Below are 72,089 nucleotides of genomic sequence, written 5' to 3' on the forward strand. Positions count from 1 at the left end.
ACAAGTGAAGCAGGATTGAGTGTGTGAGTGAGTCCCAAAATATCGCTTTGAGATATGAAAGCACTCAGAATTTAAAAGAAAAAAAAAAGTACTTCATGAATTACCTGCAGTGGACTAAGACAACATCAGACATTTTTGTGTGTCTGTGAAAATCACAGGAAATTGCCGAACACGGTGCACATGGGATTTAGTTCCTCACACATAAAGTAATTTTAAAACCTCTGATTACTCAAGAATGTTTTTTTCCCCATCATATTCAAAGCAATGCTCAACATTTCAGTGATAAGAAATCTTGCCTGAGCATCTTTTGCTGGTGCCAAAAGTCCACACCATCCTGTTTATTCATGAAATGTTTTCCACATGAGCCCCTTGGGCTATTTACGCATGTAAGTGATAAAGTCATAAAGGCATAACGTTTTTAGATGGATCTTGACCAAAACAGGGTCATATGAAGGACTACTATAAATGTATTTACCACAGTATTATATATTACACACCAACACTAGACATATAAAATATATATAAATATGTATAGTATCTACTCACGGCTAGATATTTAGTATTCGACTTCACTACAAAATATGATATATTTTTCAGACAAAATATTGTCCAGATTTGGGAATATGTGACATAAGTGGCTTGAGAAATGTGTGTTGTAAATATTGTGGTAGTCTAATCAAGAAGCTACAAATTAGTCCTCTCTAACAAACAGCAAATTTATGGGACAGAATTTGCAGTGGGACTGATTTTGTTGTCTTTTGACAATAAACAAGAAAAAAAAAGAATCCAAATTCTCATTGATTGCTTTTCTTGGGTAAATAAAAACGTCTACTAGTCCTATGATTCATATAGTGGTCAGCTGTCCACATTTCCGCTGAAGCCTCATTCGACTCCCACTTTGTGGCCAAGTAAAGACTTGGTTCACATCCTGTGGTCTGCTTGCGTGATTGAAAGCTAGTAACTCCCAGTGTGGATTACTGTGTGGCTTAGCTTTAAACAATAAAGTGAAAAAAATATATATCAACACCATTACTGCTTCCTAGTTTGGATTGAACTGGTCTTGCCTAATTGTGGCACTTCTGGAGCTGAAGAGGAAACTCAAGCCAACCTGTGGCCTTGAAAAAAGACACACTGGGTTTTTCTGTTCATCGATCTGCCCCCCTATCCTGTCCTTCCTGCAAATGAAGGCGTGATGTAGAGTGTGAGCCCACACTAACCCATATATAAACACCCGAGGAGACAGACAGGAAGCAGCCCACGGTGGGACCAAGCAAGGCACTTTTCTTTAACAGTAAGCAACTGTTATGTGCTTGACAACAGCATAGGCCAGTGGTTATGACACCAACCAATGCTAGTTCTGCTGAATGACATCAAATTCAATCTACTTTACCTCAGCTTTTTCCATCACTCCTTCTCCTCCATTAAATGGCTTTACTTTTAAGAGGAAAAACATTGCTAGGTCTTTTAGAAAGACTTATTCATCCATCATTATTAGTAATGAGGATGGAATACAAAATGGACATGCAACATTCTAGCTTATTTACCAGCTTGTGAACCAGTTCTAAAATATTACCTAGCGTTGAAAATAAAGCTAATGTAGTGGCTATAAAAAGATGGAAAAACTAGCAAAAAAAAAAGGTGCAGAAGTAGCTTAGCTGCAAATTACAGAGCAACTGATGACTGTAGAGGTATCTAAGAGGCATCCAAGTGGGTGGCCTATCCAGCTAAGCTTAATGTATGGCCAGCATTATACACTATATATAACGTTAAAACTGTCAAGGGGTAGATATATTTGGCAGCAATCAAACAGTCAGTTCTCAAAGTTGATGTGTTGAAAGCAGGAAAAAACAGGATGCACTACAATAAGAAGGCAAGTCAGCAGAGGCAGTGTGATGCTCTGGGCAATGTTCTGCCTGGAAACCTTGGGTCTTGGCATTCATGTGGATTTTGACACATACTGTACCACCTACCTAAACATCGTTGCATACCAAGTACATCCCTTCATGGCAACAGTATTCCCTAATGGCAGCATAATGCACTCTGTTAGACTACAAAAATTGTTCAGGACTGGTTTGAGATGCATGACAAAGAGTTCAAGGTGTTGACTTGGCCTTCAGATTTCAGTCTGATCGAGCGTCTGTGGGATGTGCTGGACAAACAAACCTGATCCATGCAAACTTATACGACTTATAGAATCTGCTGGTAATGTCTTGGTGGCAGATACCAGAGAATGCCTTCAGAGGTTTTTTGGAGTCTATACCTCAAAGAATCTGAGCTGTTTTGGTGTGATAAGGAGGAGCTACACAATATCAGAGAGGTGGTATTAATGTTATGGCTGATGTTATGGCTTGCATGTTATGGAAACACTATACAAAATAAATTATTATGCTGCCGTGGCAAATGAATTAATAAGACAGTTAACACTGTGTCATTTAAAGTAAAGGCTAGATAACATGCATTTTATTCGCTTATATCCTTAAATATGTTCTTCATACTGAATGAATTTGTAATGAGGGAAATAAGACCGTAAGAGCATTAATTATCGGATCAGCTGCAAACCTTTTCCCCTTCCAGTGGCTTTTGTCTTTACTTTCTGTGCTTTCCAGTAATTCACAAACAGCGTTAAGGTCAAAGTTAAAGTGCTTTTGGTTACTTTGGCCTAAAATCAAAAGTGTCACAGCCCAAATCCTCCCATCCATGACCACGGAATGTGACAGTGAAAGCGAGCAGGCAGGGGATTACAGCCTGCAATGTTCTGTTGGCAGTTAAGAAGGGGGAATCAGAAAATCTGTGTTCATCCCCAATGGTGTGGAGACTAGAAACAGTAATCACAGGGGTTGTATTTTTAAACTTCCTGTGTATCTCATTTTATTACTATTAGTTTTTCTTTTATTAGTTTTTCCCATGTGTGTCTTGTTTTATTATTATTGTCCTCTTCTGTGACCTAATTCTGTTTCACTAAGCTAATAAACTGAAATCTCTACATTTTGAAAGCATCAAATTTAACTGTTGAGGGTTCAGTACTGTCAGTTGTGCTACATAAACCTTAGTAAACATTTAAGGATTATGCAAGTATTTAAGGATTAGTGTCTTTTTATGGGGGTAATCTGCAGTCTCTTCACTCTTTAGGAAATGTTATGAGAATCCAAACTTCATTGTAAACTATGACTAGCGGAATTACTCAGTACTAGGTAAAAGATTTGGCTTCTAGAGCACACAAAGGTGAAGAGTGACAGAGGTCTTACTTTGCAATTTTTGAAGGTTTAAAGGTATTCAATGCATTTCTTGACAAACAAAAACAATATTTCAGTTTGTCCTTAATTAACTGTGAGAGTAGGAAGTTAACCTGATATATAAAGCTATTTATCAGAGGAGTAAGACAAGAGAAAGTGATTATCTATAATATTAAAAAGAATGAGGATGTAGGCAACAATGAAAAAGTGCCAGAGAAGAGCACTGAGCTAGCATCTTCATAAAACAACTTCATAACCTCATAACCGTTCCCTCTGGTTTGCTTATTAGGGATTGATATAAATTAAAATTTTAAACTTCATCATTTTTATTTAGAATTTTTAGATCCCTGTTAAGCTGCATTGTGACAATGTCAGTTGTTAATAGTATATATATACAAATAAAATTTAGTTACATTAAATTGAGTAACTGAGTAGCTTTAGTAACAAAATCCACCAAAAGAGCTAATTTGGCTGTCCAAATAATTAAACTCAGACCTCCTCTTGTCTTTGTCCATCTTTCCTTTTTCACTTATTGGATCGCTAGGCTTTTAGTTTAGTTAGTTGAAACACCATACACAGGTTTGTCTCTGGTGAAACAGGATAATATGATTGATATTTGAGGGAGGCATCTATGCTCTTACTATGTCACTTGCTCATACACAATTAATGATTAAATACACGTTGTGTTTGTATTTTAAGCCATGCCGACCTTCCTGCAGTAATATAGGCAATAGCTCTAGAATGTTCGCAAATCATCCATATACCTGTATCACACTTGTCCTTCAGCTGCCATCTCAAGCTTATGTCATCCACTGACATATAAGTCAAGGAGACCGATATCATCTGCCCTGACTCCCCCTCTTCTAATTCTCCTTACATCCACCTCATATCTGTAGCCTCTGATCTTTACACACTTATCTCATGCATTGCTATCACCTTATATTGGAAAAGAACAAATCGTCCTCTATCAGAAGGTGTCCGTTTAACATCTTGACAAGATCTACTCAATGTGTCTGGATTTTGGTCTGATGTTGGAACAACCATAACACTGGATCTCGGGGTAATACAAAAAGGAAATCTCACAGGACAGATGTGTTTTCTTTGTAATCACACAGGATGCCAACATGTCAAGAAAGTGGCAGATAGGGCAAGGTGCCTTTGATTACTTTCACTGTTTTTAGTTTGTCGTTCAAAAGACTTCTTTTGTTCAGGGAAGTAACACGGTGCCAATGGCATTATCTGAATTTGGATTTATGTGTGGATAAATGTGTGGGTGTGGCCTGTTTTATATATAAATGTACCATACCACCATGAGCCCCACCAAGAGAAAATGGGAAGTATTAATTATTATGTGTTTCTAGCATTACATATGGCAGCACTGTCAGCATGGTCTGTAAATTCTGGCTCTGTCAATTCCTCAACCTCAGCTACCTCATTTGAATCTCCCAAAATACAAATAAAATAGTAGCCTAAATTAAACCCCCACAACCCTAACCAGACCAAATTCAGGAACAATGTAAATGCTTTGTGAAGCACCAGACATTCTTGACCTTTGTTTGTCCTGTGAGGTTCACATCTGACTGCTCACACTCTCATTTCTAGATGCTATGTGAACCTTTCTGAGAAAATATGAGCTAGATGACGGGAACACAGAGACTGGTGGTTACTTGCCATGTTGATGGTGTTTCACTACATCTAGACCCTATTATTAAGTGAGTGAGGAAAAGATGAATTGCACATTAGCACATCTAATGTGATGGATGAGCAAGCCTTAATTCATACTTACTCTATATGCAGGAACCTAAACCTTTTGGCTGGCACCTGGGGGGAGGGCATATATATTATGGGTACAAGTTTAAAGTATGTATTTGCACAAGGTCACTGAAGGGCGTTACTCTTACTATTTTGTCATAAGCTGACTTTTGAGGTTTGTTCTTGAACTTTAATGGTTCAGCTGCTGTAATATCTCAACATACATTAGAAAACGTGTCGCTGATACATCCCTGACTGCAAAACTCAAATGGCATTTTGTCTATATGAGAGACATTTTTGCAAGTGTAAACAAAACGAATGCTGGTGCTCTCACAATTCCAGATAGTACAGACTACATTTGGACAGATATTAATAATTAAAGCTCAGTGGATGGTGTCTCTAAGCATGTAAAAGGTCAGACACTGCTCTGGCATCAATAATGAAACAAACTCCTCTGCCTGAGGCAGAAATGTGAGTTCAGTTTGTCGTTTACAGAGAGAAAAATAAATTCCAACTGAAATGGCTTTTTGTTAGTCCAAAATGAAGGAGAGACTTGAAATTATGAGGGGTTTTGTTTCGTGCCAAGCAAATGGAAACATCGTCAAATCTTGACATTCGTCTAAGGGTAACTCAGCTTTGCAGCTTTGTCAGAAGTCAGTTGTTGTTGCAGCATGTCAGAAGTCAGTTGTTTTATTTTTTTTCCCACTTATTTATTTATTATTTCGGCTGAGGCACTAGACACAGATTTGTGTCTTTGTTCTGTCTGCAACTACATTACTCACTGCCATGCCACTGACTCCTCCCTGTCTATTTCTGTCTCACATCAGGTCGAGCGGTCACTGCCTCAGACCTGCAGCCCACTGAGCGGCCAAGAGAGCCAATTTTAATGTCTGTTTTTTCTTCCGCAGCTGCCTCCCCACATCAAGCTCTCATTAATTGTCGGCAATAAATGTAACAACGACAGCTCTTTCTTAGTGTCCAAAAATTAGCCACAATTTGTACCACTGACTCATTCAAGTTGTCAAGCTCCTTACGTAAACGCCTTGAAATATCTCTGGTTTGGCCATGTGCCACAAACCTCTTAGAGGGTAGAAACTACTGCTTTGGGTGTCAGAAAGCATATGCAGCAAAACAAGAGCAAATTCAATTACGATTGCACGAGCAGACGTTGTTTTTTAGAATTGCACAATATGGACATATATTCTGCTTGTTCTGCTGTATATTGGAATTGTATTGCTTTGCAAATTGCAAGCTGACAACATGCATCAGCGAACACTTGGTGTGACACAGCTACATGATTTTGACAAAGTTTGCCCATTTTTCAAGCAGCATGAATGCCTGTGATTCATCAGCACACAAACAGATCTCTCGCCAGGAACATCAGGGGTTGGTCAGTATGCTCATCCTATACATGATCTTCTATATGATTTGTTAGAGCTATTATTTATTTATTTATTAAAGCATTTATTTCTTGAGTAAAGCTGGTTTAAAGGAGAATACTTGATACCTGTTTGCTAAATAAATTAAAATTCTATAGGAATGAAAATAAATGTGGATCCATGTTTATTTATCATGGGATTTCTTGGATTCAAACATTGATAGCACTGCAAAATTGTTAATTTATGTGAAGGGTCAGAAGCTGGTTATTTATTTCCTATAGTCATTGTGCTGCCACACAGAATCTACAGTCCAGTAGTCTTTTTCTGGAATATGCATTGATTTTTCTGACAAAGCTCAAGTCTCCTTAGAGTTATATTTCATTGAACGAAACATTTCACGAAATACCTCCCTGCTTTTGGTGTGGTCTGTGGGTCCAGCTGTGTGGATCAATGCCAGAAATAATGCAACTCACTTCTGGGCTTTGCTCAAAGGCCAAAGGTCATAAACTATCAACGATAGCCAATAAGTATGATCCAGATATATTAACCAAAGAGAAACACAAAAACATAATAATTTCACTAGAATAGCGTTTACTAAACACGGTATAACAAGAGTCCTGATTCATGAAGCTCGTACCGACATGAAGACATAATAACACTTTGCATGCACCAGTTCATAACAACACATGGCCAGTTTTAGTTTAGGTGAAATACCACATAATGTCATCTTCTTCAGCATCTTCAGCTCTCTACTTGCTGGTAGTGATGAGTCATACCAGAGCTGGGATGAGTACAAATACACCACTGCCTAAAATATGAAAGAGGTTGTGTGTAAAACTCACCATGGTGGCTATATTACTTAACCTCTATCCTTTAGTTCAATAAGAGTCATTAAGACACATTATTAGAAAACACTTTGCCTATCAGACTTTAAAACCTGTCATGCAGATATAGGTCACTTTGAAAGAATGTAGATAAGCAGGGATCATATCCGAGAGCCTTGATTTTAACTTTAACTTTAACTTGTGTCTATGCCGGCGAAGTTACCATAACTGGTTTTGAAAGTCAGTATCTACTATAAAGACAAAGACACGGGGTTTTGTAGAGTATAGTCAGGGGGTTCTCTATTTTGTTGTAATGCTGGAAATCGAAACCAACTATTATTAGTTCTTGGCACTTGAATTGAATGAGTTTAATCCAAATCTCAGTGACTCAAATACGCAAAGTCGGTCGATAAATAATGTCAGATTGGACTTAATGTGTTCCGTCTGTGGAAATAGAAATAGAAATATTCAAAAATAATATGCTCTATGGCTTCAAGCAACAGACAAAATATTATTGTTCAAGTAAATAATAATTGTAATATTTGAATTCTTGACTTGTGGATTGTTTTCATTTAAAAATTAAATGACTTTAATAGATAATTATTGAATTAATGAATGCACTGGCTCCATATCCAGCCCCATAATTTAACAAGTTTCTCGTCAAGCAAACATGCTGCATCTGCGGCTTTGTTTTTCACTGGTAGGAGCGTTGTTTCAAATATTGTGTGTAAACATACACTCAGTTTGATAAAAACCCACATTCTGTGTTGAAATGTGTGTACACACATTATGTACAGCTTAATGCAAATGCATGATAAATGAGGCACCTTGTTCATATATGTTACACACACACACACACACATTCTGTGCTTTAAATAGAAGAAAACAGTAGAAACAGAAACAATTCTGGATAAATTGAACACTTCCGGCTAACATGAACGTCCACATGATACATGGAGCCCGAAGTATGACAGAAGATTTCAGACTATATCTAGTTTAACCCTCAGTTTATTATAAATCCATTCATCTTAAGGCGTATTATTCAGGAACTAGTATGAATTTTTTAGTGAAACTTAAAAGAGATGTAGTTAGAATAATGAGGAAAGTCTGCACCCATTAATAGATCCTGGGAGTTTTAAAGGCTAAATAATATCTTGTCAGTATCTAATACTCAAATGAAAAATTAATATGGTATAAATGTTCATATCTATTCTCAAATTAGACTGGGTTTTTCCATTCAATTTTCTTCACCATTAATATGTATGCCAAGAATTTAAAATGCCCAGAGGAATATTTACATTTTAGTGTATAGTAAATACCAGAAATACTTGATTCCCTCGAGAGCATAAACAGATCATTATCAATTAGTATATTTTCCCAATGTGGTAGACTTATTCACACCATACTGCACACACATTGGTATTAAAATATTTTTACTGCAACAGAAAAGAGACTGATGTCTATTGATCAGGTCTGGCTGAAGTCAGGTACTAGATATAGAAAATTGAAATGCAGTTTTTAAAAGAAGACTCCAGAAGCCTTTTTTTCTTGTCATGCTGTCATGTTCTAAGACCATCCGTGTCACCAGCCCTTAGCTGGCCTGATGTAATCGCTGGTGAGGGCGCTCATCCAAAGAAAGATGCTCTATACTAATTATTTGATGGAAGAATAGATATAACTACTGTATAAAGAACTGTGCATTTTAATCACCACATCTTATACTTGACATGCAAAATGGGTTAATCCATTAGTTCTTGAGACCTGATTGCGACATTAAATGGTCCCTGAAGGATTTTTCTGATTTTGTGATTGCAGAAATGATCAAACAAATGATATTCAGAGGCGCTTGCAATTTTTTTTTTTTCAAAATTACCACAGATTTTCTACAGATTTGAGTCAATGTCATTACAATTATGCAAAAGCTCTTATCGATTCACATGCATCGATCAGTGAGTACAGCTATTATAGAAAGTGATTACATTCACTATATTGGCAAATGTTTTGGAACACCCCTCCAAATCATTGAATTCAGGTGTTGTGTTTCAGGGGTTGGGCTTGTCCCCTTAGTTCCAGTGAAAGGAACTCTTAATGCTTCAGCTTCGTACCAAGACATTTTGGACAATTTCATGCTCCCAATTTTGTGGGAACAGTTTGGGGATGACCCCTTCCTGTTCCAACATGACTGCACACAAAGCAAGGTCAAGGATGAGCGAGTTTGGTGTGTTGGTATGTCTTGGTATGCTGAAGCATTACGAGTTCATTTCACTGGAACTAAGAGGCCAAGCCCAACCCCTGAAAAACAACACCTGAATTCAATGATTTGGAGGGGTGTCCCAATACTTTTGGCAATATAGTGTATGTCTTGACTGGTAGTAGTTTTAAAAAAAAAAAAGAATCCTGTGCTTGTGCTTGAGTTACTGTGCATGTTCTTTTGGGTTTCCTCTGGGTTCTCTGGTTTCTTTGCAAATACCAGAAACATGCCAGTATATTTGGATGATGCTAAGTTGCCCCCAGCTGAGAATGAGCTGGTGAACATGTGGGTGTGGGTGTATTACAGGAAAAAGCATTTACTTAAAGTGACTGACTGACTGAAATGAATGAATGAATGAATGAATGAATGATTGAATGAATGAATGAATGAATGAATGAATGAATGAATTCAAAGGCATCTATATTTCTGAACCCAATATGCTGATATACAGTACAGTACTGTGCAAGTCTTAGCACCCTATTTTTGTACAAATCTCACAAAATAAATGAAAAACAAAAATTTTTTATTACCACTTCTGAATTAGTAAGATTTTGTATTTGTATGTTAGTTAGTTAAAGAAAGCAACCTATTACGTAACAGACTTATAAGGAGGGGGAAAAAACATAATGATGGCTACATGCACAAAGTCAGATCTGCAGAATAACTGTTGCGGATTCAGAGTAAGATGCTCAGTAAAACTTACCAGCTAATTTCCCTGTGTCCAGAGACTACTATTTTGTTTAAGCAAAGGGTTGTCTCATCAGTAATGACTTGTAATGTCTAGTTTACTATGGTTTACTGCTCTTTTGGGTGTTTTAGAGTGGCTTATTTTTTGGTATCTTTCCTTTACAGCATATCTTTGCACACCCTTAAGACGTTTTCACAGTAGCTCAGGTGTGAGGTGCATGGAAACTACAGTTTATTCCTCTGGCCCAATTAAGATTATTTACACTTTGCTTACTGTGCTGACATAAGACACGACACAAAGAAGCCAATTATTCCTGGAATAATGCGAAGTGGATGTGTGTGCACAGGGGTGCGCATAGGGGCCGTCCTCTCTGTGCACTAGCGCCCTCTTGTCGCTCGCATGTGAAGTGGCCGTGGATATTGCAAAATGGCATTTAAAGGTTTTCTTCGAGGATACGGCGGCAGCTCGCGCGTAGTCTTGGCAGCCAATCTGGGCCCTATGACGCGCGCGCGAGGCAGCACGGCTCCGTGCTCATATTTAACACAGTAGTCCGAGAGAATAAGCGACAGCACCCGGGACACGAGCGCGCGGACACACCGGACACCTGCCACAGCAGAGCGGAAACACGGCCGACATTTCATTCATATTCTTCTCCGAACTGTTTCGTTTCCTTGTTTTGTGCTTTTTTTTGCATATGCATTTGCACGGACTTGATTCAATACATTACATCTACTGCATATAAAAAAGGATGCTTTAACGTTTACTGAGGAAACGGGCTGCACTGATACGATTTCTTATTGCGCTTTGCTGTTTTTCTTCTTCTTCTTCTTCTTCTTCTTCTTCTTCAGTGGGATGGAGAGCAGCTCCGGATTTATAGCTCTCCACCTTTAAAAAACATTTTGACTGTAGGTGTACAGGAAGATGCGCGCTGCATAACGCTGATTGATAGAAAATCATGTTTACGCATAATAACATGAGCTGGACGCAAAAGAAGAATCACGGCTAAAATTCCAACAGCGCGGATTTTACACTTTAAAATGAAAGCAGATGCATCTCTAAGAAGCACCGTGTGTGTTTTCGTTTCAGCATCCTTAAAACACCGGTAATGTGGCACTTGGATTGATCGGACTAGCCGCTGTTTGTAACGATCAAAATGATCCTTTTCCGCAAATTCCGCGTGTTGCTTCTCATGGTCTTTCTCGTAGCGTGCACCATGCACATCATGATAGACTTACTGCCCAAACTGGAGAAAAGAGCAGCGGGAGCGGACTCTGCAAACTCGGGCTGTTCTTGCGCGCACGAGCCAAGCGAGGCGCCTCGCGGCCGGGGAAAGCAGCAGCAGCAGCCGCAGCAGCCGCAACAGCAGCGCGCGAGATCTGGAGCACCGGCGGAGGCGAGCTGGCCCAACAAGCACACGCTGAGAATTCTACAAGATTTCAGTCAAGAGCCCAACTCGAACCTCAGCTCACAGTCTCTGGAGAAGGCGGCGGCCACCGGTGACAAGACGGATCCGATCCGAGGAGGGAAGCAACGTGCGGCGGACTCTGAGAGCCAGAGGAGTCTGATGAAGGAGACGGCGAGTGGAAGCAAGCAGGCTAACAGAGGCGCCTCCAGACTCGCAGCTCTCTACCAACACCCGCTGTATAAAAGCGAGCTGCCGCCGCTCACCGACGACGACACGCTGTTCAACGTCAATACGGACATGCGATTTTATTCCAAAGCCACAGGAAACCAAGAATGGTAAAGTAATCAGTCTCGCGCCTTGTTATATTCCCAAGTAACGTTGCTCCCGAGCGGTAATGTTAAGTTTTGAAGGTCGTTAACGACACCTGAGAAAACTGGCAGTGCAGAGGTGACAGCTGTGGAGGGAAAACATCTGAATTCCTGGCTTTCTCATCTGATACACTTCGACTTTCTACTTACTTTAAGTTTATTATAACAGTATAGTCTACATACTCTCAGGAAAGAAAGGTACTAATCCGTTTCTCTAACCTCAAGCATACACCTTTTCTACCTTTACTATGTATCTTTTAACTAAAATGGTGTATATAGTGTAAAACTTTAAACCTTAAACCTCCAATTCTGTGCTTGCAATCATTTTAAAGGTACATTATAAACACATTTTTTAGCTGAAAGACACACTTGTTTTGTTTTTACCTTATTATATTTTATTGAGACTGTAAATGTGCTTACACTTTCTGATGATATATGCAAGGTTACTCTTCTGTACTTTTACATTACAGTAGATCATTATAGATTAACATTATTACAGCTACATTAAACTATATATAGGTCCAGACATTAAGGGCTACTCTTGTATGATATAGGATGATGCTACATTAACACTGTACCATGTACTCTTAGGGGGGGAAAAAGGCACTAAACTCTACCTGTGTTTATCGCTGGGATGATTTCTTTTCAAGGGTATTTCTTTTAGAGCTTTAAAATGTACCTTGTACCTGGAAATGTGAATATAATGTACCTTAAACAATGACATAAGTTACATGAATGCTTATTAGTTTAGAGTAAAGCTTTAAAAAACACAGATGCAGATTTCTTAGTAAAAAGATACAGATCATCTTCCTAAGAATGTGGATGGAAATATATTTCTACAGTATCGCGTTTTCCTGTTTTCCACGTATGTTAGGATGTAATAAAAATGTCAGGAAACATAGTAGTGAGTGGAAATCATAGGAGATTTAAAGCAAAACTTGATCATGAGAGATGATTCATTGCTCCCCTTGATTTTTTCCCCCTCATTTCAGCCTGCGAGCTGTTGGTGTTATTTTTGTTCTGTGTTTGTGTTTATTTTGTCCATCCATTCTTCTCTACATCACCTCCCATGGTGCTCAGATATGGTTGTGCCAGTAATTGAATATAATTATTCAGCACAAATAACTTGGCTGCTATCTATATACTGCATATATGTATTTCTATATCTGTATTTTACCAGAACATTTTCCTCTGACCCCTAACGGCTGTAGCAGACAGTGTCATTGCCTATTATGGGAAGGACAAAATGATGAATGAAGAGTACAGTCACCTGAAGCAATATGATCTACTTAGTCACTGCTTTACTGATCAAATTACCCACTTTTGTTCTGATGGCATAAAGATGAGGCCACAACTGTAAAAACTGTATAATATGCAAAGCAGTTTTAGCATCCAGAACCTCAGGTGCTAAGTATTACACGCATGGATCAGCATTTATTCCAATATTTTCTCTGTCAACAGCTTTGACCTTACACGATTTGCCATCTGAGAAAGCATGTCATCGTGGCCATCAGGACAAAAAATCTGAACTCCTTACATGCAAATGTGATTGTGAAACTCTTAAACGACGTGAATCTCTGTGCTATATCCACTGAACTCTCATATGGGACATAGATTTTTTTCTCCCCACACGGTTATTTACTGAAAAGGGTCTTGCTATAAAAAACAGAATTGAGCTGAACAGCATGATCAGATATGAAGCTGAGTGAGAAATGACTGCCTGCTCTCTAGACTAACTATAGCAGAACAAAGTTCCTATCTGAAATTCCAAATTTGTGTGCTATTAACTTCTCACTTGTAATGTCCTCATTAATCTACAGAGGGAGGAAACCGCAGTCAGAGATCATTGTGATGATGCATTGCAGTAGGAGGCTGAAATATAGAAATTGAAGCTAATTATTACAAGGTGGTGACACAACAGATGGACCAGCTAATTGCTAAAAAAAAACTGAATTTGGCATTAGAGTATCATATTTCGCACCACAATAAAAAAAAAAGTTTTTAAGAGTTGAACGTAGATGCAGATTTTGAAGTGATGTAGTGCTTTAGTCTGATTTAAGACTTGAGCTTAAAAGATTTGGTCTTGGATTTAGACTTAATGAACTTATTTATTTACTCATGCTCTGACTTATATAAATAATCAGTACCAAGTTTGTACAAAGAAGTGTTTAAGAGTAATACCTTAGCTTTTTGGCTTTATTTCTTTTTATTTGCTTTTACGCTTTATTTTATAGTACTTAAAAGTAGAGACTTCATTTTGTACATTTTTCACATACTGGCTATGAGCAACATTTTTTTAAATGTTGAATGAATAACATTACTCAAGAAAATCACTTTTACATCTGAGATGACTAGCATCATAGGGACTTTAGATTTAAATATCAGGATTATAGTGGTTACTAATAGTAAGAGTAAAAGTTTGAATGAGAATAGAATATAAAATTGCCTGGTGCTTATATATATACTCTGCTTCCCTGATGTCTGATGCCCTGCACTATCCTTTGTTCCTAGGCACCATGAAGGAAATGAAGAAGAGGAGTACAACCCGACCGGGGAGGCCACTGCTGAGTCATATCCCAACTGGCTTCGCTTCCACATTGGGATTAACCGCTATGAGCTCTACTCCAGACACAACCCTGTACTGGAGGCTCTGCTCAAAGACCTGCAGGCCCAGAAGATCACAAGCGTAGGTGAGCTCAGACCAAGTGGGTCACTATTTAGGAAAATGTAGGGCTGGGTAATATAACAATATCATATTGATACTGGGATATGTTGTCTCATTACACGTTTTCTGAGATATCGTGGGTATCTTTTCTTTTCTTTTTTTTTCAGAACATTGTCTTTTTTGTTTATACAGTTACACACTCTTGAGTTTGCAATGCGTGATTAGTCAGACGTTTATAGAAATTCTTGGTAATTTGTCCGTGTACATGTGCATATGCACTGTGGGTGTAACCAAATATGAATGCATTATTTGGAATAAACAAATGATGTGTTCTGAAAAGATGCAAATACAGATAGGAAAAAGAAGCCCACTAAACCCTGTATAAGCCACGCCCACTTTAAAATCCAGATAATTGTAACACTAAACAGATCCAGTATGATAGTGGCATTGCATTACATCTCTAATTTACACACAGAGATGGATGGGTTTATGCTCACAGCAGTCAGTGAGTATGGTTTCTACATTAAAGCCATCTGCTGAGTTGAATGGTAGCCCAATCTCTGTCCATCTATCAGTGCTCCCTCTTAACCCTGCTGCAGTGTGGATGCTGATGTGGCTTGTTGTTTACAGTGCAGCATACATCAGTCAGGGCCATCAACACTTTGACACTCCAGTAAAACTGTCCGAAGCTCAGGGATTTTAAACATTGCACTACAGCTTTGTTTCTGGGTGTTGGCTGAGCTGGCAGTGATGCTGGTAAAGCACCGTGTCCCTGTTACAACACAGATAGAGTCAGGTCAAAGACATTTACTTATGCATTCATTCATCCTGGTCAGGGTTGCAGTTGATCCATATCTTATCCGAGAAACAACTCCGGAAAGGCATGGCGGTCCATCACGCCAAAGCCAATTCTGTTGATGCAGAAGTGATATATAAACACCATGGAGCATAGAGTTATAGCATTATGACTTCTATTAACTAAATACATTGTCTGATGGTCAAACTTGTATCATTCATTAACCACTGGTACATATCAGATACCCTGCAATGTTATAGGGTAGAGATAAGCAAAAATAATAATAATTAAATTGGATATTGAAGACTAAAGAACAAATTTAGTCCATTCCTGTAAGAACTGGAAAAGATTGAAATAGGTTTTCTTCCTATATGCTATTTGTGTGTGTGTGTGTGTGTGATGAGGATTGACATACTCTAATACTCATGATATTGAAGAATTTCATTATCATTATTGTTTGTGGAAAAGAAAATGTGGTATCATGCCACTTACAGTAAATACAGTTATTAAACTCTGCTGCTATGCTCAATAATTGTCTGATTTTTCAGGACTATCCTTTAGTGTAGAAATCTTTGATGCTGAGAAATGAAAACTTCGACTCAGATTGTTTAGCAAAAGAGGAAATGAAACAGGGCGTTTGCCATCAGTCTGGACTCTGGGGCTTCTGTGTGAAGCCCTCATTGTGAGGACCTACTGCTAAAGGATGCCATCTTTTACAGCTGTGTACAGTATAGAGAATTGATTGCTTGGCTTTATATGAAGCACACAGTTAAGCACACGATGAAAGATAAGCAAAGCTGCTGAAAGCCAGGCCGTTAAATCTGCCAGGCCATTAAAGCTGACATAAAATGCATTTAGAAAAAAAAAACTTGTCTGTGCATTTTGACAGATAATCGGGAACAGTATGTGGCATAAAAGCTTTGTGTTACACAGAAGACTCACATGAGGGGTGTGTATGTAGCCACAGAGATTTATTAATGGGTCTCCAGAATCACTGTCAGCATTTATAGCAGGGGTCAGAATCCAGGCAGACAAGGTGAATGCATGCAGGTCAATGATAACAAGCCACAAAGACAGGCCAGGAGCAAATAATAAGGCGTTAGGTACTTGAGCCAAAAACAAGCGACCAATAGAGCTAACAGTCGCCGGATGAATAAACAATAAACAGTTTACAAAGGGCAAAACAAATCACTTAAATAGAAATGCCCAAATCAAAGAGCAGTTGGAAACAATAATCAAGAGAAAGAGAGTTAACATGAACAGAGGTGTGCACTGGACTGTTTTTAATCCCACATGCCACCTAAAGGTCTGGCTGGATCAGAGTGCAAAAAGGTGGAAAATGCATAAAAATATTTGTAAAGATATTCCAGATTTCTGTATCACAGACAAAGTGCGGAGTGGATTCATCTGGAATTCATCTGGATTCATCATTTAATATCTGTCCTTATGAAGGCTATTGTTATGTATGATCATTTTTTTTAATTATGTAGTATTTTTTGTACCTATTTGAACACAGAAGTTATTTTATTTGTTAGATTTGTTTCCCTTCATGTCAGTAATAAAAATGTAAAGATCTTTTTTTTGGTAAAGGTCTTGTACTAATGCTCAGAAGTAGTTTTATAATAAGTGATTTGCAATATTACTGCAAATCACACTTAAATATCCCTTTAGACAATGCATGTTTTATCATTTATACCATCATGTCCAACCATAAACATTAGGTGGTTTATGATAAGATTCGTTTTGTTTCTCTCTTCCTGCTTGGATTTTTTTAGCAGTGGTCTTGCCTTTGTATGGTGTTTTCTTGATTCTGTTTGAACAAGTTCATGTGTCCTCAGTTGACTGGTCTATATCCGTTCTGTCTATCACACAGATTGCATGTTTTGTGTATCGCTATACATCTCACCTGGCTGAACCTACAATCAACAAATCTCTTTTTAACAAGATCTCTGACACCTTTTCAGTCACACCACAGGAACTGTGCTGCACATATCAGATAGCAGTGTTGCTTCACACTGTTCTAAACTTATAAAGTTTATCACTAGTCCTTCACCCAAAAAGATTTAAAAAAAAATGTATAAAAGCTTGTTACTTATCTGTGTCTGGTTTTATATGTAGTATATGGTAGGAGACTGTTTATATGGCAGGCAGATAAACAGGGAGGAAGGAGGACAACGGGGAGGCAGGAGGAAGACGAGAAGGCAGGGGGAGATCGTGAGGCGGAGGGAAGACAGGGAGGCAGAAAGAAGGCGGGAAGGCAGAGGAGGACGTGAGGCAGCGGGGATGCATCCTAGGGGTACATGCAGGGAGGCAGAATGATTTAGATGTATTATGATAGAAAATGAGAAATCAATACATTGTGACATTTTTTTTAAAAGAGCATTTTATTGATCGTCATAGTCTCCTCATCACCAGCATCAGCACAGCATCAGAACTACCTCTAAGTGGGGCGCTCATAACTAACTCGACCACTCAATACTACTTTCATTTAGTACTCAATTTACCACTCAATTTCTTTCATTTATTTAGTTATTGTTCTTAGGAATTTTATGTGTTAAATGATACAGCTTCAACACAATTATTGGACCTACAGCTTTCTAGATTATTCCTGGACTGAAAAAGGCTAATCATTCGTCTCAATTTAATAAGCTTTGTATTATTGTATTTTAACAAGTTTAGTCCAGCACACTGACTTCAGCTAAAGAGGCGGCGCTTCCTTATACTGTAGTGCAAACTGAAATGATACCACTATGATATATTCTGGGGGAAATTCTAAATATACACTTATTACAGCATCAAATCATGGCTTTTATGCAAACCACTGATGAAGGCAGAATTGGAAATGTATCATCAACTTTATAGATGTTTTCAGTTCCCGATAAAGAGCACAGCGAGCTGCACACGGCTCCTCGCTAATCATCCGAGCAGCACTCGGTTACATAGAAACAGTCTGAGGCGGCAGAACGAGAGTTCTACGTGTCGCCGTATATCTTCGGCAACTAGAAATTGTTATCGATTTGAATTAAGTTTATCTGCAGGTCCTGTTCAACCATTTGAAGTTGTGTTGCATGTCTGCAATAAAGCAGCATATAACAAGCAGTTAAATGAGAAGCACGATGCATTATGTGTTAAAAAGGAAATAATCGTCCACTTTTTAGTTAACAACATTATTAAATCCATGCTACCATTTTATACACAGCATTACTGTATATTGAGGGACTGGTGATTTTGTTAGTAATGGTTGGTCAGGGTGTTATGCATTGCTATAGATGCAAAGTCAGAAAAGGAAAGAGCTCTTATAATTAATGAACTGGTGTGTTTCAAAATGGATTAATTAATAAAATGTTTTTGTTTAATGGGAGAAAAGATATTTGGGTGCCTTTCAGTATACCTGGGCACAAAGCCAAAGTATTACCTAAGTGTGGGAAACAGTGCATTAGGCATTATGTGTGTGTGTGTGTGTGTGTTTGCACACTAAATAAACCGTGATGAATTTTCTTGTCTCCCCACTAAAGACCCAACATAAAAAGTGGTTCTCTCTTCCCACAGCTATGAAGTCTGGTGGCACTCAGCTGAAACTCATCATGACATTTCAGAATTATGGCCAAGCTCTCTTCAAGCCGATGAAGTAAGTGGCACAAGAATCTCAGATTTATCATCCATAATACATGGATTAGGGGAAAGTCAGGTTTCTTCTCTCAGGCACAGAAGATATTTCATATGCATGCTGTTTTATGTAGACAAGGTAATAGCAAAAAAAAAAAACCTCTAAGCTTGATCCTAAGGGAAGAATCTCCTGATCATTTCTCTATTTGTACAGCAGCAAAGCTCGAAGCATCTGCTTCTGTGGAATAGGTGGACACTATGAACAGAAATATCATTACACAACATATGAAGGCAACACAATACATAGAATACGGTGTGTTGCATTAAAGAAACTCACGCCCACAACAATACTTTTTTAAAAGGCAAAATAAAAAATTCAGCACAGACATTCAGTGTTATTATAATAATTAGAACAATACTGAATATATTTGCACCATATTGAAAAAATGTATTATTTATTACACCAATAAATTACACAACAAATATCATCATTTTTTCATTTTTTTATTTAATTAAATTGAATTAAGGTTGTAGTGTGTTGAGATCGTCTCTTTGGTTTATTTATAGTATAGTCATTACACCAAAACCTTTCGTCATATCCTATAATACTCACTAATAGAGAATATGTACTCAACCAATGTGAAGAAAAGTCACAACTGGACGTTATGTCACTGGGTCAAGCACTGCTTTCCTAAAAAAAAAAAATAACAGTTCATAACCACTGAGTTTGGGAGTCCACGTTTTATTTATTCTCCTATCAAGCTGGCAACCGTATATGAAGAACACGATTATCATGATGGCTGCGTTAATCTGCAGGATAGTTCTGCAGGATAAATGATGTGTGTGAGGGTTGTGAAATGATTAAAGCCTACAAGCTTGCAGCTCTGTGTATATATATATACACTACCAGTCAAAGGTTTGGACACATCTTCTAATTCCATGGTTTTTCCTGATGTTTATTTCTTTCAATGCTGAAGGTGGCCAAAATCCACAATAATGTCCTTTGAACAGTTGATATTGAGATATGTCTGCTAATGATGCTCTGTAAAGCCTTCATAATGCCTCTAATCTGAGGTGCTGTTAATTGGTGATTTCTGAGGCTGGTAACACTAAATGAACTTCTCCTCTGCAGCAGAGGTAAGTTTTGCTCTTGCTTTCCTGGGATGGTCTTCATGTGAGCCAGTTTCATCATGGTGCTTGATGGGTTTTGCAAATGCACTTTGACAATACTGTTCTTGCAAGAACTATTCCAGAACATCTGACCTTTGTGTCTTAAAATAACAACTGACTGTTTTTTGTTGTCATTACATATGGATTACTTAAGTCCATGTGTGTTATTTCATAGTTTTGAAATCTCCAGTATTGTTCTAGAATGTAGAAAATAAATCTCTAAACAAAAAACATTGAATTAAAAGGTGTGTCTAAACTTTTGACTGGTAGTGTATATATATATGTATATGAATGCTTCAGTCACAGGGTTTGTTGAATATTGTGTTCATATGCCATGTTCGCCCAACTAATGTGACACATGATGTCTGTTTTCGTGGCATTTACGTCATATTGTTCCAGGAATCTAATAAAACCTGCATCCTAATAATGCTAACTATAGTAAAAAAAATCCTCCTCATGTCTTACAAAGCCATCTGAGCTCACAGTGTTTCGATCTGCTGCAGCGTATGTGTAATATTTCCTGGTGGGTAATGATCAGTTTGTTTTTAATTAACATCACCAGGCCTACATGTTAATTAAAACGACAGAGGAGCCATCAGGAGCTCTTGGGGATGTTTGCCACAGCAGCAGTAGCAGCACATAAAACCATGCTGAATGATTCAAGACTCCCACAGCTGAGACCGAGCTGCCACCTTTCTCTCTCTTGATCAAATAATTGCACACGGATGCTTGATTTCCTTTGCCCAGAGACTGTCAAGCCCATTTTATTTGATTGCACCTCATCAAAGGAATTGGACCATCAATGCTTTGTGTTTTCTAACATTCTGTGGCATAGAAGCGCTGATGAAACCCGCTGTTTTTCCAATTACTTTAACAATTTTAATTAAATTACATTTCAGGTTCCAAAGCACCAATCTCAAAAAAAAAAAAACATTGGATGATTATCTAACCGTGTAAGTGTTGCATCCAGATGTCTCTTAATTTTTTTTCCTCTTGTGTGAAATTTTCTACAAATGCCCCAAAGGATAAGGTGATAATCCGTATTATGTAATGTAACAAAACCTGTTTCAGAAATGTAACCCTTAAATATGTGTAGGGGATGTGCTCAAACACTGCATCCATGAAAAAGTGCATCTGATAAAAGTGTCCTGCACAAATAGACTTTATAACGGCATAATCAAACAAGATTACAAGATTAGAATAAGAGTGGCAGTAATAGAAGTAGTAGTAAGAGAGTAATTCCTGGGGTATTGGTTCCTAAGACTGTAAGTGTTAATGTGTACTTGGTAGAAACAGTAATATGGAGGTTAGACCAGTGTGGACTCCCAGTGTTTTGTTTGTTTGTTTTAACTTTGGTGGAAATCGCAACTCGTCAGTCTCATATTTATTATGTTCATTTGAGCCGAGTTGTTATAGTCATTAATCTCTTTGACTGGTCATTTGTATAGACTGGGTTTAATCCAAACCACAATAACTCAAAATCAAGTAGTCGAATTAGACCTAACGTGTTCTGTCAGCGGAAATGAAATCTCTTTGGCTACAATAAAGAGCCAAAATATTGCACAATATGTTATTTAAATTATGAGCCTAATATTTCATTAAGTTGGATTACGTTTCAGAAGAGGGAATTATTTGACAGTCGTAGTGGGCGCTGGCTGCAAAAAGTTTGAGAACTTCTGAGTTAAAGTATCTGAAGGCGTCGACTATAAGTGGGGAAATATGCATAGTGAAATAAACACAAACTATGCCAGAAATTACAAATAGCACTACTAGGAAACATGGAATATTTTGGGGGGGAAATAAGTTAAGTTAATAAGTGCAGAGTGCAGAGACTGGAAAAGAAGTTTAATGCCATGGAGCAGTTTTGCAGAAATAGTTCACTATTGCAGTGGCGATGCAGGAGCAGGAACAGGGCCGTTCCAGTCCGAGATTTAATCTGATTCAAAAGGTAAGCTTATAACCGAGTCAGTCATGCACAGTGCAAAATACTGAGTAAATAACTTCAACCTCAATGCTTCAAATGCTCCAAATGCACAGGAGCAGAAACTGCAAAACAGATGTGGCCTAACTGCTGCCCATTATGTAATATTTTTAATTAGAATATTTAGTCAGTGGAAAAATAGATGAAGAAATTTCAGATGTTTTTACCTGAAATGTTATGTCTTTTGCCACTATGTATGTAATGAAAACAGCAATTAAATATGATTTGTGCCTAACGATAAGCATACTTGTTGAGGCATATTTTGCAAAGTAGAGTCATTACACCTCATAAGTGAAGTAAACAGTGTTTGTGAAGTAAACAAAGTCTGTCAGCCAACAAAATCTGGCGAAACCCCAGTGCTTTTTCTTCCTTTTTAAAAGAAACATGGCTTGAACAGTTTAATCTTTTGGGCTTAGTTCCATTCTGCATGTTCACACTATCAAGCTTTTCACACTACCCACATTGCTTTGTTGGTATGAATGAACAAGGTCCACAGGTATTTCCCCATCCAAGCTTTACACTCATCTTTCTTTCTTCTGCTCTGCGCAAGCTATAGATTTTGTTAGGCTGTAAAAGAAGTCAAATAACTGTCGGAATCCAGGCTGATAGTCTTGAAGCCTCTCTCTCTTTCTTTCTGTCTGCTCCAGTGCAGCCGCATGCCGCATCAAAGCCTCTTTTGATGTTCCGTTGCTTTGAGCTGGATGCAAATCTGCCTGCAGGGATGTAGAGAGGGAAATAATGCCCGTCACTGCAGGGGACCCCTCATTGTGAGGAAAAGAAGAGACAAATTAGCGTATAATTGTCCACTGCCACCTTTACACCTATGTATCGGAAGCATTTGTGCGTTTGAGTGTTTATCCTTCTGTCTAATATTACTCACAAGCTCATGATCTTACAGCACTTTAAACTGTCTGACAAGTTACATCTATAAAAATCTTTTTTTAAAAGTCAGACTAAAAAGAATTAAGTATGAATTTCCAACCTTTGGTCTAATATTTCTCAGAATTAGATAATTGTGCTGCTAGTAGAAATTAGGCTGCAGATGTGGTCTACTGTCTTCTGAACTGTAAGTACTGTTGCAAGGTCCTAAGAGCATTGTTCAGTACATTTAGTGAGTGTCCTGGGTGGTATGGCCTCCTCACAGCACCAGGACCCCTGAGCTTAGGTTACTCTTTCTGAAGGTTCGCATGCTTTTCTAGTGCATGTGTAGTTTCTTCCCACTTCCCAACAACATGCTGGTAGATGGATTGCGTGACACTCGGTGATTTCCACCTCAGGCTCAGTGGTTACCATAAATCAATTGTAAATATTTAGCTGATCCTAAGAAGTTTATGTTGCAATCCAGCACTGATCTAACTAAGCAGGTTTCCATGAACTCACATGCTTGCACACTCATCATTAGCAGACTATTAGCTGGTATCCAGTAAAACAGCATGAGTGTAATATTATAACACTTTCGAGTTATAACATATCTATTGAGTAACTAACATTTTAGACACCAAATAATCAGATATTTTTGCAAATAGTTCCCAAAGAAGTCACAGCTTCATATAGTGTTGCATGTTATGCAGCGCACAGACTGATTGACAGCCAAGTAGCAAGTGTAACGGTTTCAATGTAACAACCTATTGCTAGAATTAGAATTTTATGTAGTGAAGACAGGCAAGTGAAATGATACAAACAATTAAAGGTACCAGGCTTTTGTACTAAATATCAGCTCTGGCAGAATGCCACTTGTCCAGTTATATATTTGGAGCAGAACAAAGGCTCTGTGAGACCTGGCATTAACATGTGTGATCCAGTCATAAATGGGCATGTCTAAGTACAGGTATGAACAGGGTCTAGTGTTTCTCAAAGACACACTGGGAACAGATCACTTAAACCAGATTCGGAACTCATATGACGACATTTGTAGTGTGAATGTAAAAGGCGTCTTAAAGCAATTAAAAAAAAACATTATAAAGGACATGCCCCGAACATCTGAACATTTTGGAAACCAACAATTCCCAGAATCAAAACTTTTTGAAAATGTTCTTAATTCAAAAACTATTGGCTGGTATTGCATCAGCTCCATGTAACAATCCCACTCCCTCCATGAGCCCAAATATATTCACCCATGAGTCAGTGCTCACTGGAGGGCCAGGAAGCTTAACTGTGTCCATTTCACCAGAGCGTCACGCTGTCTCTATGTGATGCTGAAGCATCTGCATGTTTGACATTTGATAAATGGTAGGGATTTTAGGATATGCTGAAGAAATCCATCTTTATGTTGTTAATGAATGTGAGGCGCTTAGAAAATGTAGGCATCCATTATCTGCCTGTCAAAACCTGTACATCTGTCAGGAATCAAAGCCCTTTAATTGTGCAGTGGTGGAATGAAACCACAAACTGCCATATGCAACTAAGCTTTTGTTTATATGTCCCAACATGAAGGGACAGTGCAGTTTATATATATATAAATAATATATATTATATATATAATGTGAAATAAAAATTAAGTGAAAAACAATCAGGAACAAGAAATAATCTACTTGCATAAGTATATACAGCCTTAAATTACTTTTTTAAACTACCTTTTTATTACGCCAATCAGTCTAGCACATTTTGAATTCTTGGCAATATTTTCTCATTCTTTTTTGCAAAAACAATCTGGAGTCATTAAATTGTGAGGACTTCAGGTCAACCCACAGACTTGAAGTTGGATTCAAGTCTGGGAATAGGCTAGGTCATTTAAAACTTTGATCTTCTTCAAAAACAGCGATCTCCTGCATGATAATTACCCTCGTACTTGAGATGTGCGTGTAATTAGTTCATTCTGAACACAGACACATCCCCAGTCCCCATCTTCAAGGATGTGCACACTTGTGCAATCAGGTTATTGTAACTTTTTGTTCCTGTTACTTATTTTGTCCTTTGTAATTTCACATTGACAGTGGAAAAAGTTCTGATATGATTTATCTGTGTGTGTGTGTGTGAGAGAGAAAGAGAGAGAGAGAGAGAGAGAGAGAGAGAGAGAGAGATGAACATCCATTTAAGCTGTGTGGTACATGTGTTGTGAGCAGTGAGTGCTCTGGTGTTTTTCTCCTGAGAGGGCGATACTAGCCGTTAAACAGGCGTCTGATTTCAAACCACTCCGCGCAGGGATTACAGCCTTGGCTGAGCGTGCAATCAAATCCAGTTGCAGAGATTTAGGATGAACTCGCCAAATCCATTCTGCTTACAAGCCTGGCAAAACACCGAGCGAAAAGTATACTGCCTCTTCATGCAGTTTCTAACCTCTGGGAAGGCAGGCTGTTCCTGGCTTTGTAGGTTTCTTTTGTGATCTGTGCTATTTCATTCAGCATCAAGCTCCATTAGCAAAGATTCCATCACCTTTAATTGCAAGCAAACAAAATAAAAAACCTTTTCAAATGTGTGATTTTCTTTTTCCTCACTTAACAGTAACATTTGTTTCGTAGCCAAAAAATGTTTTACAAAATTTTCTGTACCCTGACCTTGTGTTAAACTGAATGTGTGTACAACTCCTCTTAGACTCTTCAGTATCAGCAGATATTTAATGAATCAACATGTTTTTCATGGAAAATAATTAATGATGCCTTTGCATGCTAGGAATCAGGCAGTCCTTAACCCCCTGAAGTGGAGTTTTATAATAACATCTCCAACGGTATTTATTCCACAGCAAATTCAATTACATTCTTGATTTATTAAAGGATGACATGTCATGTTTTTATCCATTTACAGTTACATTTACTGTTTTGGAATGTCCCTGAAACAAATTAGTTCCTGTTGTATTAATGCATTGTTACAGCAGGTAGAAACAGCCTCTCTTTTTCTCTTAAAGTTAATCAGCCAAACAAATACAGCTTTAATAAATACCTGAACTATCCTCAGAACACTTACTGACTGGGACAAAGATGTACATGTGAATGTATAGAAACCTAAACCAGCTATTATAGTTAAACAACAGCACACTTCTATTAATCCATTTATTTATCTTGCATTGTGCAGAGCACGTATCAATTGTTACTACAGAAAGGATAAGGAAAGGAAATAATAAAAGAAAAAATGTCAGTATTACAGCCATGTTAGAGTGCTACAGTGTCTTTGGCATAGATTTCCTTTTGATATGAAACTTGCCTATTGTCTTGTAGCCGAACCTTTTGGCCTTGTCATGCCTTGACATGCTTCTGTTCTCCTCTCTTCCTCTTCCATTTCTTATCTGTCTGGATCCCCTGAGGACGTGGCTGAACAATATTTAAAGAATGTCTGTGAGACACATGCCAAAACTACATCTGAGCTACTTTGAGTCGACAAAGTGACAAACCCATTATTGTAATCCCATAAGACCGGCAAGGCTGTCTCGGAGTAACACAGACTCTAAAGCCAACACTGATCCAGGTCATTGTGCAAAATAAAATCTCACCCATAATCAGTCCTCCCAGCCGCTTTCACAATTCAGTCCCTCCTGCTCCACTTGCCTCCATATTCCCTTAATCAGATAGCCATCATGGAGGCAGTGGCCAATGGCAGGGCAGCAAGCCAAAGTGAGCTCGCCATCATTCAGTGGAGGGTCCGATTTCACAGCGCGCTCCTCCATGTGTGAGACACACTGCCTCCCTCGCTGCCAGGAAACTAGGGCACATACGATAGACTGTCTGGGTGCATCAGCCATCAATTTGTTAGATCGGGCTGTACTGGCAGCGCTCTGTGGAATGGCGAGATTCTTCTAAACACATGCTGCCAGAGAAGTAATAAAATTTAATGAAATTTCATCAGCTTGGTCGAAGCATGTGTGGATTTTTTTTTTTTACCCTTGGCTGCTATATAAGGATAGATAAATAATTCAGGTTATGATAAAATATTAGCTGCTGGTAAAGGGAGGATTAATTAGCATTTGCTAAGTTAAGCTATACTCATATTGTGTCAACACAAAGGGATGCGTTTAATTTTCCTTCAGCTAGTGAGTGTATCCACAGCACACCGGCTGGCTCAGAAGCCTGGATGATAGAGAAGAGCCAAATGGCCAGATGATGAAGTTTCTTTTCTGAGCAGCGAGGCCATGTGTATTATACTGAAGACATCTGTTTCATAGCTTAGACGGAAACATTGCTATGCTTCCTGGATGTCAACAGCACCACTTTTTTTTTTTTTTTTGCACTCCATCCAGTCGAGTTGATCTGATTGTTCATCTGAAAGGTCTTCATGCTTCCCCTTGTCCCTCTCTCACTCTGCATTCCTTGGCACTGGTTCTGTCTGCGAGATGGCAAGCAGTCAAAACACGCTCTGATAACAGCTTTCTCTGTCTATCACAGGTTGGAATCCTCTCCCATTCTCAGCATGACTACTTTCATTCACTCCTTCCTCTTCCTCTTGCTTGTCTGCATCTTTCACTCCAAAACTCTTGAACTGTATGAAACAAGGGGGAAACGCATGTCCAAGCATTCAGTTTGGAGTTTGGAGTTTTACCAGAACGCTGTCTTACTGCTGATGACAGTCCGGTGATGCGGATAAATGAATGAGCACTGGATATTTTTTTATGACATTTCCAAAGCAGGACAAATATTTTATAAAATTTGTTCCATTCTGTAGATGGTCCTGTCATTTATCTGTATTATCCTTTTGGTTAGCTGTCAGGATGGCTTCTGATACGCAATCATTTGCTTGCACGTGTGGCAATTTGGGAAAACCAGTCAGATGTCACTGTGGCTAAATTCTGTTAAACAAAAAAAGATGGGGGAAAAAAAATACTGCCAGTAACCCATTTTGGAAGATGTGCTTCACGAGAACTGAAATATTGAACTAAAATAATAGGGAATTATTTAGGAATAGGATAATTTTTACTTTTTGGTTCTGTGTTGACTTCCATATCTTTGTGTCTTTATGTAGCACCAGGGTCCTCGAGGAACATTGTATTATCCCCACTATGTACTGCATCAGCTATATATAGTCGAAATGACAATAAAAGCCTTGTGACTTGACTTGACTTTTAAACATGTTTTCACCTCTGCCATTAGGTTGTGTCCCTCTATCAATCTCATTAGCATGATAGCTCAAGAATGAGTGCTTAAATGTTTGTATGATTTACCTGGAATGATGATTTGGCAAAAAGTGCATGGACATGGAAGAATAACACACTTATTCATTTTTTGTTTTCTAAATTTCATTCTAGATTTATTCCTCCCTTTGCTGCTAATAGTTAAATCTTCTTATTGTTCCTGAAATTAAAAATGAAAGAGAACAGATTCACAGTGTGTGTGTGTGCATTGTAGATGAATAAGCACAATGTAAAATCGCTGATTATCAGTCTGTCCTGGGGAAACAAACTCTGTGTGAACAAGTCGGTTCATGGCATGCTGTTTGACCTGATATGTTTTCGGAGAGGCTCGGAGCTGCAGTGGTCTTGAAAAGCTTTCTCTAGCATAATCACTACTTCAGCAGCGGTTTTATCAAGCAAAAAAACGAATCACAAATTCTTTGCTCTTTAACATATACCATGGGGATTGAATAATCATCAGAATGACGTGTATGACCTTAGATCAAACGAGAGAAATTCGCATCCACAAGGTATGACGCCACTCAGCAGACTGACTTAACAGACTGTAAGTGTACACTGCCCAGCAGGAAAACCTGCAGCTATGACAAGTCCCATGCCACCTTCCAATTCGTATAATAGAAAATGTTGAGATTTGAGCATGTGAAGGGTTTTCCTGACAACCAAAAAAATATACAGTATAAGCTTCTCTCCACTTCCTGACTTTTAACTCCAGGCTCCACTCCTGTAGGTTTCTCTATAGGATCTTTTTTTTCTTTCCTGCTTTCTTTTCTTTACTGTTCCAAGTTTGAAATCACTCAACAATCGTGAGATAGATAGATAGATAGATAGATAGATAGATAGATAGATAGATAGATAGATAGATAGATAGATAGATAGATAGATAGATAGATAGATAGATAGATAGATAGATAGATAGATAGATAGATAGATAGATATTTTATTCATCCCAATGGGAAATTTACTGGCTTTTCTTTTAACCCCTGGCTGTTTTCTCCAGAGCTGTTCAGTGATGTCTGAACACATATATGATGCTCTTGATACTTTATTCCTTGTCTTGGGCTGGATATCTTGTAGTTGTCGTTTTTATTTATTTATTTATTTATTTATTTATTTATTTATTTATTTATTTATTTATTTATTTAGACATAATCATTAACAGGTGCAAGTAGCTCAACTGTTTTATTCAGTGTGTAGAAATTCTATGTGTAACTGACTACAGCGTTCCGTGTAATTGCGAGAGTCATTTATGTCAGAAAGAAACAACTTATCCGTTGCTACATTATATTTAACTGAGAAAATTGCAGACCGTAATTGCCATCTCATCGAGCTAGGAGATTTAATATCTAAGGTAATGATGCCTTGTTTTTGCTATTAATCATGTATAGATGTAAAACAGGGTAAGACATGCAGGTCTGATCGTACTAATAGGTTCCCCTTTACGACATGGCGTGTAACAGTAGGCTTTAATCAGCCTGATGCAGTGGATGAATAAATTCAGATTAAGAATTAAATATCAGAGTAAAAGGCTGTCTCTCCTGCACTTAGTTTAATCATTCAATGAATATCATGAAGTTTGACATTTTAAATGTCTAAGCCTTGGCCTGGTCTATGCTAAAATAAATAAATTAAAACAGCATTCATTAAGGTTCAAGTTTATCCAAGTTTACTAAGTGTGCATGAAGTTTAAATACATTTAGAGAAATACCTTGTTAAAAGCAATGAAGCTTATTTCTGAGCACTAATTATGTAGATCTGTTGATGTCAAATCTGTGTAAAATGACTTATTAGTTTTTATGTGCCTTCAAGTAACAGTATGCTCAGTAGACATATTGGAAAAGAGTTTTTAGACCTGTTTCGCTCACCTTGGCCAACATGTGTTATCTTCAAATAGGTTACATAAATAAATGACCTGACCCAACTTGATATAACGCATAAATAGGCCTGTAACAAAATAGGCCAAATTGCAATTACTTAACCTAATTATGATATTTTGAGATCACTATTAATATATACATTCCACTAGAGTTGTTGATGGGAACTGGGATCCGTGGAACCCAACAAAAACATGTGTAGGGTTCAGGGTTGCTGTGGTTTATGTGATTTGTTATTATTTAGAAAAATTGAACTAAGATTAATATTCGAGACAGGTGCAAAACAAAAAAGCAGCCAATGTTTTCCAGTCTTAACCTACACAGTTTCTGTGAGCACCGCAGCCTGTTTTCATCCAACAAAAATGGAAATCTTATGCTGCTGTAACACCTCCAACTAAAGGTTTGACATGTTCTGCATTCTTCAACGCTTTTCTGCTCACCACGAATATAAAGAGTGGTTATTTACTGTGGCATTACCGTAGACGTCCTGTCAAACTAGTCTGGCCATCCTGCTATAAACTCATTCTGATAACAAGGTGTTTCTACACACAGAAATGCTGTTCGCTGGATGTTTATTTTTTCCAACATTCTATGCAAACTCTAGAGAATGATGTGTGTGAAAATCCCAAGACATCAGTGGTTTCTGAAATACTCCAACCTGCACATCTGCTACAGTCAAATTCACTGAGATCAGATGAGACATTTCCTTCCACCTTTTGATGCTTGAACGTGTAGCTGAAGCTCTTAACCTGCATCTTCATGATTTTATGCATTACACTGCTGCCACATTATTTGATACAGGGATACGGGTGTTAATAATAAAATGAAGCTTAAAAGTATTTCAGTAGCTTCATTCAGGATTAATTGAAATAGAATGTCCTTATTTAAACAAAAAAATGTATATATCTTCATACCAATAAACATTTTGCAAACAAAATTCAAGGTAAATACGTCCTTTAAAGAAACTCAAAAGACCCCTGAAAGTCATCATGGTGTAGGATGGCAGTTTAACCTGTTCATTAGCAGGATTCTTTATATTTCTCAAGCAAAAGGGATCATTATCCCTTTCCTCCTCCTTTCAGCTCATAGACTCCATAGAGGCAGGATGTAGGTGGGATTTTGATTATCAGGTCATGTATCAGTAGGTTGTGGCTACAGCAATCTGATCCCACAAGCCACTTTTTTTTTTCTCCACCATGCGTACCTTGACTCCAGCAGGAGTTCAAACAGAAGAGGCTCTGTGCTTCAATTCTGCACAACATTTAGCCATTGTCTGCGCTGTGACCGGCTATGCTTCAAGGCACAGCTGAATTGCCTTGAGAGAGAAGGGTGGGTGCTTGCTCTTTCTTTTTCTCTGTCTCTGTCTCTCCCTCTACCTTCCTCTTTCCTCTTTCTCGACTTCCTCGTGACAATACAATGCACCTGCTTCGCAGTTTGAAACTCTAAAATGCTACACCATGATGTGTTATAATGGCAATGACTCCGTTCAACAATCATGCCAGAAATGCCTTTATTTGGGAGCTATTTTTCCTCTCAGACAGGATTACCAGCAGGTTCCTCGGACTCGGTGCATTTTTCCCATAATCACTGAGCATTATGCAGCTTTCAGGCACTAGAGACAGAACACGGTGAGATGTCACCGTTTGGAGGAAAGACTGAGCAGATCTACTGAGATTTTGTTTTAAGCTTTTAGACACATCCCCAGCCAGTAGCCCTTATGTCAAGAGCAAAGTGCATAGATGGGTTAAGAACAACCTTGAACTTTTGTTCATTTCCTCAGACTGCGGTTTCAATTCCGCAAACTGGGGAGAAAAAAACAAAACAAATGTTTCTAAATCCCTGTAGCCACCGTCTGCCTGCATTCCAGCAATTTACATTCCGCCGAGTGCTGTTTATGCATTTGTTCTATTTAAGCAGCCGATACTTAGAGGACTCTGCTGGTTTCAGCGAAGATGATAGGTTTGAAAAAGGAAAAATGTTGCAGTGCGATACACAGGCTCTCCAAATCCGAAGGGTTCACTGCGCAAGAGTTTGACCCGACACTAATTTGAGATCATTGTCGTCTGCTGGGTTTTTGTTCGTAAATTTCTTAACTAAAAGTATGCAGAAGGTCTGCCACTGGTACCCTGACATTCATTATATTTTCTACCTGGAATTGCAGGGGCTGTGAGCTCAATTTCAATTATCAATTACCATCAATTACACAGAGTAGGAGCTGGGCTTCAGCCTTCAACTCTTGTGGTTAGCTTAGTGGAACAACAAAAGAGAAGGTTTCCGAAGTAATTAATACATAGGAAACACATTCATTAAGTGAGCAAATAAAAGACAGTAATGTTAAATCAACTTACAATTCTATTAGCACTCATGCACTACTGGTAAATGGCATTTTAATGAGCCTCACATTGAATTAATTAGGAGCGAGGCAGTTGTAAGAAAAAACCAGCAGGATATTCTTGGCATGTTGGTAACAGTAGACACAAAATTAAAAGCTGGAAAAGCTCTTGCTGCTGGTTTGCAGCTCGACTAGTCTATATGTGGAGTTACAGGTGGTGTACTGAGAAAATATTATATATCTCTCTATTTCTTAAATACTCTCTGTTGGATGTGAGCAGCTGGCAGGATAACTTAACAGAACAATCCAGGATTTGCTTACTTTAGAAAGTGTATAAAAAGGCACTTGCTAACATCCAGTAGTTCAATATAAGTCCTAATTTCACGAAAGAAGCACGTGCCACATCAGCACTGGTTTCAGACACAAAATAAGTGACAAGTACTTACTCCCAGTTAACGTTGTATACATATCAGACTTAGTGTGTCCCAACTTGTAGCATGCAGAAATGAGTATCCCAAAGGTATGACCTTTTCCTCTAGTGTGGGTTTGCTTCACCGCATTTTTAATAAGGTGTAAATGAAATGTGGAAAAATAATTCAAAGGAATGGTATAAAAGGAGAAGTATAAATTATATAAGGAATAACGAATAAAGAAACACAGAAATACAGCAAGGAGTCTGTTGGCGGTGACAGTGTGCGTAACTAGGCAACAACATCCTCTTCCGTGACGTGACGTGTTATTCTTTTGACACACGCTCAAAATGTATTTATGCTTCCTTTGTGAAAAGAGTGCATACGTTTAGTGCATAGTATAAGTAGGATAATTGGGACATTCACATGTCTCACTGATTACTCTCACCTGTCTTCTGCCTCTCTAATTGGTATCACTATTTTTAGTTCTGGCTTCTGTGAGTTTCTCTGTCAATCTCATGTAGTAGTTTTATGTGCTTCATGCCATAGTCTCTCAGATCCCGCTTGCAGTTCTTGCATTGATTTCGTTTCGATCGTTTATGCTTTAATTAGCCACCCGCACTTGCATCAGGCTCCAGCTCCGTCAGCATGTTTCAGAACGGTCACTTTCTTTCAGAACAGGTCTATATAAAGCGTGTTCATGCAGTGCTTAATAGTTTCATGTTTGAAACGTGTTTAATTTTGAATAACGTACTGGAAAATACTTATTTGGCCCGTCATAAAAGAGCTAATTAACATCCAGCAACTTCATAATTTTCATGTTCTTTTTGCAGCAATTTAACAGTATTTTGCTAGGTATAAAAACACATCGGAAAATAAAATCATTTCTAATTGTTTCAGAACAGAAATATTAATTTGATTTAATTGCTGTTACCAGTTAATAACACAAGGGTTTTTTTTTTTTTTTTGGTCCATAAAGCCCACTAGCTTTTTATTTCTGTAAACTCAAAAGTCCCAAATGTTTTTGGATCAGCGTCACATTTCATGTAATTTCATTCAGCGCATCATTTAACACATGCTGTGCAGCATAGCACATAACATTACATTACATATCCTGTTCATGGATGAGGAAACAAAGTAAATTAAACTTAGAATAAACCTTTTCTCAACATAAACTTTCATTATGGTAAAATACACAGTCGATAGATAACCAGGCATTTTTTCACAGCACTTTTGAGAAGAAGGAACAAACAGCTTATTTCCACCAATACCATTCATACTCTTCTAATTATATTTACAGCATGTCTAGTATCATAAAAATCAAGGTAAATGGTAATAGGGGCCTATAAATGGCTTTAGATATTAGGCAATGTTAAAATGGGTTTAGGGTGTACAATAGGTACAATATGTCAGATCCCAAGAAGGATCCAGTGTGTCCACTATCATGGCTATTAAATACCTGATTTACCAGTAATTACAAATTCTAGCAAATTGTTGGTTTTTTGTACTGAATCAACATTTAAATTATTGTAATACGATCAATTTTGTCAGGCATGGGCAGGGGTTTGGAGGCAAGTGCAGGTTTGTTGTAAATGTCACTGCAAAGGCCAAAGAGCGGTCAAAGGTCAAAAGCTAAACAGGTAGTTTGTAATACATACAGGTAATACAGAAGGCAAATCTGCTAAATTAAACAAACAAGGTCAAAACATGAAAATTAAGTGCACAGAGGTATAGGCTTGTTAACGTCACAAGTAATTTTTCAGGAGTGATACTTGGCGATGATCCAAGGTTTGTGGTTTGTATTGCATCAGTCAGTGAGTGAGAACGAGTGTACGTGATTAGAAGGCTGTGAAACGAGAGCAAGGTAGCAGGTCATGTGACAGATCAGGCAATAAGCCTTATAGTCCTTGCAGGTCCTTGTAGGATCATAATAGGTTCATTATTCACACAAAAAATGGTTATTTGTCCACTCACATTGCACCGATAATTCCTCTATATCACATGCTTCGTCAAATCCACAATATTCTCTGACTGTTTCTACATTAAGGTCTTCGAAAAAGGTCAACGATGTGCCTTCAGCTACTGTTTCATGACAGCATAATGAGCCTATTTATAAGGCGATTATACATCTTTAATATGTGAGTCGAAGCGTCTAGAAAATCTATTAAAGTGTGAAACAGCAAAAATCTGAAGAATGACCCCTAACACCAAATGTTCTTTTGCCATTCTGCCAACTGAAAGAGACATATGATCGAAAACTATGCCGTCATATTTGTTTGGAAATTGAACTGTTTTTCTAGCTTAATTATTTACTGTTTTTCCGATTTTGAGGAAGATTTGAGAAAGATTGGAGCATAAAAGCAGCTCAGAAACACAACAAATTATTTCGTTTTTTTCTAGCGTTTTATCATTTTCTGAGTCCTATTGCAAGTTGTGCTGTTGTATGGATCATTGTGGCTTACTTTCCCACTGATGGCTGGCTCAGCTTGCAGCACATGCTAAAAGGCCACTGCTCAATACACGACTATTGAGGGATGAGAGCTTGATAAATACAAATTGATTTTGTGTGCTGGAGAAGACACAGGAAAAGTGCTTAAGATCCCTATCTAAGTTAAGCAGCTGCGAGTGTCCAGACTTGTCTTCATTATTACTCCTGTTCACTGCTCTCTGCTCTCTCCAGCTTTTAAACTTTTTCTTTTATTTTTATATTCAAGTCAAAATACACATTCAGAAAACATTGAACTAGTATAAATTGTCTAAACTGGTTTATGTTCTCCCGGCTTGTCTTGCTAACTTTGTATGCAACTAGTATGCACCCTGCTATCAGCCAGCCATGAAAGTTTAAAATGCATTTTAATTAAAAATAAATAAAAATAAATAAATAAATAAAATGAAAATAATAATAATAATAATAATAATAATAATAATAATAATAATAATAATAAACAATAGGTATATAGGGTAGGGACCATCAACATTTTCAACATAAATAAATATATTACTTAGGTTATAATAATAAATACAATCAAAATCAAAAATTAATAAATATTTAAATTAATAAAAATTAATATTTAAAAAAAGGCAGATTTTTTGTAGGATTTTTTAAAATATATTTTCTATTCAAATAGCTAGGTTTCTAAAGGGATGCTTAGTGTATGCCCAGTGTAACCCTTTAGGTAATGTTATTATTGAATGGTTTAAATCCACAGGAAATAACACTTCATTTAATGTGGTGATTACAATTTAAATATATATATATATATATATATATATATATATATATATATATATATATATATATATATATATATATATAAATTCAGCTTGCAGTGTCCACATTAATGGAAGTTTGAATTTCTCTATTACTCCACTAGGGGCAAACTAAAAAAATAATTCAGGACCATAAACACATCTACTGGTATGTTTTCTTCATTAGCAAGCAAAAAAATGTGATGCTGTAAGCACATTTCTTTATATCATTTAAAATTGATTCTTTAATTTAATTCAATAATTAATCATTTTGTGTTGTTTTTTTTGTCTCCTACTTCAATATTATAGCCTCTTTTGTGTAGATTAATGACAAAGTCTAAACCTAAAATGAGTTTTCGGTTATAGACCACATTTTGACACAGTTGTTTTAGAAGATACATGAATGCTATGTTATAGATCGCAGAAAGGAGAGGAAATGGACCAGTAAACCTCAAAGAAACATGTACATGTTAGGTATCGCTAACAATGAAATTCTTTACTTCACAATTCAAAGGTACGTTCTAGTCTGTGAGGATTTGCTGTGTTCCCACTTTCACACAAATTCTTTTAGCTCTCCAACTACACATTAATCTGATTTCCCTACATTTAAATCACATGACAAAGGTTGCATCACTCTGTCAAGTTAGAGTGGATCTGCCACAATTTTCACTTTTTACTCAGCTGTACAAAAAAACTATGAATTTTAATTAAGGACCCACAACAGTGAAGTAGCTTTAATGATATGCAAATCTCCACAGTAGAGCGTTTTATATAAAAGGTTATGATAATGTCAGCAAAATTAATCCTGCCAATTATTACACAAACATGATGCCGCTTTATCATTGCGAAAAGATTGTGTATGATAGGGCAACATACCTGTATTAGTCTAATGTATTTTTTGTAGGTGTAAAATACAAATATTTTGTCCATTGAATTACCAAACCATTCTTCACGCAATATAATCCTGCCAAAAAATTAATGCATTAATATTTTTTGTATACCACCCCCCACCCCCCCTTCCAAACACTAATGCTAAATGATTCAGATCTCCAGCCATCCATAAATCTGTCATTTCCTCTATCTGGTTTCCACTCCAATGCTGAACGAGTGGAGTATGTGACTGATTCTGAGTTGGAATGAATTCATATGGTTCTGAGCTATTCATTCCTCTAGTAAATCTGTGCTAAGAGAGGAGGAAGCTTTGAGAAGAGGAAGAATGACTAGCCAAAGGCACTTTAAAGTCCCAACTGTGGCTTCATTATCTGGGCCTTTGTAATGTTCTGGTCATGTGTCTCCTGAATGGAAAGCCATTCCCAGGCCAGCCAGCACAGCTCATCCATTAACTTTCCTATATAGCTTGTCGTTTCGCCGCTGCACTGCACAGCCTGACTCGGTTGTTGAAGCACAGAGAGATAGCAGACTTCTTTAAAAGAAAGGACTATCTAATGAAAAACAGCCATAAGAATGTACAAATAATCGTTGACTGTAGAACTCCTATTTTGACTGGAGGGTGACATAAAGGATGTTTGTATAAAAGATTTTAAATCTAATTCAAATACAGAGCCTGAGACACAGAAAGAGTTTAGGTAATCTTTTGGAGCTGGCAGTTAATCTGCTTATTGTTAAGCCCTATGCTTTGAAAGGTACACTTTGATCACTACTTTGTTGTACTTGTCTTATTATTTCTTTTAAATGAACTTGCCAGTGCCAATCAGTCATACAGGAAAGGCAAGATAAAAAAAAAAGAGTGTTCAGTGCCTCGGAATAACAATATACAGTTAAACAACCTGGTTCTGCATGATCGCCACAAGTATGTGGACACCTCACCGTCACACCCATATGTGGGTTTTCTGAAACTTGTTGGAATTACACAATAGTCTAAAACATCTTTTCTGATGAATATAGTAATAATAATAAGTATCAGTGAGAGTACATTAACATAAACCTGTATTTTATCTTGCAAGTTGTAACTAATGTCAGAGCTGCTGTTATAGGAAGTTAAACAGCACCTTCTGACCAATAAGTATCCACATGTATTTACTTTACTTGGCTGGAAGAGAACTTAGAAGGATACTCTAAATGATTTAAAGCCGTTGAGTCTTTACACATGGCTGCTGCGTATGTAACTTCATAGCACACCTGAATGCTCTGATTGACAAGGGAGAGGAAAAAGCCATCTTTGGCATCATCACAATTCAAACACACACCGTCTCCTGACCACAGGCCAAACGCTTTACTGCTGCGCCATTCGGGAGTCTGTGAGTGGTTTTAAATCAGTTCTGACATTTGAAATAATTTGTTGTGTCTTGTGCTCGCTGGTTAGTTTCATGAGTCAAGTCACATTTATTTATAGCACTTTTGAAGACAAAAGGCCTGTTGAAATTCCGTACCTAAAGTTAATAGGAATTTGAGAGAAGCCAGTTTAATATCCGCTTTGAAATTAAACAAGCTTCTTCTTTTTTTGCCAAGATGAAACCGGTCTTCATTCCTGCTTCTATACAGAGTGCTTGATTTGCTTTTCAGAAAATGCGTTTATCCATTAGGAGTGTATGCATTATGTAAGATGCATAGTGAAGATTTTTCCAAGCAGCAACTTCTTTAAGCTGGTAAATACAATTCAGTGTGGCATGCAGGAAACTTTATATCATTAGACACTCCTGAGGAAATTAAGGACATGAATGTTTTTGTTTGTTTGTTTTTTTGAATTACAGAAAAATATGTATTCAGGAAGAACAATGGTATAATAAATACAAAAAAAACCAATTATATATATATATATATATATATATATATATATATATATATATATATATAAGGGAGACAGGTCTATTATGAAGCATGTCCTTCGGTATTTCCAGAATTATCCACGAGTTCCAATTAATTAGTGATTTGAGCCTCAGGGAACTCAACTGCTGAACACTGAGGTCTGGCGCTGTCTGAACAGCACAGGGATTTTCCTGTTGATTCGTAACTTAGTGTATATCAAGTCCTTATTAATTAAAGCAGCCCTGAGAGGCACATCTTCCATTTGTGCTTTCACAGCAGTTCCTACTGTGAAGGCTCTGGCATATTCCCCACTCTTATCCTCCGGTCAGATCCAACAGCAGCGAGTTGACGAAGAGACTCAGCGGTCTAACCAACAGCCCACTTGTCATAATAGGTGGAAAGGTGACATTTAAATGTGTAACCAGCTAATAGGCATCACTGCTGAGGCTTTTGCTGACCTTTTATAGTGATCTGAGGCAGGTGCTTTCTCCGAATAGACTAGAGTCGGAATTTCAACAGGCTGCTCTTGATACGGCTGAAAGGACAGCTCACAGGTAGTACTATTCATCCTCAGACTAGACCTTAAGAAAAGTGATAAAAGAGGGGAGAGGAGTGTCATAGCACTGGCAGTGTGCAGCAAACTCCTGCATCTGTGCAGCAGGCAGAAAGCCACAGCCTGGGGATGATGTCAATTATAGTCAGGGAGAGAAAGGTGCAGCACAGCCAGAGTGAGGGATTGAATCAATGCACTGTAATCTTCCCCTCGGCACCCTAGGGCAATTCTAATTAAAAATCACAATGACCCTTAATTCTCTTTACTCTGAAATATAATTACCGCAGTGAATTGCACTATTTCCAATTATCTGACGTCTTAATATATGTGAGTTACAACATAGTGTGGCAAATATGTTGAAGAAACTGTACCTACGTTGTAATTTTTTTTTTCTATAGAATCAAATACATGACCCCTTGAACTCTCAGTGTCAGTAACAAATATTAGCCATGTTCAATTTATTACAGTATAATTACCAAAATATAAAGATAAATAAAATCCTTAATAAAAACATAGCATTGTGTAATAAAAGATGGAATAGCTTATCACCATGCCGGCTAAAACAGTAAAATGATAGCAAAGTTTTCCGAGAGAGGAATGAAACAGTATGTCTGGACCAACCATTGAGTTTGTGGAACTATTCAATAATAATCACATTCAGTAATGATCATACCACCTGAGAATAGAGGCATAAGGTGCATCTCAGATTGCATGCATATGCACTATTATACGTCATTTTGTAGTATAAATAGTATGAGTGCTCACACTGAAAAGAAGAAGTGCACTTCACATAGTCAGATGACTGTGGAGTGTTGGACACTTCATGCACTGCACTCACAGAGGGGCGGAGCTACAGGGCACTCATTCCGGATGAGAACATTTTTTCAGGATGGCCGTCAACACTCTGGTGGACAAGACATCTTACAAATGTCTTTTAAATGAACTCACAATGATCAATTTTTGAATCTCTGTATTCTGCTAAGCTAAGCAGTGTAGCATTACTATTGTTTGATATTATTTGGAATCGAATGAGAAACGGCTTACGTTTCCGGTTAGTAAAAAACTGTTCCATCTGAGACGATACTACCCTTCTAAATTTCATACACTACACTGTAGAGTACATAGTGCATAGAGTAAGTGCATAGCATGTAGTATGTCATTTGGGATGCAGCCTTCATCTACCGGTTGTCTGTTTTCTGTATTTTCCTTTTTAAAACTGATCAAATTACAGTCATTTTATGCTACTCACTGTATAATTCATTATTGTGAAGTATCAATCCCTAGTCAGTGTTTAGTGGGTTCCCATTTAGATCATTATTCTTTATTTTTTTTTAAAAAAAGGAACTTGGCTGCTTTAATGATGACAATAATGTCTAACTTTGATTCTCTTCTTCTCTGCAAAGGAGGAAAGTGTTCTTCCAGATCATTTGGAGAATACGGCCCTGACATTATTAATGTGATTTTCCCAGCAATACCAGAGGGCTTTTGAGAGCCAGCTTTAAAAAAAAAAAAAAAAAAAAAAAAAACTATTGTATGTTAAACCTTTTTTTCTTAAACATTGCATTTTTTATTTCTATAACAATGACAAGGCTTGACATAAGTAGTCCATTCATTTATTTAATTGGATCCATTAGGGACAGGAACGTAGTGATATATAGCAGCTATTAAAGAGCTCCACAGAGACCAAATGAGAAGCACAGGAATGCAATTTAAGGAAGATTTGGTAAACAAAATCAGTTTGGGAGTTGTGTAAGCAGCTAAAAGTGTATAATATTCTTAACACAAGATTATGTAAGCACTGTTGAGGCCCCAACATCTGGCTCGGACTCTGTTCATCCTCAAATATTTCATGCCAGTTGGGAACTATTTTATGATGACTTCTTTTTTGTTTTCATCTATTTTCTCCTCTCATTCTGTAGACGATGAGCTGTGATTTGTGGTTGTGGCTGGTGTCCTTGGAGCAAGAGACAAAAGGGAATAAAAAAAAAAACAGACTTTCCCAGTGGCTGCACAATTTGTATCTCTTCCATCAAGCTTCTCTTTTCGTCTCTCTTTTCTCCTCATCTCTCTAGCATTCCCTCTTTTTCCTATGAAGTATTTTTGTCCTCCTCGTTCTCTCATGTAACATTGTCTTCTGCGAGATCTGTGTGTATGAGAGCACAGATGAACGGCCCTGTTGTCAGGACCATAAACCCGGCCAGGATTACACAAAGATTATAGAGCTCATTTTGTCTCTCCGCACTCCGTCTGCAGAACTACAGAGGGATGCAGTTTCAAGGTTGCCCAGTACCACTCCGTATATTTAAGTGCTCCTGGAGAATTTTGCGAATAGAGGTTTCAGGTGTTGGTAACAGGGGTGAACTCAGGTCTGCTGTCTCGTCTGGCGTCTCAATCACTCTATGGGTCACCGGGTTCATCCATGTAGAAAATGCTGGGGAAACAGCCACAGGTCAAAGACAGACAAAAGTAGGAGAGACACTTTAGTAAGAGAGGGAAAGTGTCATATAGATCATGTTGGAGACAGCTGTGTTTGGCTGAAGCCACCTGGAATTGGTGAAGTGCAGAGCAACTTGCTCGAGTTGGAAGGATTTTAAAAGTGTAGGCTTGCAAGTAATAAGAGTGTGATGTTTGTGTGCACCAATGGAATTTTTTTTGAACACCTCACTGACCAGAAGCTTCCCTTATCTCAATCCTTCCTCACAGCAGTTGTAACAGCCGTTGCTGTGCAAAACCATGCTCAACAAATTTTGTTTGGTTTTGGCCTGAGATTTGCTTTGAGTTTTATTATATCTCACCGAAGTTCATTTTAGCTATAATACAGTGCAACCTTCTGGAACTGCACAGAAATAACTTAAATAAATAAATAAATAAATAAATAAATAAAAACTACTTTTTACTGTTGTGGTAAAAAAAAAAGTAATCAAAGTAGTTTCAGTCACTTATTTCTCCCAGTGCACAGCAAACATATTAATCCAGAGTAAATGGAGATTATATACCATAAAATGAACAGGGCATTAAAAGTAAAACCCATCCAACTTCACCTACTAAATGACGACAACAGACAAGCAGCCATTAATACCTATTAATTAACCAAGTACAGCCTTTCTGCAATATTTTCTTAAATAGCTAATTAAGCTATAAATCATCTGTTACCACACACTGGTTAGAGAATGTGCTTAATACAGGACAACAGAAATAGTGCAGGACTTTGCAGCATTGCACTTTAATATTCATATCCAATAGGTCTTTTTCTTAGATAATTGCTGTTAAGAGGAGATTCACATTTATGAAATGCAGATTTATTGTAATGTCACTTTGCCATGCAGTGATAAGCCTGATTGCTATGTTTTGCTTAATAGCTTTGAATGTCTATTATTCAGCATATTCACCACTATGATACAGATTTCATCCTAAGTGACTAAACGTTTCAGTTACGCCATAGACCAAATACAGTATACATACAGCCTTAAGGAACCTTATTTCAGCATATCAGCAATTCCATATTTTAGGTTTATTACAAGCACAAAAAGCTTTGTTAAAAGATGAAAAGAAACATCATTAATGAATCAACCGAGGGAAAAACAGGACAAAATATGATGTTTTTGAGCTGCTTGAGTCATCCTGGCAGTGGTGTCACAGTTAAGGGGTGTCAGCATACGTCATCAAGACACAAGATCTTCCCACAGAGTTATATTAGTGGTAATGTCTAAAAAAAAAAAAATTGTTTTTGTACATTTTGCATTGAGGATGACAACAACAATGACAAATAAATATATTTTCAGAGTCTTAGTCTGTGTCCCCAGCTGTATTCTAGTCTAGTAATTAGGATGTCAGTGCACCAGTGGTGTCATTGTTATTTAGGTATAGTTTTTAGTGTGTGGTTTGGGGCACATCCTTTAATTCTCTTTAAAGCTTGGCAATGTTTAATTCGTATTTTGGAAAAGAACACAAAACAGCCACATAACAAACTGTTCTTTTGTGGATAGCTGGCAGTAGTATTTTTCTTTTACCCATCAAGGCAAAATAACAAAATCTTACATTGATCCTCTTTTACCAATCAGTTACTAAAGCAGTAATATAATTAAAGTCGCGATGAATACGGTTCTAAAAAGTGGGAGTAATATTACCCTTTTGTAATATCATGACTAAAAATAGTTTTACTTCTCTGTCTGTGTTTTTCTACCTTTTCTGCATTTGAAGTGTAGAACATCGTACGTGGCACTGCTGACCCGATGTCTGCCAGTTTTATTTTGTGCAATTAACAGTCTGAGAATATTCTCCCACTTCCCCCTGTCTTCCTTAAAGGGCATTTAAAGACAGCTGAAAGTGTTTCTGGTGTTTGCTCTCACAGAGTCTCTCTGGCACACTTTTGGAGAGAAAGAAGGTTAGACTTATAGTAAACCCAATAGGGAAACATTTCAAAGGAATGTGTCAATCATTTCTAGTCTGGTGCAGGGGGACATGACAAGAGCTCGTGCTTGTTGAAGTGTGCTTAGTAAGCTCTTCATGTGATTGCTGTTTAGATACTATAGTGCTTTAGGAATCTGACAGGTTTAAGAGAATCTCTGCAATCATGCGGAATTTTCCAGTCACAAATACACCTTTAATAGAAATCTCCTCAGGTCAAGGACTGGACATATATAACAATGGCTATACATTTACAGTATATTGCAGATGCACTTCTTCAGATTCTTCTTATCTGTGCAAAATTGTTGACACCACTAAGGGAGAAACAATTGCCATCCTTAAAAAACACCACACCAAATCCAGGGGTTGAAATATACCAAGCATCATTACACCTTCAACTGGCTGACATTGACATACAAAGACATGCAAAATATTGCCAAATGTTTGCTGTTATAAAATCATTCTGGGAAAGCGTTCCATGATTTTGGAGTCTGGAGATAGTGTGATCATTCAGCCACAGAAGCATTAGTGAGGTCAGACGAGGAGGCCTGGCACACACTCAGCATGCCATTTCATCCTAAAAGTGTTCAAGGGGATTGAGGTCAGGGCCCTGCGCTCACACTCCTCCACACCATCTGTGGCACATGACATCTTCATGGAGCTTGCTTTGTGCACAGATGCATTGTCATACTCAAACAACATGTTTGGGCCTCTAAGAAATCTAGACACGTGTCAGCTTCTACCATTGTGCCAACAGTTTGAGGAAGAAACACAAATGGATGTGATGGTCACTTGTCCACATACGCTTGGCAATAGTGTATACATGTAAATGAACATATATATGTTCAGGACAGATAGTCAGTGTTTTGTGAAAGCCATCTCAGTCTCTAAATTGTAACCCTCTTAGGCTTGAAACACTCTGAAGAATTGAAGTAAATGATTTTGCAAGTGTCTGCAAGTTCTACAACCTCTTATTCCCTTAAGGGGAGACTTCAATATTAATTATATCACCACTCTTGTAAGTTCTCAAATTAGAAGGTGTGGATTCATTTATAAAAGCAGACAGCAGTTTTGGCTGTAATATAAATGAGAGCATTATATTAGTATGCTCATTTTAATACTTTTCTGTACTTTTAATAAAAAAAAGTTTCTGTAACAGCCCATACTAGCAGCTCATACACAGGGACTTCTGGATGCGCCACATAATGTAAAGCTAATAATAAATGGACATGTTTCTGGAAGGAGTCTCCAATGTTAGTGGTTTTTAAAGTTTTCCAACTTCAGAAGCGGAGGAATTGTTAAAAATGCTATACAAATCAATTGTATTCTTTACGCTTTATCAGTGTCAATAGAGGAAAAAAAGGGACAGGTAAAGGAATGCGTATTTATAGCTGCTAGAATGTAAGGGACGTTACAGATAACTGTAACTAAATAACACACTTGCTGTTGACATGCTGTTATAGAAAATAATCCACTTTGTGTCAGGCTGTATCACACCACACCCGAGGAGAATATTTCCCCATAACAGCATGCATGGTCTATCATGTTTTATTCTTTACTTGTGGGAGTGGTGATTTTGAAGAGAGGTGAAATGTTTTATGAAAAGGAATACTGTCTTGCGAAGCCGTGTGTTTAGGCTCAGAATATCACTAACTGCATGTTTTCTTGGAGCATTTTGCTTCCTTTTTTTGCAAGTTGCAGATAATTAACATAGACACTATTTTTCTAAGTCTCAACAACAGAGACTTAGAAATGGATTTATCCTGATACTTGCCTTTTTTATAGTCAAAAAACATTACTTATGGCATTTTTAATGCTTTTTGATTCTGATATATATGGAAGGTAATTACACTGGTTCATCTCTCTGTGACCGAGGTTCTTTCATGTGGGCCGGCATGTGCACCAGACTGTCACACAAGTAGTCTGAAATCCTGTGGCTGACCATGGCGTCCTCCCCTACAGGAAATAACAGACAGGAACATGGTGATGGGTGCAACAAGACTGCCAATCACAACCCAGCAGGAGATCACAGTGCAAATTAGCAAGATCTGGAACACAGTGATGAGAGGAAAAGAGTGAGAGAGAACAAGAACAAGAGAGAAAGTACTTGGAGATTATCTGTACAAACACATGCAACGTTTCTGCTTTATTGTTGTTTTTTACGTCTATTTTGGATATACCAAAGATTCGGACATTCTGATGTTCCCTTTTTTTTTTTTTAAACGAATAAAGACTATATTCAGGAGAACACCTCCCTGGTGGTCACAGTTTAAGAGGTACAATGTGTACCAAAGGTGTCGAATTAGGCTGTACCTGGTCCACCCCTGAGTATCTCATTGAATTCTGGGTCAAAAGGTAGACAGACTTTCCTCTCCAGGGAGCTGCTTGGGCTTTTTATTCTTGAATCAGTGGTAAATCTCAGCTCTCACCTTGCAAATAAAAAGCCATTAGTTCCCTTTTATATCTCAAAAAAAAAAAAAAAAAACTGAACACATTGTAATATGTTTTTGAAGGAAAAAAAGATGATCTCATAAAAATATAAAATAAAATAAAAATACGAGATGTCTTTTCTATTTGCAGTTTGTTAGCAGTGGTAAACGGGAAGGAGCTCAGTGGGGTTTAATGGCACATGGGGAATAGGGTACGTTCAGAAAAAAAAAGAAGGCACTCACTTATATGGAATGATATGACAGGCAGAGCTGCACTGAGAGTGAGAGAGTGAAAGAGAGAGAGTGAGAGAGCGATGGCTGTAATAATGTTTGAGGCAGGCTGTTGGGAAGCCGTAGCGCACACCTGGGTCGCACTAAAATCTCCCAATCTGCCTCAGCTGTGACAGCCTTGGATAGATCGGCCCATCACGCAACAGTAGTTCCAGAAAAACAACCTCAGTTTAGATCAAGTTGTGCGAAACACATCCTGTGCACATTCTGCAAATAAAATACTAGACAGCCAAGATGCACTTAGCTATCCTTGTGCGAGTCTGTCTCTCTTTCCCTCTCTCTCTCTCTCTCTCTCACTGGCTTTCTTTTACTGAATTTATGAGTGGTGCATTCTACTGTAAAACCATGCATACCCGCCTTTTTTGTTGTTGTTGTTGGTTGTTTTTTTTGTTTTTTTCAAGCTAAAATACCAAACTTGCCACTGAATTCGTGACTGGCTGGGCGGCAGTGCACAATCATGGCTCGTCTGTCTCAGTCCATCTCAGACAATACAGTCTGCTGTCAGATTTCTCATACTGTTCATCCGAGTCTATATCTGTGACTACACAAGCTCAGGTCTGTGCAACCCGTAAACTGTTCTTAATTCTTGGAAAGTCTCACCCCATATTCTTTCCCCGTATTTTGTATCTCTCTCTTTAGAGTGCCATCTCTCCATTTCTCTTTTATCTCTCTCTTTCTCTCCCTCCTTCTCTCTCTCTCCCTCCCTCTTTCTCAGACCTCTTGAGATCTGGAACATGGGCTGCCTTTACATCACAGGGTTAATCGCAAATCCAATTTTTTTGACATTGATTTTTATTTTTTGGCTTTATTTTTATTTAGACTTGGGTCAACACAACACTCCAATCTTTTCAAATCATATTTGAGGCCACTTTCATGTGGTCCTAGATTTGATATATGTCCATGTGCCTGTAATGAGATCTGTCAAATAGGAATTCATGTGTTTTATTTACATCACTGTATATGTACATAGCGCTGTAGTCGTCATCCAGTGCTGGCAGCATGTCAGCAGGAGCTACCTCAGGGGAGAAAAGAGGAAGACTGATGAATAATAGAAGCAAAAGCAGCATCTGGTCTTTTTTTCTACTTTCTCATGAACTCCAGAGCAAATACCTTTGTGCTGAAGGCCTGTTTTGCAAGTGCACATTTAGTTGTTGTTCAGGCATGCAGATCACTGTGAAATGTTAGTGATGCATTTTACCGGCTTTATTAACACCAGCAGCACTTCACCAACTGATAGGATGCTCATTTTAACTTCTCACTGTATTGCTTTTTCTCTTTCCAGGCAAACCAGAGAGCAAGAAACCCCCCCAGATTTCTTCTACTTCTCTGACTTTGAGAGGCACAATGCCGAGATTGCAGCATTTCATCTCGACAGGTAGGCCTGCCTGCTTAATAACACCTGCTGAGAGAAAAATAGAAGCCTACTAAAATTCAGCCGGAGATGTATGCTCACATATCCTTATTCTCAGAAGAGATCTGACAGCACATGCCCACACCGTTTGTCTCCAGTATATTCGAAGTTGAATAGCACTGCGGGATGTGGGATTTCCCCATTGTGGGACTTGGTAGTCCTACTGAGTTGTCAGTGGGAGTTCATGGGTTATGATGGGAATGGCACCTAAATGCAAATGCCACCCATGAGATGTTGTAGTTCATTTATGGAAAATCGTGCAGTACATATGGGAACCCATCAGTAGCAGAACTTCTCTGTAAGTCTCAATGGACTGATTTGGGCACATTGTCTTCCCTGTTTATTCTTCTACACTTTTACTATTTTATAAACAGGTAGCCCTGATATGGCAAGCAGCACTTGGAAAAATGGAAAAACAAGCAATGCACAGAAATACTAAAAATAACTTATGCACCCATTGCACTATTTTGGCACCAGTGCATTAGCTCAAAGCTTTAAGAAACAGAGCACTACTGGCATATTGGCCATGACCAAAAACAATTTATGTTACTCAATTATTTAATGGCCATTCGATGGGCTTTCCTTTCAGCAAAGTCATCAAGTCATTCTTTTATTCCATACCCCAGGCTCTGAAACATTCTGCTCAATGCTGCAACCATCAATTCATTTAATCTGAACCAAGACTGTCTCAAAGAACACATTATTACTAAACTATCTAGCCACTTATTTTAGTTATACACTACAAGGCAGGCCAATGTGTTTTGAATTGTTGCTGTTAGCTAACAAATTAGTAAGTGGATTAAAAAACATGGACCAAACCATCCTTTACTAACTTAGGTATGAATCATTTAACAGCCAGAGTTTGTTGTCAAGGAAGAAGACCAGGCACCAGAAAAATAGAAATAAATATAATATATATATATATATATATATATATATATATATATATATATATATATATATAAATATATATATAAATTCTTAAAATAATTTCATAAAATGCAATACATGAACCCAACCAAACCAACAAAAAAGAAAAAACAAATTCTCAGTTTGGTACCATTTTCTAACACTTATTTATGGGAAGCAAGATTCAATAAGCTTGGCGTTCTGTGCCATTTACTCTACTTTTGCTTGCATTGCATCATAGCAGTATTCACTTTAATACCAATATCCCTCCCATACATACCCTGGGCTGCATAAAAATTAATGTTACTCTCATTTAGCCTGCCATCGAAGACACATAAATCACACCTGAGGCCACTATAAAATCTCATGAGAGGATGCTATAGGACTTCCATGAAATCCTCTTAATCACCGATTTAAACCTCAACTTATTCATAATGTCCATATGGCCCTAACACTGCATGTTCTGCACAATGACTAACCTATTAAAAACCAGGATAAACATCATAGAATATAGACCGTATTGCAATGAGTGCTTCATAAAAATTGAATTGAATTGTGAGATAAGATAATAATGTGAGATAATAATTATGTGCTATGAATTTATGTGCCATTAAAATCCTATATCCAATGAATATGGTAATAGGAGGCAGCTGGAAGCTATAAAATGTTTGTACTGTTGTTTTACGATCTTTACAAGACTTTTTGTTTGTTTGTTTTGCAATCCGCCCGTATTACTGCTACTTCCATAGAAGATCTGGGCTTTGATCTAAAGCCTGGAAGTAGATGGTGACTCAACTGAATCTGACCCAGAAGCATTATCTTTGTATCACACATGATGCATGATACCAATTGTTTGTTTTTTCACCAGGAAAAGATGTTATTTTCTTTTCCCTCTCTATCAGTTAAAGCTTTCAACATCTATCAGTGATTCTATAACAACCACCAGTACTATACGAATCACTCTCATCATGAAACGAAATGGTACACTGCGCCCTTCCGCTGTCTGGCCAGAAGGTCACGTGCATGGCTGCAGGAAAACCAGGTGCATTGATGCTCACACAAGTATCGATTTTACCCAGAATTAGGCTTCACAAGGCCCAAAAGAGACGCTTGCACCCCTTTTACACAGCCAAGTCCCACCAGCTCTGATTCTACACACATTTCTCAGACCCTGTCACTCCAGCCCCTGGCCAGCAGCCTGAAAAGCACTTAGCAGGATTGATTCGATCCAGCTCCCCATGAAGTGGGCTGCACGGATAACAAGGTGCATATGAGAGCAATCAAAAGCTGGGAGACGCTCCCTGCTGACTTTAACAAGGAAGCTCATAGAGAGAGTCTTTGTGCTGGGCGATTGTTGATTCAGCTTGTTGAGACCCACTTTATTTTATCCACTCTGTTTTTTTTCTTTTGTACAATGAACATAACACCTGCACCTGTAAACTTGTTGATACTTTACTTCTTTGATACACGCTGCGGTAGGCTACATAACTAAAAAAAATTACAAAACCTGACTTGTAACTGAAGTGCAAATAACAAATAACAGCCAAAGTTGGGTTCTTAAAAGTCGAAGGCATTTTTTTAAGGACATAGATTTTATTATAAGGACCTACAATATACTGGCTTTTGTAAGACCTAATTGCGGAAAAATTCTCATAATGGCCTGTTGTTAAGTTATGTATATATGATCTCTACATGGTACCATGTAATATGAAAAGGTAGCATTGTTGCTTTAACATGAAATAGAGTGCAGTATCCCAAGAACTGGTCCACTTTTTTTTCTCTCTCTTTCTCTGTCTTCCCTCTTCTATATGTTCTAATGTACACCACTAATCCCATATGGCTGGCAGACCTCTGCTCACAAGGAACCATGCCTCCACACTGGGCTCTTTGTCACCTACCTACAGAGTGACTCTGTGCTTTTGTAGCCCCTGAGTGGCTTTGTATTCCAAGCTTGGGTTTCTGTCCCTCTGGGCTCTGTGATCCAGGCACCTCTGGAAAGTCGGTTCACACTGACTACAGGAAGCACTCACAGAGATAGCCCACCTCGCACACATCCGCAGTAGATGGTAATAGTGTGTGGCCGGATGTAGAAGGCAAATAAGCCGGCCTTTAAACTGCCAATAAGTAGCAGTCAAGGACGTATCATAAAACGGAATGAGTTATGAACGGTCTCACAGGCTAAGACAGGGCTGAGGCAGCTGCTGTCAGAGACGAGAAGAATGATGAAATCATCACACAGTCACTTTGAGAAATTGCTCATTCTTTCCATAAACCTGCAGCACTCTATAGAGTTTGTTCAGTTACATTATTCAACTTGAACTTATCTTCAGCTACTGCTTTATCCTGGTCAGTGTTATGTGGATCCAGAACCTATCAATGTCCTACTACGGGACACTGTGGGGCATAAACAGATGTTATGCACCAATAAGCAATGGAAATGTGTTACTATGCTAACAGTTCATGAATATACGTATGATGTGTAAACTGTTATTATATTTCATTGTTTCTTTGTTTTGAACTTTAAGAATTCTGGATTTCCGACGGGTTCCACCAGTGGCTGGCAGACTTGTGAATATGACACGGGAGATTCGAGATGTGACCCGGGACAAGAAGCTCTGGCGGACATTCTTCATCTCTCCAGGTACCAGCATGCAGCACATCCACCCTTCCCTTATTTACACCGATGCATTACTGATGCACCGATGCACCGATGCATTACATTAGGCATGTAAAAACAGATTTTCTGAATTGCTGATCATATCTTCTGGATATTGTGCAACTAACACACAACTTCTGAGGGAGAACGCACCCATTATCCCCAAGGAGTCATGCTATAATTAAAAATAAACAAAAATGATTCCGAAGCAACAGATACTGTGTTCTAAATAGATACAAATTGAAATGTTCACAAAGTATTTGCTTACTAAGTGGTGTGCAACAACAGATTATGGAAAAATAAAATTGGAAACCTTTTCCAGTTTAGGCCATGTCCACTTTGGGTTGAAATCTGAATACAGAGACAAATTTTTGGAGAACTAAAGAGATACATACTACAGTAATTGTATTACATATAATTTACCCTAATTTCTATTTTTTATTAATTCACATTTCGAAATTTTCACCATTTTTAATGTCAGAACCCAGAAAATATTCACCCCTTTCACAATCAGTATTTATCTTATGTTTCATTTTACGCCAGTTCTTCCAGTGGGGAATGACACTGTCCTGGTTGCTTCACTTAAACTGTGCTTTTATTTAATTTTAAAGCTTTTTGTTTCTGATTTCTATTCATTCTTATTTTTAATGTAGTTTTCTTAATTCAGTTTATTTATATGCACAGTCTAAGGAGGAGCAGGCCATGTTTTCATTTCACTGCAAGTTGCATACTGTATATTACACACAAATAAATTCTATAAATTATAAATTCTTCTTTTTCCTGCAGCCAACAACATTTGTTTCTACGGTGAATGCTCTTATTATTGCTCCACTGAGCATGCCCTATGTGGCAAACCTGACCAGATTGAGGGCTCATTGGCTGCCTTTCTGCCTGATCTGGCCCTCGCCAAGCGCAAGACCTGGAGGAACCCCTGGCGCCGCTCATACCATAAACGCAAGAAAGCTGAGTAAGGCTTCTTCTTTTACTTTTTTCTTTTTCATTCACTTTATCTCAGGTCACCATATACCACCCTGTATGTTCATTAAACTCACAAACTGCCTTGTTCAGCAGAAATCATTGCCTAGCACAGCTGCCCCAAGACAATAGGCTGTCCTTTTTGGGAAGACAATTTTAGTCAGATGGTCCACAGCATTTTTAAACACAACATAATGCAAAGCCACAGACTGAGGCAAGAGAACAGGTCTCACCATTTTGGCTGCTTTCGCCGTATGGAGTGTGAAAGAAGAAAAGCGAGGGAACCCATCAGAACTTTCTTTCACCAATTTCATATACTCCACAGCAGAGGGCCTGCAAAAGTGCCTCATTGTCTATTATTATATACAGGTCAAGCAGCACATACAGAGGAAGTTGTGTCATAGTGTTGCACAGGTTAATTTTTAGTTATATTTATGCATACTTGTAGGCCATCATTGCAACCCACATTAACTATTACAGTGTACAGCTACAAATACTGCTAAAACAATTGTACTAATACAAATTGAGTGAGTACAACGGTATGCTACAACACTCTCACTGTTATTTTCTCAGGTGGGAGGTGGATCCAGATTACTGTGATGAAGTTAAGCAGACTCCACCCTACGACCATGGCACCCGTCTGCTGGATATCATGGACATGACCATCTTTGACTTCCTCATGGGTGAATTTCATGCTCATTTTTTAGGCCAAACCTTTTAATAGGCATCTTGCTTAATCTGCATTACCTTCATTGTCTAATCAATTCTGACAGACAAACAGGCACAAAAAGGTCTGTAAGAAGCAAAAAAGTAACCATCTTTCTCTCTTCGAACAGGCAACATGGACCGTCATCACTATGAGACTTTTGAGAAGTTTGGCAACGAGACATTCATCATCCATCTGGACAACGGCAGAGGGTGAGTCACCTTCAGCGCCCTTGCACACAGCGATATATCTGTGATTAGGCTCCTCAAAGCAAGCAAGCAAATACCACACATTCTTCCACTCAGCGTTGCTCCATCAGTCATTCGACACCATGGAAACTGGGCATATAAATGAAAATGTACTTTATTAAAAGGCTCTAATATCAGTTCTAAACAGAGTTAGTAATATATGTACTGCTGAAAGCTATGTGCACAGAAAACCATAGGTATATGAAGTAGTGTGTAGATGTACAGTGCTAATGAAAGTGCTGTCATGCTGTGCTGAGCGAGTGTGAAAATCTTCGTGTGTATTATGTAGTTGAATGCAAAGCACTAGAATGAGCAAAATCCTTACAGCAATAAATAGCTCTGGTTTTATTCATTCGATTCATTTTGTGCTGATACTGCTGCTTTTTAAAACCATTGGGACTGGCAATGAATAGACCACATTATCATGCTCATAGAGCAGCTTGAGGTTTCTCAAAAGGTTTTATTAAAAAGAAAGAAGATAACAGTGGAGTTTTCATACTCCCATTTTTTTTTTGTGTGTGTGTGTGTGCCGCACAGCAGCTTTGAAGATCCTAAGTTGCAATTTTTCAGACATTTTGGTTTTGTTACTGATTGTTTATGAAATGCAGCTCGGGTTGAGTTTCATTCAGAAAATAAGATCTATAATATATTGTTGATTCTCCGACTCGCAGCCGATTTTCCCTGACACCACACACTGAGCAATTCATCCAACAAACCTCTAGTGTTCTTTACGTAAGGAATAAAACACAACAGAGCGTGCAGTCAGTGACGGGTTGGTGTGATTCTGTTACCACCCTTAAGTTGATTACTTTCCCATAACGGCACATCCTTCAGCCTTTTATATCTCTTTCTTTTGAAGTAAATAACACACAAAAAAAATACATCATGCCTTGTTACCAAGAAACACAAAGCCATCTGTCCTGTAGATTCTCCAGTGACAGAAAAACTTTACGCTCGACTGTTACAATGCACTGATACTGGAGTCTCCTGCCATTCTGTTCTATTCTATTTTACGTAAACTTTCCCACGTTAACCATTGTATACTTATTTAAATCTTTTCGTGTATATCTACCGTACAAGTTGGAGTGCAAGTTGTCGCTATAGAACCCATAACATGTTAGAACAAGCAGATTTCTATAGATCTTGAAGCTGGAACTACATTAGAGATGCTGTTATAGAAAATTAATCAACACCTTCTGAATCAAAAATCCAGCAGCACCGAGTTCTAGTTTTTTGTAACTTGGTAAAAGCCTTCTCAACAACGGAAGATAGATTTCACATATCAATACGAGCAAATGTCTTTTAGAAATCAGTTGTTTTGCAGAAACATGCTGAATCAGTTGCTTGGTCATACTTTTTAAAAGCTGTCCTAAGGGGAAAAAATGGTATGTTAGGTTAGGTTTAGTGAAAGGGGAAATGGTTCAGGAAAGAAATTACAGGATTTTCTCTTCTGCTTTTCTGCAGGAATGGTATGGAATATTTACAGATTGTGTTGTCACTAGTTTACTTACTAGCTGTGTGAATGATAAATATGATACAAAGTGATATAATTATCAAACTAGTGTACTAACTGATATGTGAATATACAGATGTGTGTCTTCTATTCAGAACGGTGGTGTGTGATCTGTGATTCTGAACAGCTTGTAGAAATAGGGCGAGTATTTGTGTGGGTTGAACTGATGAATGCCTGATAGATACAGATTTCACACTATTGCTGCACCTACTTAATTAATCTAAAATTCTGCTAAAAACAGGCAGAAGTCTATTTTCACAGTGTAGGCTCTCGAGGCCAGGCTTGTGTGTAAGATTGTAGCCTGCACAATAACTGAGAGCTGTTTTTCTCAGGGACGTATTATAATTATGACTTTTTTTTCAAACTCAACAGATTTGGCAAACACTCACATGATGAAATGTCAATTTTGGTGCCCTTGAGTCAGTGCTGCAGGTAAGAGCATTTGTTTGCATGTCACACACTAAAAGATCTCTCTAATTCTCTCTCTATTATCGTTTTTAATTCCTCTGTTATGAAGTATTTCCCTAGCGTTTCTGACATTACTTTTCACTTCCTGTCTTCCTCTCCCTCTATGTTTCCCTCTTTCATCTCATGCCTCTTGGTCTCACCTAGGGTGAGGAGGTCCACCTACCTGCGGCTTCAGCTGCTGGCTAAGGAGGAGTACCAGCTGAGTTCACTGATGGAGGAGTCTCTTTCGCATGACCGCCTTTCTCCCATCCTCATTAGGCCACACCTGCAGGCTCTGGATCGACGCCTGCGCCTGGCTCTAAACGTGCTGGCCGAATGTGTGGAGAAAGAGGGCTACAGCGCTGTTGTGGAGGACGACATGGAGCACCATCAGACCTCTCGGGCGAGGTAGTGGAACCCTGACCTGCACCATGAGCCTCGGGCACGTCGTGCTTGAGACACATGTTTGAATTCAGTGAATTCCAAGAGACTCACCACCAATGCCTCTGAACTGCCACTCTGCATACGCATATGTCTGGTACGTCTACAGATGTCGACCAGACGTGTTCACACTTACTTCTGCTCCCCACGTACTTTTTAAGACTTTGGACCAGAGGCATTACGGAAAAGAGGTCCATTTGATTTCTTTTGATGTTACTCACAAGCACTGGGGATTGTATTTTATGTTCATTTGATTTGTTTCTTTTTACCTTTGAAGTCCAAGGCTTGCATTTTAGCCATGGTGGAAGCTGCAGCACATATTGTTTTGTTACACCCTGCTTTTTATCACATGATTGCTTGTGCAAAACTAATTTATTCAATTTGCATATTTCCAGCATTTCGGTATATTAATGAGATGGTAGCTGTACAGAGATGTATAGTAGAAGCACAAAGAGACTTTTAAGCAGTTATACGGTGATCACCTGTTTTGTTGCTTCAAGGTTTACCCGCCTATTAAAGCCCGTTTCTTGATCCGGCTAATCTAACAGACCGTTTCTCTGGAGCAGGTGTGTTAGATCAGGTTTCAGAGTAAATTCTGTTCAAGGAGCAGAGCTGATGGTCACTGTATTAGGAAACGTGAGACTGGAATAAGAGGTGAACTTTATTTACTAGTCAGCATAGGACTGATAGGTATATTTATGATTGCCGATTTATTTTCTATGTAGCCATCTGCGCTCTGTGTGTGAGAAATTTTGCCTAAAGATACATTTAAGCTTTAAGAGTGGTACTGCAGTGCAGTGCTCCTCCTGTGAGGACCCGTATATGACGCCTCTCCTCGCCGTGTGTGACCTGATTTGGTTTTCCTAATCGCTTTTCGAAAGCTTACATAGTTGCATCTGCAAGTCGGACTGTGCGATCCAGTGTTAAGTATTTTTTATTCCATGTTGTGAACTCTGCACTTCCTCTCTCATTAGAGTTATTCAGTGCTGGTTGTGAGCATGACATTTGGGGTTATTCAAAAGTGTACTCTTGGTAGGAACTTTGTGGGAGAGTGCAGAATGAGTCTAATTGGTGTTTTTTTGTTTTGGCACTGCCTCCCGTCAGCGACACCATGCTGAATGCACCTGTTTCCCCGGCATGGGGAGCTTCGCCACGCTCAGATGCAACGCTGCCACGGCTTGTTAATTCCGTGTCTTTTTCTGCCCCATACATGGGCAAGCTGATCCTTTTTTTCACTGGCTGCACTCTCCTTTCTTTTTGCCATATATGAATTAGTAAGCAGAATTCACAGCTCTGCATCAGTGTATATAAAGCGTTTGTGTTTTTGTATGATAAAAACAAATTATCTGTATGCTAGAGTTGTTACTAGACATTTTTTCAGACTAATGGCTACATCATAGTCGTTTCAAATATTTCAGTCAAATTCTTTCTGTTGCTAAATTCAGCATCACCAGATTTACAGTATTTTTTTTTTATCACTAGTTTCCCTAAACTACAGCCAAAAGGCAAGAGAGTGCCTTTATCATTCCTCATACTGACACACAAAAAAATGATTTGTTCCATTTTACATTAAAAAAGTATTTCAAGACACTATGGGCCAAATTCAGAGTTAAGACCAAATGAAGATAAATGCTTGGGCATGTATTCATTGTAGGAGTTTGTGCATAAGAGCATAAGTATGTTTTCTGTCTGTCCAAAACATCTGCAATATATAAAGAAGTCAAAATATTAAACACAGACTTGCTAAAAATAGATTACATCCAATGATCTAATACATTTCATGACTTTGATTTAGTATCCCGTGGCATCTTGTGCACAATTAACTGTCAGACCATTAAAATAATAATATATAATACGAGACACCAAATTCGTAGTGATTCATTTTATAATGTGTGTTTAAATTATGTTGCATCCTATTACAGGCAATGAAGGAAACGCTATATGCTTCTTCAGTCCTTATTTCTATCCCCTGTGTTAAATACTGGTGGTCTGCAAAATACTGTGAATCCCTCTCTCAGATGTTTGTACTAAAGAGAATCTCAAATGCATGGACAACACAGGGGTCATTTGCATAACCTGAATGTAATGACAAGAAAACTGACATGAGTACATGCAGAACCCGACTCTGAATATGTGTAACTTTGCCCACTTAGATGAACTCTGAATGCGGCCCTTGTGTGCACTTGTGTGCTGTATTATTGTCACATTATTATTTATTAACTTCTAAGAATAATGCATTTGTGCCTCCATCATGTTTTCCTGATTTAAATGAACATTTAGACAGGATCAAAAGTGCTATGATTTAATCCTCAACCTACAAAAATATGAATGAAGCATCAGTGCATATGTGTGTTTCTGTGTAAACTCAGTGCCTGTGCAACGATAGAGATACTTGAATGTTTCGGGATTTCATCACAACTGGACCTTCGCACCCTGAGCTCTGAACTCAGACTAGCAACCCAAGGGGATTGTGCAGTTTCTCAGCAGGGAGGAGGCGAGATCACAGCACGCTTTCAGATGCTGAGTAGGCTGGAATAACTCCTTATGCTTTCATCGTGTATGTGTAAATATCTATTAATGCTCTACACTGAACCCAAGGCTGTTTTTAACAGCCAAAATGCTTCTGTTTTTTCTTTTTTCTTTCTTCCCTTCTCTCTTATGCATTGTTACTGTGAAGACTTGTTTGCAAAAGATAATGGTGTGCAATAAAAAAAATTGAAGCTGTTGAACGTTTGTGTGCGGGACAATGCCGAGCGACATGAGAAATCCGAAAACATCATGCCGTTCTTACCACTTTCGAAGGTGTTTATTTCACAGTTCCAGTTTTTCTTCTCTGTTTACCTCATTTGCAGTGTCTGAGCTCTTAAAACAAACAATCATTTTGGCAGATCCCTGTACAGTGAAGAGAACAGAAACCTGCTTACTCAGACCTCACTTATAATGAAAGTCTGTAGGTGCTCATTAAACATTCATGCAACCACTGCTTTAATGAAAGCTTCATTCAAAAGTATATGTTAATTAGGCTCTCTGAACTTCGAACCTTACAGAAGGAAGAATTTGTGATTGTGTATAAAAACATAAGGCAGGAAATCTGTCTGATGAAGCTTAAATTGTGTTAAAAAGTTGTATAATCTTATACAACTTTGAATTAAATTAAAAATGATGAGATATAGGATAACTGATGGAGCTACTCTTATATTTATTTCAGCTAAACATGTTTTATGTCTCTTATGCTGCACAAGGAAATTTGCTGAAATTCTCATCCATGGTAACTGCACCTACACTTCACCTGACTTTATCTTCCAGTGAGTGAGTAACAAAAGATATTATTTATGTCCTTATGTCACTAGATGATCTCTCTAGTACAGCGTGTTCAGAACGTGTTATAAAGGCTTGTGCGTGGGAGAGGTGATGTCAGATGGCACTGGCTGCTTTGTAAAATAAACCAGAAGAAAAATGCTTTGAAATACATGCAATTCTTAAATCTGGCCACCAGGTGGATAAATACTCTTCTTTCATTACGTGGAATGAAATAATACAGTATATTTGGGAACTTGCTCTATGCATTGTTCACATGTATGACACATCAGCATAGAGCATATAATTCCTCAGGTGCTGAATGTGAATTGAACTGAAGAGAGACTTTCTTAGAAGTCAGGTTTATTCAGCTACAGACTATAAAAATGATCATCAACAGTCTCCAGGCAACAGCCATCTGGCCGTGTGTGAGCCAGAGCTATGGTGTAAACAAAGCAGTGATGGGTGAGATATTTTTGTCCCAAAATAAACTGCAGGTTGGTTTTCGTATTTCCAAGGGCACTATTGGCCCAAGGCAGGGGACACCCTAGACTAGGTGCCACCCCATAGCACACACACACACACACACACAATTTAGACATGCAAATCAGTATACAACAATTTAGACTGTGGGAAGAATCCCCCACAGGAGAATATGTAAACTCCACACACTTTGGCGGGAATCAAACCCCAACCCCAGAGCTGCGATGCAAACATCTTTCCACTTTTTCATGGGGTCTCTTTTCGGTCCAAACATTACCCACAATGCCACTCTGTGCAGTGGGAATTATGCCGTCGACTCTAACTTGTAAATTTCAATCTCTGACTTGAGGAAAAACTGAAAAACCCACCTTCTCCACCTCAATTCCTATTTGTATAATTGGGATAGTCTTCACAACCTCAAGTCCAGCAATTGACGTGAAATTAACATGGCTGCTCACAGCATCCACAATAAACAAAATAGCACCTTCAAGGAGTTATGCTGTATAGACTACAGACATTTTGTAGATCAATCACAATACAGACATACTCGTGTAGAATTAAGATAATAAATAAGTAATTTGCTTCTAATGTAGGTCAAATGCAGCTTTAGCCCATGTTTAATCTCTACCTAAAGAGAGTGGTGCACCAGAACTTTAGTCCTTTATGCACTTTTACTTTCTCAGCTCCTCATCTACACACTTTATAAATACAGATCAGGTTCCAAATCACCTTTTAGGCTAATATTACCATCAACACCATCACTGCTTGTTAAGTCGTAGATTGACAGCTGGCGGAATTGCCACGGTGTCGTAAATCGGAATTGTATTTTGGACCTTTGAGACATTTTGTTGTCTCCACTGCATTAAATGCTCTTTTTTATCTCATTTATTTATTTATTTATTTATTAATTAATTTATTTATTTATTTATTTGTCTCATTTATTGATTTCATTTATTTATTTATTTATTTATTTATTTATTCATTCATTCATTCATTCATTCATTCATTCGTTTGTTTGTTTGTTTATTTATTTATTCATTTTATTAACAGGTCATCTACATTTTTTTCTCCTATTAAACTCCATTAAGTCCCTCAGCAGCACACAGCTAAAAAAAATTAGCACCGGAATTAGTAAACCTATTACAAATATTTCAGTCTAAACATATAAAGTGGAGTTTTTCTTTCTGTTCCGCTTTGCCTGACTGAAATATAAAAGCATTCGATTGGACTTTGTCTACATTTCTTTCAGAATGAAGGATTTCTTTCCACAAATCCCAGGCCCTGTTTATCCTGACTCTAAGCCTCAGTTTGAGCTCTAGTTTCCTCTCAAGTGTGCTGCTTTTTCACATCATTTCTCCTCATTACATATGCATTCATTTCGCTATTCACAGTTAATTGGCAGGCAAGAGGGTTGAAATGCGATACATGATCGACACGTATGTTCGCTGTCGCATCGGCTGCTTCGTTTTACAGCTTTGTCTGGGTTTTGGGGAAGTGCGTGCTGTGACATTGCTAAATGAAGTCATGTAAATATGTTATGAATATTAATGAAGGGAAACAGGCAGTGTGATTCAGTAATTTCTGATTAATACCATTTATGTGGCATATTTACATGTGAACAATCTGTGCGCTCATGAATACCAGCACCTACAGATGGTGCTAGATAATGAGCAGCATTTTTTGTAGGCTGGAAGACTGCTGTAAATGATCTAATCATATATAGCTGGCAAGAAGTAGCCTAATACCTCCAGACTTGAACGATTTGAACACTTTTGCATATGTACAGTATATTGGGAAGTGCATTTGGATATGGTGCAGTATGTCTTAAATCAACCACACGATCAGATTTCGTTCTTAGTATAGTATGGTTTACGGACAAAGATGCAGCAGATCATTAAGAAATAAACATTTTTTAAGTGCAGTGTGACATCTTCAGCTGTTACGACGCCACTTTCCATTCCAGAACCAAAGCAGAGGATTCTTTATAACAGTTAATTCGTGATAGTCATGCAAGCAAGCAAAAACAAAAATTACTTGACAAAGAAAAACTTTTTGCTGTATGTTTATTCAGTATTTATGTAAGGAGTATCCAGTTTAAGTGCTTTGATTATGCCTTATTAACTTAAAGAACTAAAAACATTGAAACTGAGTAGGAAACATCCGTTTATAGCTTCTATTATCTAAGTGATAACATGAACTAATTTGATCACATCATTAAATGTAACTCTAAATGGGCATTAATTTCATTTTTTCCAGTGAAAAATTTTACTTTATGACATTATAGCATGTCTGGCATCATGCAGACTATCATGTCTTACATAATACATATATCCTGTTTATATATATATATATATATATATATATATATACACACTATACTGCCAAAAGTATTCGCTCACCTGCCTTGACTCGCATATGAACTTAAGTGACATCCCATTCCTAATCCATAGGGTTCAATATGACGTCGGTCCACCCTTTGCAGCTATAACAGCTTCAACTCTTCTGGGAAGGCTGTCCACAAGGTTTAGGAGTGTGTTTATGGGAATTTTTGATCATTCTTCCAGAAGCGCATTTGTGAGGTCACACACTGATGTTGGACGAGAAGGCCTGGCTCTCAGTCTCCGCTCTAATTCATCCCAAAGGTGTTCTATCGGGTTGAGGTCAGGACTCTGTGCAGGCCAGTCAAGTTCATCCACACCAGACTCTGTCATCCATGTCTTTATGGACCTTGCTTTGTGCACTGGTGCACAGTCATGTTGGAAGAGGAAGGGGCCAGCTCCAAACTGTTCCCACAAAGTTGGGAGCATGGAATTGTCCAAAATGTCTTGGTATGCTGAAGCATTCAGAGTTCCTTTCACTGGAACTAAGGGGCCAAGCCCAGCTCCTGAAAAACAACCCCACACCATAATCCCCCCTCCACCAAACTTTACACTTGGCACAATGCAGTCAGACAAGTACCGTTCTCCTGGCAACCACCCAGACTCATCCATCAGATTGCCAGATGGAGAAACGCGATTCGTCACTCCAGAGAACGCGTCTCCACTGCTCTAGAGTCCAGTGGCGGCGTGCTTTACACCACTGCATCCGACGCTTTGCATTGCACTTGGTGGTGTATGGCTTGGATGCAGCTGCTCGGCCATGGAAACCCATTCCATGAAGCGCACTGTTCTTGAGCTAATCTGAAGGCCACATGAAGTTTGGAGGTCTGTAGCGATTGACTCTGCAGAAAGTTGGCGACCTCTTCGCACTATGCGCCTCAGCATCCGCTGACCCCGCTCCGTCAGTTTACGTGGCCTACCACTTCGTGGATGAGTTGCTGTCGTTCCCAAACACTTCCACGTTCTTATAATACAGCTGACAGTTGACTGTGGAATATTTAGGAGCGAGGAAATTTCACGACTGGATTTGTTGCACAGGTGGCATCCTATCACAGTTCCACGCTGGAATTCACTGAGCTCCTGAGAGCGACCCATTCTTTCACAATACTTTTGGCAATATAGTGTGTATATATATATATATATATATATATATATATATATATATATATATATATATATATATATCTGGTGTTGTGATATAGCATTTTTTTTGTTTTGTTTTTCCATTATCCTAGGACTTTGCTTATACTGAAAATTAGTTTTGGGTTTGAATATGATTGCCACTACATGAGCCAAGCTTCGAATTAGAAGTATATATTGGACTTTTTCATATATTGGTACAATATTTTAAGTGGTGTTGTGAATGTGAGACACAATAAGCACTAAAGGCATCCTCCCATAATGATTCTTGGTGCTTCTTTACGCTGCTGTGCCACTACCCTCTCTACCTGTCAGGTGATTGTTAGCTAGTCTATCTATCTATCAACTAATTCTGAGGTTCAGAGTAAGGTTCATTAGATAATTTAACAAGTTGTCTCCTTTGCTTTCACTTCACAGATAATCAACATTGCAGACTTTTAGTAGAAAACATACTCCAGTGATTGAATATATTATGTCTAAAGATAAATAAACACAAATCTGTTAAAATGTCAATCTGTCATTCATTCTAGTTTACAGATTAGATATGTTTGTATGAAATCTCAAACAGAGCATTGAAACGCAATAAAAAATATATATTGATAAGCAGGAAGTTTGAAAATGTGGTCTGTGATCTAGTCTAGGTGGCAGCAAAGGATTTATGCTGTGGGAAAAGAGGGCTTGAATTTTTCCACAAGATGGCAGTAGAAACTCATTGCAATCTAGGAAATTGCACTGACCAATGGTGCAGCCAGAAATATGCTGATGTGTATTCTGATATCAGCTAAAGTTATTAACTCTAGTTAATCTAAGTGCTAAGTAAAATAAATGCTAGGGTAAAATAAGTGCTAGAGTGCTAAAGAAAAATAAGTGCTAGAGAAAAATAGGTGCTAGGGTTAAATAAGTGCTAGGGTGCTAGAGAAAAATAAGTGCTAGAGTAAAATAAGTGCTAGAGTAAAATAAGTGCTAGAGTAAAATAAGTGCTAGAATGCTAGAGTAAAATAAGTGCTAGAGTGCTAAAGAAAAATAAGTGCTAGAGAAAAATAAGTGCTAGAGTAAAATAAGTGCTAGAGTAAAATAAGTGCTAGAATGCTAGAGTAAAATAAGTGCTAGAGTAAAATAAGTGCTAGAATGCTAGAGTAAAATAAGTGCTAGAGTGCTAGAGTAAAATAACTGCTAGAGTAAAATAAGTGCTAGAGTAAAATAAGTGCTAGAGTAAAATAAGTGCTGGAGTAAAATAAGTGTTAGAATGCTAGAGTAAAATAAGTGCTAGAGTAAAATAAGTGCTAGAGTAAAATAAGTGCTAGAATGCTAGAGTAAAATAAGTGCTAGAGTGCTAGAGTAAAATAAGTGCTAGAGTGCTAGAGTAAAATAAGTGCTAGAGTAAAATAAGTGCTGGAGTAAAATAAGTGTTAGAATGCTAGAGTAAAATAAGTGCTAGAGTGCTAGAGTAAAATAAGTGCTAGAGTAAAATAAGTGCTAGAATGCTAGAGTAAAATAAGTGCTAGAGAAAAATAAGTGCTAGGGTTAAATAAGTGCTAGGGTGCTATAGTAAAATAAGTGCTAGGGTTAAATAAGTGCTAGAGTGCTAGAGTAAAATAAGTGCTAGGGTTAAATAAGTGCTAGAGTGCTAGAGTAAAATAAGTGCTAGGGTTAAATAAGTGCTAGGGTTAAATAAGTGCTAGGGTGCTATAGTAAAATAAGTGCTAGGGTTAAATAAGTGCTAGAGTGCTAGAGTAAAATAAGTGCTAGGGTTAAATAAGTGCTAGAGTGCTAGAGTAAAATAAGTGCTAGGGTTAAATAAGTGCTAGGGTGCTATAGTAAAATAAGTGCTAGGGTTAAATAAGTGCTAGGGTTAAATAAGTGCTAGGGTGCTATAGTAAAATAAGTGCTAGGGTTAAATAAGTGCTAGAGTGCTAGAGTAAAATAAGTGCTAGGGTTAAATAAGTGCTAGGGTGCTATAGTAAAATAAGTGCTAGGGTTAAATAAGTGCTAGAGTGCTAAAGAAAAATAAGTGCTAGAGAAAAATAGGTGCTAGGGTTAAATAAGTGCTAGAATGCTAGAGTAAAATAAGTGCTAGAGTGCTAAAGAAAAATAAGTGCTAGAGAAAAATAGGTGCTAGGGTTAAATAAGTGCTAGGGTGCTATAGTAAAATAAGTGCTAGGGTTAAATAAGTGCTAGAGTGCTAAAGAAAAATAAGTGCTAGAGAAAAATAGGTGCTAGGGTTAAATAAGTGCTAGGGTGCTAGAGAAAAATAAGTGCTAGAGTAAAATAAGTGCTAGAGTAAAATAAGTGCTAGAGTAAAATAAGTGCTAGAATGCTAGAGTAAAATAAGTGCTAGAGTAAAATAAGTGCTAGAATGCTAGAGTAAAATAAGTGCTAGAGTAAAATAAGTGCTAGAGTAAAATAAGTGCTGGAGTAAAATAAGTGCTAGAATGCTAGAGTAAAATAAGTGCTAGAGTAAAATAAGTGCTAGAATGCTAGAGTAAAATAAGTGCTAGAGTGCTAGAGTAAAATAAGTGCTAGAGTAAAATAAGTGCTAGAATGCTAGAGTAAAATAAGTGCTAGAGTGCTAGAGTAAAATAAGTGCTAGAGTAAAATAAGTGCTAGAATGCTAGAGTAAAATAAGTGCTAGAGTAAAATAAGTGCTAGAATGCTAGAGTAAAATAAGTGCTAGAGTGCTAGAGTAAAATAAGTGCTAGAGTAAAATAAGTGCTAGAATGCTAGAGTAAAATAAGTGCTAGAGTGCTAGAGTAAAATAAGTGCTAGAATGCTAGAGTAAAATAAGTGCTAGAGTGCTAGAGTAAAATAAGTGCTAGAATGCTAGAGTAAAATAAGTGCTAGAGTAAAATAAGTGCTAGAATGCTAGAGTAAAATAAGTGCTAGAGTGCTAGAGTAAAATAAGTGCTAGAGTAAAATAAGTGCTAGAGTGCTAGAGTAAAATAAGTGCTAGAGTAAAATAAGTGCTAGAATGCTAGAGTAAAATAAGTGCTAGAGTAAAATAAGTGCTAGAATGCTAGAGTAAAATAAGTGCTAGAGTAAAATAAGTGCTAGAATGCTAGAGTAAAATAAGTGCTAGAGTAAAATAAGTGCTAGAGTGCTAGAGTAAAATAAGTGCTAGAGTAAAATAAGAGCTAGAGTGCTAGAATAAAATAAGTGCTAGTGTAAAATAAGAGCTAGAGTGCTAGAGTAAAATAAGTGCTAGAGTGCTCGAGTAAAATAAGTGCTAGAGTAAAATAAGTGCTAGGGTAAAATAAGTGCTAGAGTGCTAGAGTAAAATAAGTGCTAGAGTAAAATAAGTGCTAGAGTGCTAGAGTAAAATAAGTGCTCGAGTAAAATAAGTGCTCGAGTAAAATAAGTGCTAGAGTAAAATAAGTGCTAGGGTAAAATAAGTGCTAGAGTGCTAGAGTAAAATAAGTGCTAGAGTAAAATAAGAGCTAGAGTGCTAGAGTAAAATAAGTGCTAGAGTAAAATAAGTGCTAGAGTGCTAGAGTAAAATAAGTGCTAGAGTAAAATAAGAGCTAGAGTGCTAGAGTAAAATAAGTGCTAGAGTAAAATAAGAGCTAGAGTGCTAGAGTAAAATAAGTGCTAGAGTGCTAGAGTAAAATAAGTGCTCGAGTAAAATAAGTGCTCGAGTAAAATAAGTGCTAGAGTAAAATAAGTGCTAGGGTAAAATAAGTGCTAGAGTGCTAGAGTAAAATAAGTGCTAGAGTGCTCGAGTAAAATAAGTGCTAGAGTAAAATAAGTGCTAGGGTAAAATAAGTGCTAGAGTGCTAGAGTAAAATAAGTGCTAGAGTGCTAGAGTAAAATAAGTGCTCGAGTAAAATAAGTGCTAGAGTAAAATAAGTGCTAGAGTGCTAGAGTAAAATAAGTGCTCGAGTAAAATAAGTGCTAGAGTAAAATAAGAGCTAGAGTGCTAGAGTAAAATAAGTGCTAGAGTAAAATAAGAGCTAGAGTGCTAGAGTAAAATAAGTGCTAGAGTGCTAGAGTAAAATAAGTGCTTGAGTAAAATAAGTGCTCGAGTAAAATAAGTGCTAGAGTAAAATAAGTGCTAGGGTAAAATAAGTGCTAGAGTGCTAGAGTAAAATAAGTGCTAGAGTGCTAGAGTAAAATAAGTGCTAGAGTAAAATAAGTGCTAGGGTAAAATAAGTGCTAGAGTGCTAGAGTAAAATAAGTGCTAGAGTAAAATAAGTGCTAGGGTAAAATAAGTGCTAGAGTGCTAGAGTAAAATAAGTGCTAGAGTAAAATAAGTGCTAGAGTGCTAGAGTAAAATAAGTGCTCGAGTAAAATAAGTGCTCGAGTAAAATAAGTGCTAGAGTAAAATAAGTGCTAGGGTAAAATAAGTGCTAGAGTGCTAGAGTAAAATAAGTGCTAGAGTAAAATAAGAGCTAGAGTGCTAGAGTAAAATAAGTGCTAGCGTAAAATAAGTGCTAGAGTAAAATAAGTGCTAGAGTAAAATAAGTGCTAGCGTAAAATAAGTGCTAGAGTAAAATAAGTGCTAGAGTAAAATAAGTGCTAGAGTAAAATAAGTGCTAGGGTAAAATAAGTGCTAGAGTGCTAGAGTAAAATAAGTGCTAGAGTAAAATAAGTGCTAGGGTAAAATAAGTGCTAGAGTGCTAGAGTAAAATAAGTGCTAGAGTAAAATAAGTGCTAGAGTGCTTGGGTAAAATAAGTGCTAGGGTAAAATAAGCCCCTTCATGGAATATCCCATGGGTAATTGCAAACCAAACAATCCCAGTAATAGTACAGAAGGAGCAGGAATAGCAACCGTGATAAATATGGAGCAGGAAAAGCAACCATGAGGAATGAGGGAAGGGATACACGAAGCTGGACTAATACCAGGAACTAGAAGGGAAGTGGTAGCTCAGTGTTTAAGATGTTAGATGGGAAGTGGTGAGTTCAGATATCAGGATCACCAATCTGCCACTGCTGGGCCCTTCAACAAGTCCTTTAGCCTGATGGATGGATGGATGGATGGATGAATGGATGGATGTTTGTGGAGACGTTTATGTTTTATGTTATTACATGTGTCCAGGTTGCACTGAGTCATGTGCAATGGGATCTTAGTGGGAAACAAAATTAAATAGAAATTTATTTCGATATTTTTGTAATTATTTATGCAGGTCGCCTGTAGACCCTTATCTTGAGTCAGTACCACTCAGTGTACACTAGATGGAGTGGTGGCTGTGTTATTCAAGTCTCTTTTAGTGAAGCTCTTTTAGTGAGCCATTATAATATCTGACCACAACGAACATGATGCAGGAAGCCAACGCTTTTTTTTGTTGTTGTTTTCTTTTTTTTTCTATATCTAAACCTTTTTTCATTGCATATTTTAGCACCTAAGGACATACAAACACAAAATGGCATCCAGAAGCAGAAGCAGCAGTGACTCAGCAGCAATCAGTTTGTCATCCATGTAATGAAATGATGTACGCTTTCATCATCTGCTGTAACCTGCTCAGGGTTGTAGTGGATCAGCTGATTCTCTGCTTCACATCACACCATGTCACTGATTATTTTCCTACAGCAGCACACCCTGTGGGTTTGTATTCCTTACATCTACAGCATGTGTCGCTTTCACACTGATTAGATTTCACCTGGATTTCCAGTTCACTCCATTTCACCATCAAACCTACTGCTGTATATAGCATCATTACTATTACTTGCTTATTAGAATTAGGCCTCAGAGTTAGAATTAGATGTTATACCATTATACATTAATAACCTTTAGGCATTTGTAATTGGTCTGACTGACATTTCCTCATAAATTTGCTCAGCACAGCTCATGAGCACCTCTAATGCCTGTAACCTTTTCCAAGCTCTTTATCAGCTGCTAAAATGTTCTCGGTGTGCTGACCACGCACCAACCAATGTCCATGCTTGTCTCTATAGCAACACCGAGCATCCTGCATACGCATATACACACGCTTTTCTGCTCTCCATTGATCATGAGCACGTCAGAACCACAGGAAGCCAGGCTTTCGCTGGTTAATTGAAGCCACTGTCTGCTGGTGGATTATGGAACTGCAGCTGGGGGGATTGTTCAATCATTTCTCTTACACTACCATGTCAAATCTGTGATGCTGCTGTCCTACAATCTGCTGTATATTTCTCTAGCTTAGTTCTTGGGCAAGTCTCAGATTGTGATCTTACTAGAACATGAAACATATTTTTATTTACATGAATCCGTGGCATAATATGAACTCAGTGGACATACTGCTCTTATAATGTGGTCCGAAAAATCAACACCGTAGTTCTTCACCTCAAAGTATTGAGAATAATACTTTACTGTGCACTGTTTCATGCCGTTGTACACAGCCCCCGAGAACTAATAGTGGGAAATGCGTCTAGTTTAGGTCAGTATTCTATAATGTGTAGTGGAGTTTATTTCTGCAAGATAAGGGGGTCATTTAGGATTTCCTTCATGTTGGCAAACAATAGTGGGAGACATTTCAATTTGTGCTTAAAGACTCGTCAGCGTATCACCAAACAGAAATGAACACAAGCTATTCATCAGATTAACTCACAAAAGTCATATTTCTTTGTGGGTCAAACCTTTATTTCATTCAGAATGTATAAACAGTTAGGGAACTAGGTGTCAAGGGTAAAAATTACTTTGCTCCAATAAACCAATTTCCAGGTATTTAATCAAATATTTCACACCGAAGGAGCAACTAAAGCGACACGTATCCATTCTCTTCCTTTCGGCTGCGATCTTAGTTCAGTGCTTTCTACATTCCTCGGCCATTTTTCTCTCGTGTACTGTAGAAACTCACCTGTGGTTGTTTTTATTTATTCCGAGGATTTGATTGACGTGTGAAAACGTTTGCACCTTGAGAATGAATGCATTAATTGAGTTCAGGTTGTGATGGCTAGTGTTAATTATTCTAAACACCAGTATCAGCCTTGAATTAACAACTACAGTCCTAGATTAACTTTGATATTCTTAATTTTGTGGACAGTAAACACTACAGGTGTTAATTCAGCACAGGGGATTTTGCAATGTGTGTGTACTGCATAGAGCTTTGCCCAAAATGCTCAACAAGTCTGCGGGATCTAGAGGAACACGTGAATGAATAGTGCTGGGAAATTATTCTTTTGTTTGCTTGTTTATTTTTTGTAGGTTAATTGATGTCGAGGAAACCGTGCCTAATAATTAGTACTTGAGATGACATCCAGAGTATATTAGATGCTGGATTGGATACAGCATATGATCGATTTCATTAACAAATCTGGCATGAAGAACATAGCAGCAGCAAGTAAAGATTTTTGTTTACAATCCTACACAAATTAGGTATGAAACTAGACAAATTCAAGACCATGGATGATTCCTCAGACCAAGCCATTAGCGCATGTGGTCCAAGTTTTCTCAGTTCTCCACTCACAGCTTTAGTTCCTAAGAACTACAAGTAACACACGGGACTATTTGCTTGCTAATGTAAACATATTCCATAATTTTACAAGTCCAGGTAAACGTGCCAGCACAAATAATTTGACATATTTAGCATTCACATTTAACAGAACAAAATTGATGTCACCAGAAAGAGGCTAAATATCACAGATAGTGAGTGACGACTAATTTTTTTTTCTCTTTTTTTAAAGAATGTGAATATATTTAAATACTCATTTCACACAAAAACCTGATGAAGGAATGGTGTTAAACATGGAATGCAAATTCAAAGAAGAATGGAAGTCTGGAGGGAAAAGCCGCTTTTTGCTGATATATTGTATTTTATACTGTCTGACCGCTGGGGCTAGCTGGGTACATCCAAGCAGCCAATCTCTGGTCCCCTGGTGTGCGATTGCGTCTGTCAAGGCTGGATGATTACATGTCGTCTCACATAAAAAGAGCGTGGAGACGGGAGAAATCCCAAATGAGTTCCCATGACCTGCTGGTCAGAGTCTTTGATGCAAAATAGGGCTTTGTGTCAGAAAAGCTGTGAAAATAGCTAGTGAATATATCGAATATCTCACACCACACCACACAGCTCTCAAAAGATGCGTTAAAGGAGCGCTGCTATTATGTGCTGTATGTAGAATGTGATTTGCAATATATACACCTTGCATGTATGTAATAAAGCTTCTTCTGTATTCTGAAGGGAAGCAAAATGCGCAGATTGTTTGCAGCTGGAGGGATATGAGAGCACGCTGAACGTATAGGCTTGTTGTTGAGGTAAGGGAAGGACAGATTAAAGGATTCTGTTCTCCGCCTCCTCATTTTCATTCATGGCACAATCAAGGACACACACACACACACACACATGCAAACACACTATACTGTGATTGCACTTGCATTTTCATGCTCTTCCTTACTGGCAGCCTCTGAATCTTCCTCAATCTCTAAAGCAGAAGAGATCATCAGCAATTAAACACATTCCTACATGCACAGTCACGTACACACACAAACATATAGCACCCTCTCCATGAACCTAACCTGTGTGGCAACCTTAAACAGCCATCCCTCCTCCTCCTCTTCCTCTTCCCCTTCTCTCTCTCTCTCTCTCTCTCCTTAGTTGACAGCGTTGGAGTGGGTGGCCGTCTGTGTTGACTGACGCCCCTTCCTCCACTCGCTATCACAACCACACACATTCAAGCTCATCTCTCTCTTTCTTTCTCTCTCTCTCTCTCTCTCCCCTCTTCTTCACCGTGTGTGCATTGGTTTGTAGACAGCCTGAGAGACTCACTGGCAGAGGCAGCCCCCCCTCAAGCTAATTCCATTATACATTCGGTGTGGAAGTAAAGGCTGCTTTCTAATTGCTTTCTTATCCCCAGAGCCCCCCTCCTCTCTCTCTCTCTCTCTCTCTCTCTCTCGCTCTCTCTCTGTCCTCTCTTCTCCCCACAACAGCACCCCCAGTCCACCCGACCGACACACCCCCTCCACCCTCCCCGCTCTGAACATGGCAGCGACAGCAAGCAGGAAAGCGAGATAGATAGAGCGAAAGTGTGCGTATGTGTGAGTGAGTGTGTGCATGTGTGTGTGTGTATGTGTGTGTGTGCATGTGTATGG

General features: G+C 38.1%; 2 protein-coding genes across 2 annotated transcripts in view; both read left to right on the forward strand.

Annotated features, from left to right (window-relative positions):
• The first annotated feature begins 10,561 nt into the window (after positions 1-10,561).
• Positions 10,562-58,516, forward strand: fam20ca (FAM20C golgi associated secretory pathway kinase a). The gene is made up of 10 exons (XM_058375645.1): positions 10,562-11,867; positions 14,412-14,590; positions 18,911-18,989; positions 47,764-47,856; positions 51,327-51,442; positions 52,244-52,424; positions 53,006-53,115; positions 53,269-53,350; positions 55,272-55,331; positions 55,512-58,516. Exons 1-10 carry the CDS (start codon positions 11,281-11,283, stop codon positions 55,756-55,758), a joined length of 1,734 nt encoding a protein of 577 aa, XP_058231628.1. The 5' UTR covers positions 10,562-11,280; the 3' UTR covers positions 55,759-58,516.
• Positions 58,517-72,014: 13,498 nt separating this feature from the next.
• Positions 72,015-72,089, forward strand: part of LOC131364949 (retinoic acid-induced protein 1) — a 39,447-nt gene continuing 39,372 nt past the window's right edge. Inside the window, exon 1 of the mRNA XM_058408451.1 lies at positions 72,015-72,089. This exon is cut by the window's right edge and continues 129 nt beyond it. The gene's annotated coding sequence lies outside the window, so the exon portion shown is untranslated.

The sequence above is a fragment of the Hemibagrus wyckioides genome, linkage group LG02 (genome assembly GCF_019097595.1).
Source record: "Hemibagrus wyckioides isolate EC202008001 linkage group LG02, SWU_Hwy_1.0, whole genome shotgun sequence".
Classification (NCBI taxonomy): domain Eukaryota; kingdom Metazoa; phylum Chordata; class Actinopteri; order Siluriformes; family Bagridae; genus Hemibagrus; species Hemibagrus wyckioides.

Excerpts from the sequence above, each read along its gene's own strand:
- fam20ca (XM_058375645.1), top strand. The coding sequence starts at position 11,281 with ATGATCCTTTTCCGCAAATTCCGCGTGTTGCTTCTCATGGTCTTTCTC. Across the intron at positions 51,443-52,243 it reads GACATTCTTCATCTCTCCAG|CCAACAACATTTGTTTCTAC; the intron begins GTACCAGCATGC and ends TTTTTCCTGCAG. Across the intron at positions 52,425-53,005 it reads CATAAACGCAAGAAAGCTGA|GTGGGAGGTGGATCCAGATT; the intron begins GTAAGGCTTCTT and ends TTATTTTCTCAG.